This window comes from Callorhinchus milii, unplaced genomic scaffold (genome assembly GCF_018977255.1).
Source record: "Callorhinchus milii isolate IMCB2004 unplaced genomic scaffold, IMCB_Cmil_1.0 Scaffold7, whole genome shotgun sequence".
NCBI lineage: Eukaryota > Metazoa > Chordata > Chondrichthyes > Chimaeriformes > Callorhinchidae > Callorhinchus > Callorhinchus milii.
This window is the reverse complement of record NW_024704748.1, coordinates 4121950-4194038: the sequence shown is the minus strand read 5'-3', so window position 1 is coordinate 4194038 and position 72089 is coordinate 4121950. Positions and strand designations below refer to the sequence as shown.

At 41.8% G+C, this 72089-nt stretch overlaps 2 protein-coding genes across 2 annotated transcripts; both read left to right on the top strand.

The window, feature by feature from the left end:
• The first annotated feature begins 13251 nt into the window (after positions 1–13251).
• dusp5 (dual specificity phosphatase 5) lies at positions 13252–27059 on the top strand. The gene is made up of 4 exons (XM_042337069.1): positions 13252–13942; positions 22417–22568; positions 24056–24275; positions 25010–27059. Exons 1-4 carry the CDS (start codon positions 13543–13545, stop codon positions 25387–25389), a joined length of 1152 nt encoding a protein of 383 aa, XP_042193003.1. The 5' UTR covers positions 13252–13542; the 3' UTR covers positions 25390–27059.
• Positions 27060–29377: 2318 nt separating this feature from the next.
• smc3 (structural maintenance of chromosomes 3) lies at positions 29378–71867 on the top strand. The gene is made up of 29 exons (XM_042336717.1): positions 29378–29629; positions 36438–36513; positions 36868–36906; positions 37569–37636; positions 38167–38238; positions 38503–38582; positions 38971–39049; positions 45205–45322; positions 46004–46179; positions 46874–46954; positions 48040–48204; positions 49010–49131; positions 50360–50573; positions 51883–51986; positions 52227–52326; positions 54348–54508; positions 55532–55673; positions 56230–56380; positions 59773–59925; positions 61923–62074; positions 63210–63368; positions 63820–63927; positions 64445–64553; positions 65683–65930; positions 67169–67381; positions 68117–68287; positions 68917–69094; positions 69593–69699; positions 71318–71867. The coding sequence occupies exons 1-29, from the start codon at positions 29615–29617 to the stop codon at positions 71387–71389; spliced, it is 3633 nt and encodes a 1210-aa protein (XP_042192651.1). The 5' UTR covers positions 29378–29614; the 3' UTR covers positions 71390–71867.
• Positions 71868–72089: the final 222 nt, after the last annotated feature.

Here is a 72089-nt window from a genome sequence, read left to right as displayed (position 1 = left end):
GTTTTAATAAAATTGAAGGGATTATTACCCCCGGAAAAGCGTACTGCCAATTGACCAACAACCGGGTTCCTACTTACTGCTAGGTTAACAGAGGCGGGTGGAGCAAGGAAACTTGCCCAACGTTTCACCCGGCCCGGGAATCGAACCAAGGTCCTCTCGCTTGCGAGGCGAGTGCGCTAACCACTATGCTAAAGGACTCCAGGACACGGGGGCTTAGAACCCACCACCTTCTGACACAGAGCGCAAGAGCGCAATCGAATGAGCCGGGCCGACTGGGCTGCATCACCTGATATTTCACCCCCTGTTTCGAGGGTGTCCACTTAGGGTCCGTCAGGCCTTGCATTAGAGAGCAACTCGTAATTAAGTCAACGTACATGGCCAACAAGGAAAAGAAAATTAGATCAGAGACAATTAATACCATGCACGTGAACAAGACTGAAAGAAATTTGTGAAATTTGGAAAATATTTACAGTGCAGTATAGCGGTTGCTACAACAACCGATACCATAAGGATTAACACGAAAGATGACTTATCACAGGGACTCCTGCTAATTCCCCCACCCACCAAACCCTCTCTCCCCCCCCCACCCCCTCCACCACCGCCAGCCACCCCCACAACAAAGGCACGTAGGTCAGAACAACAATTCAAATATTGACATCCTTTTAACGCAGAAACCAAGCCTTGTTCCTGCTGGGTTTTTTTTTAACGCACCTCTTGATTTTTAACTCGTTTTTCAGAACCTACATTTTCCGAAGTTAGTTAAGTTCAGGCCGATGCTCCATTGCAGTGCTGGGGGTGGAGAGAGCCCTGTATTGTTGGAGCTGATGTCCGCCTGTTCCTGAAAGCGGATGTTACTCCATGGGACTATTTCTCATAGGACTATTTCTCTCTCTCGCTCCTGGCCAACAGTCCCCAGTTAAAACTGCGCATTCACTTCATGGCTGCTTGTGTCAAAATTCATAGAATTATACAGCACAGAAGGAGGCCATTCGTCCCATTGTGTCTGTGCCGGCTCTTTGAAAAGACCTATCCAATTTAATCTCACTCCCCCGCGCTCTCCCCATAGCCCTGCAAACTTGTCCTCCCCAAATAATTATCTACTTGTCTCTCAAAAGTTGTTATCGAATTGGCTTTCAGGCAATGCATTCCAGATCCGAACAACTCGCTGTGTGAAAAAAATTCTTCTCACCTCCCCTCTGTTTCTTTTAACAACTATTTTAAAATCAGTGTCCTCGGGTTACCAACCCACCCGCCAGTGGAAATAGTTTCTCTTTGTTCATCCTTATCGAATCCCCTCATAATTTTGAAAACGTCTATTAGGCAAATAAACATAAATTATTATTATTTTGTCTGTTAGGTATCCTCTTAACCTTCTCTGCTCCGAGAAAAATAATCCCAGCTTCTCTACCCTCTCCTGATAATTGAAGTCCCTCATTCCTGGTACCATCCTGGTAAATCTCCTTTGCACCCTCTCTAATGCCTTGACACACTTCCTAAAGTGTGGGCCCCAGAACTGAACACAGTCTCTAACTGAGGTCTAACCAATGTTTTATAAAGATTCATCAGAACCTCCTGACTTTTGCCTCTATTTATAAAGCCAAGTATCCCGTATGCTTTTTTAACAGCTTTATCTACCTGTCCTGCCACTTTCATGAACCCTCGGGTCTCACTGTTCCTTCACCCACTTTAAGATTGGACCATCAGCTGACATTGCCTCTCCTCATTCTTCCTTAACTTTACATTTCTCCACATTAAACTTCATCTGACACGTATCTGCCCATTTTACCAGTCTGAATATGTCCCCTTGCAGTCTGCTACTATCCTCCTCACTATTTACTACTTTTCTGAGCTTAGTATTATCTGCAAACTTGGAAATTGTACTCCCTATACCCAAGTCCTATTTACTGCTAGGTAAACAGAGGTATATATGTGTGTGGAGTAACTGACCGTTATAAACACACAGTCACCACATTTCGGAGAAAAAAGCATTGTGAAACACTTTGAGATGTTTTCGACATTACAGGCACTAGATCAACAGCAAGGATTATTATTATATTATTATAATAAATAAATGTCAGCCAGGACACCAGGAGAAACTCTTTCAAAGAGTGATACAGGATCTTTAAAAATAATAATGATCCTTGCATTTGATATAGCACCTTATAATGTAATTGAGAAGTCTCAAAGCGCCTCACAGGATATACTGCAATGCTGATTGACTGTGCTGTGGGAAAAACACGGCAGTATCCCACAATTATGGATTGAGTGACCAAATCATTATTATTTTTTAAAAAGGGGTTATTTCCCCCCGAAAGCGATCCACCAATCAACTAACGACCACTAACGACCGGGTTACTACTTGCTGCTAGGTAAACACTGCGTGTAGAGTAAGGAAAATGACCTGAGGTTTCGTCCTGCTCGGGAATCGAACTCTTTCTCGCGAGGCGAGCGCAGTAACCAATAACTACAATAACTACAGGACTCTTCTCTTCCTAAGGAAAGAATTCAGCTCAACCTGCATTTTTTAAAGAACAAAATAAGGCATGCAGTGTCACGGCATTTCTGTGTGTGTCTACACAGATGAATCATCAGCATCCCAAGAAAATGGAAAGACGTTCTGCTGGGGTCTGAGCCACTGATGGGATCTGAGGAGGAGGAAGGAGAAGGCTATGACTCAGGGAGATGAGGGGGTGGATTTTAGGTCCATCCATTTCCCGATAAAAATTGCAACATACTTTATTTCCCCTTCCCTTTAATGGTTACATAAAACATTGTGTATCCAGGCCCCTATTATTCCTTAACACAATCAATTATAAACATACATAAATAAAAGTAGTCCGTGCTTCTCACATACGCCATTCACGTCAACTTGATTCACTCTTACCTCTGAGCCTGAGGGTGGGAGGGAGAGGGTCTAATGTGTAACGTTAATTAACTGGAAATCAGGCGACTTATAGTTTATGAAATTCCAGGATCTGCAAAAAAAATGCCAAACTATACACCAGCAAATGTGGTTTTACAGCCTAGAAATCGTGAAGTCCTGTAGCTCAGTGGTTAGAGCGCTCGCCTCGCAAGCAAGAGACCTGGGTTCGATTCCCGGCAGGGCGAAACCTTGGGCAAGTTTCCTTACTCCACATCAGTCTTTCAATCCACGACTGTTTATGGGACATTGCTATGCACAATTGGAAGCCACGTTTCGCCCACAAATATACAATCAATTCACTTTACGGTATATCTATGAAGCCCTTTGAGACGTCTAAAAGATGTGAAAAGCGCTATATCAAATGCAAGGATTATTATTATTATATGTATTTTGTACGTCTCTGACTTGGACAATATTAGGTTGAGGTGTTTTGGTGGAGGGATGGGGTTGGGGTGCAGGGGGTAAAGGTGGCAAAAAGAGGAGGAGGGGAGAGGAAAAAAGAGTGAGGTTAAAAAAAGAACTTGAGTTGATGCTCATTGGTTAACGCAAAGGTCAAGTAACTCAACAGTCAGTTTACTTCCAACTGAACTGCTTTAAGTTTGAACTTACCACACCCACACACACGTGTGTGGCTGCGCATGTGTCTGAGTGCGTGCACACGTGTGTATCTACACGCAGTCTGGATCTGTAAAGCTCATCTGAACCTCGATGGAAAAACAGACTCACCATGAATTTAATTAGCTTGTTAAAAAAAAGCACAATGTTTCTGTTGAACTTTCTCTCGGCCCATCTCCGACCCACCTCCAGACTGAGTTGAAAGTAGGCGAGACTATGTTCTTGTCCATGTGTGGGGGGAGTGGGGGAAGGGGGAAGACTGAAATAGGATTGAGTTGGAGGGTAAGCTTTGCAGATGGAAAAGGTTCTCAGCCACCCCTGTTTGTGGTGGTATTGACTTCTTCACAGCTCAGCCTCTGTCTTTTGCTGTCTGGGACTTTGGGTGGTTTTGTGGTTGGAAACAGTCCAACTCATGCCTTTTGTTGCTACTCTCAGCTGACGCCACATCGCTCACAGCTTCCATCCTCTGTGGTAATTTACACTTACACACATAAAAAACTTCACAAGCCACATTTAAACCAAGGTTTCTGAACCTATGGTCGAGAGGTGTCTGAGATGAGTAATGGAAGACCAGGACTTGATGCTGTGTCCATACATCCCACAGTCTCTTCACCCCACACGCCCACCTACCCCTCTTTTTCCTCCTTCAAGGCCCATCTCAAGACCTTCCTCTTCGACCGCGCTTTTGGTCACCCTCCTAACCCTACCCTCCCTGGCCTTCACCCCTCCTGATCGCAACCCCCCAGCTCGGGTCCAAATCCCTGCCTCAGGACATCCTCCCGATGTGAAAGGAGCTATACACATGTAATGTGTTATTGTGTCCTCCGATCTTCCTCAGCTCCCGTCTTCCTGATTGAGACAGCGAATAAGCAAATATGTAATAAGAACAATCCTTGGATTTTTATACCTATCATCCAAAATAACGAAACGTCTCAAAGTGCTTTGTGAGTAGCTATTGCCATCGTGTTGTTTTTTTAATCAGAAAAAGAACACAACCCCACAAAACAGCCACGCAGCAAAGGCTCAACCTATTTGGCAGATTGTTGGCCAGGAAGGATAGAGCACTCTGCTTTACAGAATATACGGTAAAATGGATTCACTGTGTATTTTGTGGGCGAAACACGGAAGCCAATTGCACTCAGCAGTGTCCCACAAACAGTCGTGGATTGAGTTTACCAAATTATAATTTTTTTTTTGAAGGGATCATTTGACTAACAACCAGGTTCTTACTTAATGCTAGGTAAACAGATGCTTGTGGAGTAAGAAAACTTGCCTAAGGTTTGCCTTGCCCGGGAATCAAACCCAGGTCCTCTCGCTTGCGAGGCAGGACTCCAAATAATACTACTAACATACTAATGTACCATATTGCATACCAAGCAAAGTAGAAATCCACTACCACTACCATTGCAAGGCATAGCAAACTAAACCCTTTGTACAGCTAACAATCAGACGATTCATTTCGTCCAAATTTCTTTGAAGTCCAAAGACAAGCTTTTGTGTGATAACATATCCCATCACATGATTTCATCGACTAACATTTTGCCCCTGCACTGACACATGAAAGTGAAGGAATAGACCCAGTTTTCAGTAAGGGAACAAAGTATTGATGCAAGTCAACTCCATGACTAAAATTTCCCACCGAACTAAAGGGATTTGAGCCCAGAGGGGACAAAATATCTGCAGTGAAGCAGCAAAAAATGCCAAAAATGCTGCAATTATTGTATCACTGGGTAAGATAAGTTTCAGTGACCTGGGTTATACAATTGAATCATTCCATTGCATTCACTCCTCACACCTAAAAATCCCACCCTTCATTATGAAAGAGCTCATCTTCGTGTTCATTGCTTGGCTCTGTGATTCACCCGAACTCACACAACCACATCTGAGTCAAGAGCCTCTCACAGTCATTCTGAGGCTAAACCTTTTCATTATTCTTTTTTGTTCTGCGAACGCAATGCATTTATAATTAAGAGAGAACTGTAGAGTTCTGTAGCTCAGTGGTTAGAACACTCGCCTCACACACAAGATTTCTACTTTGCTTGGTATGCAATATGCAATATGGTACATTGGTATGTTAGTAGTGGTATTTGGAGTCCTGTAGCACTGGTTAAAGCACATGCCTCGCAAGCGAGAGGACCTGGGTTCGATTCCCGGGCAGGGCAAAACGTTAGGCAAATTTCCTTACTCCACACACCTCTGTTTATCTGTTTACTCAGCAGTAAGTAGGAACCCGGTTGTTAGTGGGTTGGCGGATCGCTTTTCCGGAGTTAATAATCCCTTCAAGAGAATTTAAAAAAAATTAATAATGTGGTTACTCAATTCACGACTGTTTGTGGGGACGCTGCTGTGCCCAATTGCCTGCTGTGTTTCCCCCACAGTCAAACATATATAGTCAATCCACAATTAGTAAGTAATTAGAGGGCGAGAGCACTACATCATCTTTCCAATGTAATGTCAAACTGTTGAGGTGGCTGTTAAAGATCATATGACACTAATTGAAAAGAGGAGAGAGGTTCTCCCTGTGTCCTGGCCAACAATCCCTGGCAAGATTCGGTCATTCACCTTCTTCGCAGCTGTTTGTTTGGCCTCGCTATGCACGAACCCGGCAGCCGTGTTTGCCTAAAAAATCCACAGTCATTATACTTGATACAATTCCTTTGCAAAGTGCTTTGAGACCTTCCTTCACCTTCAAAATATACGGTCAATTCACTTTATAGTGTATCCCGTGAAGCGCTTTGAGACTTCTCGAAGATGTGATAAGGCACCTTATCAAATGCAAGGATTATTATTTATTATTCTGACATTACAGCCGCTACAACAAATGTAATGATTGTTACGTTGATAATGAACGAAAGAAACTGTGACAAGATCACAAGGCTGGTCTGGATGAAGAAGGCCTTTCCTATCACCTTTCCTGGCAACCCTTTCCAGGCGTTAAATCCCCTCTGAGCAAAGAAAAACTGAGCAAAGAAGAAATGAAGTTACCCTTTACAAATCTTAACCTGTGTCCTCTTGTTCCTCTGACTTGTTGCATCCTAAAGTATTGAGTTGGGTTTACTTTTCCAATGCATAGGAAATGGATGAGAAGAGGGGACAGTTTCTGCCATTTGTTAGTTGCTTCCAAATTTGGTTTGAGTCATCTCGAATCATGTTCTGCCAGTAAAGTCGTTACAGCCTTGCCTTCGTTTTCTGTATTCTGGTGACGTGAATTACTCAATTTACTTTTTAATTAATTTATGTTTTACTTCAGCCTGGCATTCAAAATGCTCGATCGGTTCAAGCATCTTAACTGGATGCCCTACAATGGTCCTCTTGAGAAACCCTTTTATCTCGATGTTTCACTCCCTCTCTCTAAAGCGTGGCTTCCTAATAGGATTTGTGTTTCGTAAGTTGGAGGATTTGCTCACACAAAGAAATACATTTGATATGGCGCTTATAACGTTAAGCACATCTCAAAGAGCTTCACGGTGTTTCTGTAAAGTGCAGTGACTGTGTGTACTTCTAGCCAAATGCTGCAGCCATTTGACACAATGTCCCGCAAACTGCCATGCAGTGAGAAACCGGGAGAAAATGCCTTCTCTTTTCGGTGAGTGTCATGGGATCTCTAACTCATGCCCACCTGAAAAGTCAGATGGAATCTCGGTTTAACATCACATCCGAAGGACAGCATCTCTGACAATGCAGCATCCCCCCAGCACAGCTGGTGGAGTATTAGCCTGGACTACGAGGTCAAAATCCTCCAACGTGGAGCTTAAACCTGCAATCTTCAGCCACAGAGGCGATTGAGCCAATCTAACACCTAATAAATAATGTGATTAATTGTATTAAATGCAAATTAGAACCTAACAATCTGTAACATCTGTAATACATTCTTCCACTGTAACACAAAATAGCCACTGAACATCCCATTTGGATCAGGCACTTCCTGTCTTTGCTTAGATCCCATTTTCACTTCTCCATTAAGGAAATCCCCTCCCTTTTTGAAATCCAACAAGAGATAAGTAAGCTTATCGACATTAGGTTTAACATCACATTAGGTTTATAATAATATTTTCATCCAAAGGGTAGTGGAAATCTGGAACTCTCTTCCCCAAAAGGCTGTGGATGCTGGATCCATTCACATTTTCAAGACGGAGGTGGATAAGTATTTGTTAGGTCAGGATATAAGGGATACGGGGCAAGGGCGGGTAATTGGAGTTGAGGTACATATCAGCCATGATCTTATAGAATAGCAGAACAGGCTCGAGGGGCTGAATGGCCTACTCCTGTTTTTTGTTTCTATTTCCCTTTCTGAAGGATGAGTTGACAGTGCCGTGAATACAAAACCAAATCACAGCACTCAAATGTGATGAATTGCAGAGAGACTGGTTTTGTATTCGTTCGTTACCCTTAATATATACTAATTCTGGTGGCTGGTTTCCTATTTCCGGTGGGAGGAAAGACAGTTTCATTGTTCTCCGTCATGCCCTGCCTAACCTGTGATTTAGTAGTTTCGACGAGCAGCTTCAGTTTTTCCGTTGATTGGTTTCTTGTGAAGTTTTGTGGCCTTTCTTGGAAAGTACCCAGAAGTTAGCATCCACTTCAGTGGGTGTCCAAGGTCAAAGCCCACTGTAAAAAAAAAACCTTCACTTCAAAGTCACTGAGGGTTCTCTGGGACTTTCTTTCCCCAAATTCCTTCCATCTTGCAGTTTCGTCCCTGTCTTCATAAACACCCAAAATAACACTCTTGTCTCTGAGCGAAAAGGTTATGGGTTCAAGCTCCATGTATGAGGTGCCATCTTTCAGAGGAGATGTTAAACTGAGGTCTGTCTGCCTGTTCATGAGGATGTTAAAGATCTCACAGATGCTACCCAAAAAGAGAAGGAGTTTCTCCTGGTGTTCTGGCCGACATTCCACTGAATAGAAATTAGTCATGCAATTAATGGATGTTTGTGGGACATGAGGCAACCATAGAATGGATTGTGCCTTTCTCAGGAGAAGCTCAGAGCAGCTTCTGGAATCCATTAGACATTAATGGCTAATAATCCAGTGCCATACTGTATGGGGAGGCACTGCATTGATGGAGATGACAGCTTTAGCTGAGATGTCACACCATAATAATAATTCTTGCATTTGATATAGTGCCTTATTGCATCTCCGAGACAGCTCAAAGCGCTTCACAGAATATACTGTAAAGTGAATTGGCTATATTTTTTGGGTGAATGCCATAGTCCCTACCATAGTCCTAGGCATCCGATCTTTGTGTAGATGTTAAAGATCCCATGCCACTATTGGAAAAGTGAGAGGAGTTTTGAGGGGCTGAATGGCCTCCGCCTGTTCCTATGTGCCTCCAGCTTTTGAAAAATGAGTCATCCACCTACTGGCTGATAACGCAAAATGGTTGTCACATTTACAAACATAAAACAGTCACTACACTTGAGACAGTTATTACTGTGAAGTGTTTTGAACAGTTTTGACGTTAAAATGTACTAGAAAATTGCAAGTTCATCCGGTTCCCAGTCAGACTTTGTGAAGTACTTTTGGTCTTTTTCCCTATCTGAAAAGCGTTCACATTTATTAATGCAAATTGTTGTTGTCGTTGGAGGTGTTGCACTACTTGTGGCAATTCACATTCACACTATGAATAAACAATTATAATAATATTAATCGCAGCGCTTGATGTTACAGCGTCTACAACATTGAACGGTCTCAAAGCAATTTGAAATGCTGTCAAGTAGAATAAGGCAGTAGCCAATTTGCACACAGGAAGATCCCACAAACAGCCATGAAACAAATGATCAACTTAGTCTGGAGGATTACTTAGACACTACACTGTGAGAAGCTCCTCTTTCGTTTCACCTTGTGTCGTGGGATCTTAAAAAGATCCTTTTGGAAAAGAGAACGGCGATTCATCCCTTCAGCTTTTGAAAAATGAGTCATTCAATTCCTGGCTGTTTAATGTGAAATGGTTGTCACATTTACATGCATAAAACACTCACTACTCTTGAGACAGTAATTACTGTAAAGCTGTGCTTCGAACAGCTTTGATGTTAAAATGACTTATTCCTGGACAGGCAGACAGAATCTCAATTTGATGTACATCACCTCCAGTAATGCAATGTTCCCCAATATCCTGTTCTCCTGACGCAAAAGGTGTGATATAAATGCAATTTGTTGTTTGTTGTTTGTTGTTGTTGTTGTTGTATTGCACCAGTGTATCAGCCAACGCTATACTGTGGGAACTCTGGATAAATATTCACACACAATTTACGCTGAATAACAATTACAGATGATGCTAATATTTTTTGACTTAGCAGTCACCAAAACCAAATGGTATTAAATTGAAACACACCCACCTTTTACACATCATTCCCAAACGTGAATTAATAATAATAAAAATAATAATAATCCTTAATATTTTATATAGAGTCTTATCACGTCGTCGAGACGGCTCTAAGCGCGTCACAGGATACACTGTAAAGTGGATTGTGTATTTTGTGGGCGAAACGCAGCAGCCAATTGCAAACAGTTGTGGATTGAAAAACAATTTTTTTTGGAGGGATTATTACACTCGGAAACGATCTGCCAATCGACTAATAATTGGGTCCTACTTACTGCTAGGTAAACAAAGGTGTGGGGAGTAAGGAAATCTGTCTAAAGTTTCAACACGCCCAGAAATCAAACCCTGGTCCTCTGACTGCAGTACTTCACAATCAGATTAAATTGAAACTTTAATTAAATGAGTTTCGCCTCCCATTGCTTCCAGAAAAACAAGTCCCCGTGTAAAAATTTAGCAGAGTCACACACAATGATGTACAGCAAATAAATCAACCGTATAACAGAGATGTTTATAATTCATGTAACCAAGTTACTGCCTTTGACCTTTTAGAATAATCCTATGACGTTTGCTTTCTCTTTCTTTTGGGGAATGTTCAGGTAAGCTCACTTCTTGGAACGCCCCTCAATTGACTGACAGGAAAGCCGACGCGATAACAGTGTGTGTGTGTGTGTGTGTGTGTGTGTGTGTACACGTTTTGCCTTGTGTTTTTATGAGGCTAATATTTTCCAAAAAGGCTTTTAGCTCATTGTGGTTTAATTGTAGTGCACCGTCACACACTGCTGTCACAGTGCTGCTTGTGAACATTTGCAAATGACAGACCAGCCAACGCAGCTCGTCAACAGAGCCAGACTGATCACTATGGCTGGGGATTTTCCCCACTGTTAACCCTGCAAGCCAAACTCTTAGTTGGACAAGCAACGGGAAAACTCCAGCAGTTAGCCCCAGTGCACACTCTAAACCTTGGCTCTTGCCAACTTGTCCCTAATACTCTCTGGAATTAGGTAAACATGGTGCGTCCCTCTGGGGGAGACGGTGTTCATTCCAATTTCAGACACACATGTAGGTGGCAAACGCACATGAAGCTCTCAGTCTGGTTTGGATACTTTCAAGCGTGGCGATTGATTTCCGCTTGTGTTGGCTGACCAAATAAAATCCAGAGATGATGATAATCCTGACAGTTGATGCAGTGCGAGTACATCAAAACATCCCCATATGTTCAAAGCCTTTTGAGAGTGATCGTTATCAAGTGCAGTGACTGCAAGTTGGAACAGACGCTGCTTACCGAATCCGGGAGAGTATTAGCCACAGATTCAGGAAAGGATACATTTAGCTTGAATTACCTTTGGCGGGAAAATCAGGAATATCGATGCAGAAACTTCCCCAAAAGGTAAGAATGGACGGGGAGCAGGCCAGGATAGGACTGGGCTTGTTTGATCTGTGCAAGGAGTGCTCCTGACTGCTTTAATAAATGACCTTTTCTCCTTCCCTGCTTTATACCCTCCTTTTATGCTAATGTATGTACCCATTGGTATGACAGGATGAATGTTCTCATGCTTAAACGTTGCTTACGAATAACCTTGATCCCTGGGGGAAAAAAACATTCCCAGCTAGAGCTTCCCCTCCCCCCATGTCATTGCTCATTGCCCATTTATTAACTCGTCTTCAGTGTCGTGGTTTGACATCAGCCTTTCCAGGATATAGAGATTTTAACAAATTAAAATTATTGGAGTCAGATTAATCTCAGAGACTGCTGTTAAAAATGTCCATCGAGGGAGCTAAGTCCATTCGAAGTATGTAAAAGGGGGGAGTTAACGGTTTTAAGATATAATAATAATAATGATGATAATCCTAATAACAATCCTTTGCATTTGATACAAAGTTTGTGCATTTGTGGAGTCCTGTAGCTCAGTGGTTAGAGCACTCGCTTTGCAAGCGAGAGACCCGAGTTCAATTCCAGGCAGAGGGCGAAACCTTGGGCAAGTTTCCTTACTCCACACAGAGCCTAATAATAATCCCTCCAAAAAACCAAAAACAATAATAAATTGGTCATTTTCAATCTACGACTGTTTGTGGGACATTGCTGTGCGCAATTGGCTGCCGCGTCCGCCCACAAATATACAGTCAGTTCACTTTACAGTGTGTTCTGTGAAGCGCTTTGGGACGTCCTCCCGACGTGAAAAGCGCTACATCAAATGCAAGGGTTATTATTATTATACAGCGCCTTATCACATCGTCCAGATGTCTCGAAGGCCCTTCCCTTCGCAGGAATACACCGCAAAGTGCGTGCGTGCGTGCGGCGGGCGCAGCCGAGGCGCGCGCAGCCCAATGTCTGAGACGCGTACGTCCTTCTCTCTGGGTTTGACTAATTTCTGATGAATAAGTCGACCACTTCCTCCCAGTCAGTCCAGAGAAGCAGCCCTTTGGGGAGTGAGCAAAAGGCTCACTCACTCACTCACTCACTCACTCACTCACTCACTCACTGGTACGACGTGGGTGGACACCCCTCCAGGTCCAAATATGGTGTTGTCGTGACGTAGCATTCCGTGCGCGGTGGGCGGGGCGTGGGGTGGCTTCCCGGCGTCACGCTCCTTATATGGGTATCTACGTCACCCCCGGCGGCTTCCCTGTATAAATGGCAACAGTGTGTGATCACTCACCCAGAGCTGCTGAGCAAATACTCCCCCAGCGACCAGGGGAGTGAGAGACACAGAGAGAGGGAGAGCTGCTGAGCAAATACTCCCCCAGCGACCAGGGGAGTGAGAGACACAGAGAGAGGGAGAGCTGCTGAGCAAATACTCCCCCAGCGACCAGGGGAGTGAGAGACACAGAGAGAGGGAGAGCTGCTGAGCAAATACTCCCCCAGCGACCAGGGGAGTGAGAGACACAGAGAGAGGGAGAGCTGCTGAGCAAATACTCCCCCAGCGACCAGGGGAGTGAGAGACACAGAGAGAGGGAGAGCTGCTGAGCAAATACTCCCCCAGCGACCAGGGGAGTGAGAGACACAGAGAGAGGGAGAGCTGCTGAGCAAATACTCCCCCAGCGACCAGGGGAGTGAGAGACACAGAGAGAGGGAGAGCTGCTGAGCAAATACTCCCCCAGCGACCAGGGGAGTGAGAGACACAGAGAGAGGGAGAGCTGCTGAGCAAATACTCCCCCAGCGACCAGGGGAGTGAGAGACACAGAGAGAGGGAGAGCTGCTGAGCAAATACTCCCCCAGCGACCAGGGGAGTGAGAGACACAGAGAGAGGGAGAGATAGAGAGAGAGACAGAAAGAAAGAAAGATAGATAGACAGAGAGAGACAGAAAGAAAGACAGAGAGACAGAGAGAGACAGAAAGAAAGACAGAGAGACAGAGAGAGACAGAAAGAAAGACAGAGAGAGAAAGAGAGACAGAAAGACAGAGAGAAAGACAGAGAGAGAGAGAAAGAAAGAAAGACAGAGATGGAAATGTTGCCTTAAAACTTTCTGTCCTGGATATCCTTATATTTATCTTTTAATTATTATTCTCTCAAAAAGGGTGTATTTTTTTTGTGGGGGGGAAGGGGGGGGTTGTGTGTTGGGAGTGGAGAGAAAGAAGACGATCGGAATTATATATCATATATATATATATATATATGTGTGTGTGTGTGTGTTACACATAAATATATATTCGATCTTTTTTTTTTGCTAAAATTATTCAAACCAAATGAATACAAAGCCATTCGCCGCGATGACGGTTCCAGGAATCGACAGTCGGCGCTTAAAGAAATTCCTTCGGAAACAGACGGGTCGGAGTCTGGTCGTCGACTGTCGCCCTTTCCTCTCCTTCACCGCTTCCCACGTCCAGGGGTCGTGCAACGCGAACCTCAACTCGGTGGTGGTCCGAAGGTCGAGAGGGGGAGCGGTGCCTCTGCGGTTCGTCGTCCCGGACGAGAGAGCCCGGAGTCGGCTGCGGGACGGGAGGGTGTCCGCTGTGGTGCTGGTGCTGGGAACTCGCCAACAGAGCCATCACACGGCCACCAAGGACCAGGACAGCACCGTCCAGATCGTCATGAACACACTCAGCACCAGCGCGTCTGCGGGGGTCAAGGTCTACCTGCTCAAAGGTGAGAGACACAGAGAGACAGAGAGAGAGACACACACACACAGAGAGACAGAGAGAGAGACACACACACAGAGAGACAGAGAGAGAGACAGTGTTTGAGTTAAAATTCCCAATACAATTCTCACACACACAGACACACACTGAGTTAACATTCCCAATACAGTTCACACACACACACAGAGACACACTGAGTTAACATTCCCAATACAATTCTCACACACACACACACACACACTGAGTTAACATTCCCAATACAATTCACACACACACACAGACACTGAGTTAAAATCCTCAATACAATTCACACACACACACACAGACACTGAGTTAACATTCCCAATACAGTTCACACACACACACACACAGACACTGAGTTAAAATCCCCCAAAAATTCACACACACACACACACACACAGACACTGTTTGAGTTAAAATCCCCCCAAAAATTCACACACACACACAGACACTGTTTGAGTTAAAATCCCCAATAAAATTCACACACACACACACACACACATATACAGACACTGAGTTAAAATCCCCAATACAATTCACACACAGACACGGAGTTAAAATCCCCAATACAATTTTCACACACACACACACACACACACACAGAGACACTGTTTGAGTTAAAAATCCCCAATAAAATTCCCCCTGGTTTTTCTTGATGGTTAGACATTTCTCCTGTATCTCCGCTCTTGGTTTTTTTTGTTGATGATGATTTCCAATTACAAACCAAATGGCCAAGAGTCGTTTTTTTTAAAAAGAAATAACGTGTTCCATTTGCACTGCATTTTTTCAGTTTAAAGTGTAAATATATATATACATAAAGACACTTTAAACTGAGAAAATACAGTGTAAATGGAACACGTTATTTTTTTTAATATATATATTTGTATATATATATATATTTACATATACATATATTTGCCACTGACATTTACAACGTATCGAGATTTATTTCAATTCTAAAACTGATGGTGCAAACTTGAGTGTTTTCTGGCTGTTGATATTTTCTCTGGACTCATTTCCACTTGAGTTTGGTTTGAAAGCACCTGGTTTGGGAAATTCTGGCACTGAGTGAAAGGAATTGCATCGGAATTGAAGGGTGTTCATCAATGAGTAAAAAAAAACAACACCCCAGATATTGATCCGGTTTAACCCAGTTTCCTTTTAAAGCAGGGATTTAAAAACACAGGAGGTTTTGGTTGGGGTTTTCCTTAAGTTTCAAGTGGGAGGGTTTTTTTTTCAGGGAATCTCAGCACCATTGGAAAATAATAATAATCCTTGCGTTTGATATGGCGCTTTTCACGTCTTCTCGACGTCCCAAAGCGCTTCGCAGAACACACTGTAAAGTGAATTGACTGTATATTTGTGGGCGAATGCGGCAGCCAATTGCGCACAGCAGTGTCCCACAAACAGTCGTAGATTGAAAATGACCCAATTTATTATTGTTTTTGGTTTTGGAGGGATTATTATTAGGCTCTGTGTGGAGTAATGCCCAAGGTTTCGCCCTCTGCCTGGAATTGAACTCTGGTTTCTCGCTTGCAAAGTGGAAAAGATAATCCATGATGCATTTTTCCCTGAAATAGTCATGAAAAGGGACCACTGTGTGTTTCTGTCAAGCAGTTAGATGTTGTGAACGATGACAGGGAGGGAGTGGGAGGGAATGCTTGGATTATCTGTTTCTAATGGAATCCCTACAATGTTCAATGAGCATGGTTACTTAGCTCTTTAAAATGGCTCTCAAAATTACAGATAGCCCGAGAGAGAGAGAGCTCTCCTGCAAATACGGTCACTACACCACCTTATAAATAAAAATAATAAATAATCCTTGTGTTTGATATGGCGCCTTTCACGTCTTCCAGACGTCTCAAAGCCCTTCACAGAATAGACGAAACGCGCACAGCAGCGTCCCACAAGCAGTCGTGGATTGAAGTGACCAATTTATTATTGTTTTTTTTGAGGGACTATTATCAGGCTTGTGGAGTAAGGAAACTTGCCCAAGGTTTTGCCCTGCTGGGAATTGAACCCAGGCCTCTTGCTTGTGAGGCGAGTGCTCTAACCACTGAGCTACAGGTCTCCACGAAACACCTTGCATTTATATAACACCCATCATGCAGGGTAGTTTCCCATAGCACTTAATAGTCACTACAGCAACAACTTACATTTATATTTGCACCCTTCACATCGGGAGGTTATCCCAAGGCGCTGGACAATGAGGGGTTTGCATTCAAGTTGGATTAGAGAAGGATGGGGTGAGGGCAAGTGGAGTGGAGTAGGGAAGATGACTGAAGGCACAGTTTAAATGGAAGGTCCTTGAAAACTGCCCCCCCCAGAACTCCATCCTGGGGTCCCTTCGACTCTCCTCTTCCCTCACTTCCTTCAATGTCCACCTCAAGGCCTTCCCCTTTGACTGCACTTTTGGCCATCTTTCTCTCCCACCCCACTCCCCTCAGCCCCCATCCCCAGTTTGGTTGCAAAACTTCAGACTATTCAGTGCCTTGGGATGTCCTCCCAACATGAAAAGGACTACATACAGGGAAATGTAAATTTGCATTGTAAATTCTGTGAGGTGTTTTGAGACATACTCCCAACCTGGAAGGCACTGCATCAGCCGCAAAGTGTTTTTTAAATAAAAGCAAAGTCCACAGATGCTTAAAAACTTGAAATAAAACCTTGTGATGCAGAGCAGGTTGGTCAACCTGCATCTGAACCAGAAAGTCAAATTAACATTTCAGGTGTGTTTCAGATCCAGAATATCCTGTTGCTCTTTTACACTTCACGCACTGAATGCCCTGCGAGGCATTTCCAACCTTGTGCACCTTACATCTGCATAAACCTCTCGTAAAACTTGAAGTAATCCAGGTTTGAGTGGTGTATGGAACCAGATTGAAGAGAAATTGCTTGTTTTTAAACAAGTACACCCATTGGTCTTTTATTGGGAGTGCTAAAGCTTAGTGGTTAGAGCACTTGCCTTGCAAGCGAAAGGACCTGGGCAAGTTTCTTTACTCACGCCTCTGTTTACCCAGCAGTAAGTAGGAACTTGATTATTAGTCGATTGACCGATCGCTTTTCTGGGAGTAATATTTCCTTTAAAAAATAACAATAATAATTTGGTCATTCAATCCACAACTGTTTGTGGGACACTGCTGTGCGTAATTGGCTGTTGCGTTTTGCCCACAAAATACTCAATTCACTTTACAGTATATTCTGTGAAGCGCTTTGAGATGTCTCAAAGATGCGATAAGGTACTGTATCGAATGCAAGGATTATTATTATTCCTTGTTTCAGCTGTCATCCTTCAATCTCTTTAACCATAAGCTTCCCAGGTAGCTTACCCAGGGAATGAAAGCAATACCTCCATAACTAGCTCCCCTTGTTGACTATTGGCATGGCATAGTTTTAAAACCTACAAAGTGCTCTAAGGAGCTATCATATTGCATTTGGCAATGTCTCTGGTACCAGTGAAGAGATGAAAATATAGGTTGCAGGGGAAATTGATAAGTTGGTAGAGTTCCCCAATCCCGCTCCTGGATTCCTTTTATTGAACCAAGATCAAAAATTGCCAGACATGTTTTGATCTTGGTTCAATAAAGGTGGAACTGGAACAAGGGCAACATGGAATGGGTACACTGCATTATGTACACGCCAATAGGAGTGCGTAAAAAAAAAAATTAAGTATTTCTAGTAATAAAACTTGTTATCAAGTAGCCTGGAAAATGCAAAAAGAAATCATTTACCATGATGAAAAACACATAATATTGCCATTAAACATGTGAAGCGCTTTGAGATGTCTCAACAACGTGATAAGATGCTATATCAAATGCAAGGATTACTATTACTATGATTAAAATCAAGCCAGGCTCAATAAATTGTTGATTGCTGCCTTGAACAATTGAATTTCCTGTTCCAAATTTGGTTGCAGTTCTAACCGGTTTACAACCACACAAATCACTGACCCAATGCTGAGATGTGAAGATTGGTGTGGCTATACTGGACTTTGCACAATCTGTTAAACAAGTTATTGGGTGGTGGGGAGTTACCCCATTGAGTGGGAAACTGAAGTATCCCAACCTTTCCAAGTATCTGACGTGTGAATATTATTAAGCCTCCTAAGATGTGACATTTAAGATGGAATGCTTTCCATGTGTCATTTTCTGTGAATCTTTATCCCAAGGAGAGTTAAGATAAACACTGGGGGTGGGTATGAGTAACTATGAGTAGCTGCCGTAGAACATCTTGTTGAAGGCTTGAGTGGAGGAACGCTCTCTAACTGCTTCAACCTACGCTATATTAATAGTCCTTTGTACTTCTGTGCTGAAATTCCCTCTACCATCATTTTAGAAGGGTGTCAGCCTGGCTTAGTGAGTAACACTCTCATCTGAGTCAGAAGGCTGTGGGTTGGAGCTCCACGTTGGGATTTTGAACTCGTACAGTTCAGGCCGACACTCCAATGCAGTGCTGGGGTGGGGTGCGTTGAGTTGTCGGTGGTGGGGGGAGGGTGTGCTATGAGACCAGAAAAATCCACTGACGTCCTCCCGATGTAAAAGCCGCCCTGTCAGATGGAGATTTCTTTTTTTTAAAAAAAGGCATCAAATCTAAATTATTTTTCACACAGCTGATGATTGTCTATTTAAACTTCAATAAGTGTGCCAGTTTTTCCAATGAACATTGGGGTTTTCTGCGGAAGGGGCATTTCTATTAGCACAGCCCCGCTGAAACTACAATACAGCCATAATAACACAGAACCATTGCTGAAATAGCTCTGGTTCCTGCTACACAGGAAACATTTTGTTTCAAATGGCAGATGGTTTTCCCCTTGTAGTGCAGGAAGCTTTGAATAATTTTCTCATGCAAAATACCCTGTGCATTTCCCATGAAGTTGCTAGTTGCTCAGACCTATTTTTTTCTAAAAAAAAGTATTTTAGAATACAATTTACAGTTGTATAGGGTGAAATAACTTCCATTTTTCTTCCCCTCACCCTTATTTGTCGAGGCTGATTTATGAAAATGGTGATGATCTAATTTTTCTAATAATTTGAGGTTCCAGACTTCTTATAGGGTCAAGTAGGGAGTTCATTATTATATGGACCTAATCTCTCGAACTTCCCTTCCTCTACCCCTTGTTTTGAAGTCCAGCTTTGCCACAGTTCAGTGTTTGAGGGTACTATATAAATAATAATACAATAATAATCCTTGTATTTGATATAGCGCCTTGTCACGTCTTTGAGGTGTCTCAAAGTTCTTCACAGAATATATTATAAAGTGAATTGACTGTATTTTGTGGGCAAAACAAGTCCTTGTCTCCCAACATCCCCCCAACCATCTATTAGCCTTTAAATCCCACTTTAAAAGCTACCTCTTTGACCGCACCTATGGGCACCTCCACCTTGCTCTACTCCCGCCCTCTTCACTGTTAACTGCTGAGACGTTCTCCTATGTGAAAACCACTTTACAAATGGAAGTGGTGGTTGTTGAGTAATTCGGAAATAAAGCCCAAATAATCCCTTTTTTATTCATTGTAAGGGTTGGTATTTTAGACACTGATTAAGGTGTGATGAAAATCATAATAATAATAATCCTTGCATTCATCACGTCTTTCAGACGTCTTGGAGCGCTTCACAGAATACACTGTAAACTGAATTGACGGTATATTTTATGGGCGCAACGCGGCAGCCAATTGCGCACAGCAGTGTTCCACAAACAGCCGTGACCAAATTCAATCGTAAGATAAAGGGTGCAAAACTCCCATGTTTGTGTTATGCTATTGTTGTGTTTGTGTTCCAATCCCTTGTGGGTGTTCAGTGGTAGCTAAGCATGTGTCATGTGAGGAATGTGTTACTGAAACTCACGTTAACACGTGACATTGCTCTGATGAGGCACTCTGAGCAATCAGATAGAAATTTGTATGAGGGAGGTGTCATTCTGTTTGGACAGAGAAATTCAGTCAGATTTGCATCCGCTGAATCATACCTGGGCAGAGCATAGAGGCAACTAATTTATCCACAATGATTCGTGTGATATCATCTTCAAAATCGATTTACTGGGGAAAAATATATTTTTTTAAAAAAGGATTTTATTTAGAAATAATTAAGCAATACATATTCAATAGCCTAACGATCAGATAAAATCCGGCACTTGCAGCAAACGTGCAAGGAGGTGTAGGTTAATTAGAGGTGCATATGGTATGAGTCAAGCAAAGCCTGGAGCAAGCTTTGAACTGCCGTTAGTTAAACAATGCTGTCTCTTGTTCTGCTAATTTTGGTATTTTAATTCTAAATTAACCAAAATGCCTACAGTCACCTGGGGCTGGAATCCACACACAGTGTTGACAGCCTTTAGTTGAGAGCTTCGGCTAATTTATGATAATCCTTACATTTGATTAATATCGCCAGACTATGGCACCACCTCACCCCTCACGCTGCTGAAACTCTGGTCCACGCCTTTATCACCTCAAGGCTGGACTATGGGAACTCTCTCCTCGCCGGCCTTCCCTCCACACTGCAGGTCATTCAGAACTCTGCAGCCCGTGTACTGTCCCGCACCAGACACCGCGACCACATCACTCCCACCCTCACCCTCGCTCGCCTCCACTGCTCCCCATCCCCCAGAGGATTAAATTCAAGATCCTCATCCTCACCTACAAGGCCATTCATGGCCTCGCTCCCTCCTACCTCACTGACCTACTATCCCCCTACCTACCTGCCCGTACCCTCCATTCCTCTGGCTCCGGTCTGCTCCACATCCCCCGCCCCAACCGCCCTACCATCGGTGGCCGGGTTCTCAGCCCCGAGGCTCTGGAACTCTATCCCCCAGTGCCTTCGCCGCCTCCTCCCTTTCCTCCTTCAAGGCCGGTCTCAAGACCTTTCTCTTTGACCGTGCCTTCAGCTCCCCTCTCGACTCTCTACCCCCTCCTCGCTCCCTCCCCTTGTGGTTAATCGCTGTCAAGTGCAGTGACTGATTTTGGGACCCAAATATAATAATAATCCTTGCATTTGATAGAGCACTTTATCGCATTGTTGCGATGTCTCAAAGCTCTTCACAGAATATACTGTAAAGTTGAGTAACTGTACTTTGTGGGCGAATGATCCATTAATCTGGGCTCAGGGATTGCTGGACACCGGGAGAAATTCCCTTCTCATTTGGAATAGTGTAGTGGGATCTTTAATGTCCACCTGAACAGGAGGCAGGTAGGAACTTGGGTTCATACCTCATCAGAACGAATGACCCTGTAATGCCCTCCAACACTGGAGGGAGCTAGTTGTTGGCCAGGACACTGGGAGAAACGCCCTTCTCTTTAAGAATAGCGTTGGGATCTTTAACGTCCACCTGAAGAGTCACAGACGACACCTCGGATTAACATTTCATTCAAAGGACGATGTCTCCGACAATGCAGTGCTCCTCCAGCCCTGCATTGGGCTGTCAGCCTTGAATTGTAAAGCTCAAAGTCTCAACATGGGGCTTGAACCCCACGGCCTTCTGAACCCTATTATTAATGCGTCACACATTTTAAAGCAAAAGTAAATTTTATTTTCCTTGCTGAAATGGCATTATGTATTCTGCTCATTTCCACCTTTCGCTCAATTATTTCATTTTGATATTGAGTGCATCCCGCTGTCACCTTAAAAAAAGCTGGAGCTAAAAAGGCTCAGTTTTGGCCTCACTTCAGTGGGTATCCAGAGCTCTCTTATCTTAAAAGGCAGTCACTCCACACTATCAGTAAAATCTCTTTAATCATCCCTAGTCTGTCAACTGTGTATATATGAGTTTGTGTGTGTGCGCGTGTATGTGGGAAGAGAGGGGAGGGGGAAATAATAATCCTTACACTTGATACAACGCCTTTCATCTCGGAAGGATGCCTCAAACTGCTTCACAAGATTTACTGTAAAGTCTAGTGATTGGGTATTTTGTAAGCAAATGCGACAGCGAATTTGCACACAACAATGCTCCACAAACAGCCAACAAGTGAATTTTATGACCAAGTTTATCTGGGGGATTCTTGACTAGGACACCGGGTTGGAGAAATTCTCTTCTCGTTTCGAATGGTGTCACGGGATCTTTAACGTGCACCTGAATACACACAGACAGGACCTCGGTTTAATGTCTAATATGAAGGACGACACTTCAGCCAATGCAGTGCACTGCATTAGACTGTCAGCCTTGAATTATAAATTCTAAATCTTGACATGGGCTTGAACTGAGACACCAAAATAATTAAGAGCAAATGGAACCATATGCCCTTTGCTGGGAACTGCTGAATGCTAATCTCTCACCTTTTGAGATTAGAGTTGGATTTTGTGCTAAAGATTTTGTGCTGAAAGTTTTCTCCTTTGAGGCTGTTGTGTGAAATGCACTTGGTTCAGTTTAACTAATTTCCCAGTTTACATCCTCTTTGTTTTTGACTAGAAGCGAGTGACAAGCCAATGACACTTTCTCCTATTTTTTTTCTCTCTCTCTCCTCATCTTCAGGAGGCTATGAAAACTTTCACTCCCAATATCCTGAGTGTTGCACGGAGCTAAAGCCTGGCCTGAACTACAGCAGTGTGCAAGAGTTGAAGGAACCGGTTTCAAGCCCCATCGACGTGCCTGAAGACACCAAGCGCAGGCCAGCCTATGACCAGGTGCGTGAAGTCAAAGCAAAACCAAAGTTGACTAACTGTAGACAACATTTCTTAATTGAAATACCCTACCGCAAAAGAGGAAATGGCCTGTTATTTGCTTCCTAAAATCTGCTGCTGGTGATTGCCAATGATATATGACACCACATTGGGACATATAAACAATACATTGCAGTTTTGATAATTCCTGTTTTTGAAAGNTTTTTTTAAATGTTATTTTAAAGGTATTTTCTCTTGAATACGTTCCTTTTATTTTGCTTCTACTTTTAGAAAGAGGTGAAATTTGCTGTTTGCCGCATTTTAATATGTTCTGTTTCAATCAGGATGTGAGAGAGATAGAGAACGAAAGGTGTTTCTTATTGTGTCTGTTCACACAAAGTAAACCGAAATCAAGTCTGAAATAACCGTTAGAACAGTTCTTTCCCCTGAACCCCAGAGTTTATTACTAGCACATTCTGACAAGCTTCCTGTTGCTTGACCACCCTACCCGATAGGGGCTTAACTGGGTTAACAGGAGCTGAGTGGGAATAATAATAATTATAATCCTTGCATTTGATATAGCACCTTATCAAGTCGTTGAGACGTCTCAAAGTGCTTCACAGAATATACTGTAAAGTGGGTTGACTATGTACTTTGTAGGCGAAACGAGAATCCCTGCTCCCATTGACATACCCACTTCCCTCTCCCCCCATCCCTCCCCACCCAATTCCTGCAATGAGCCAGACTGGCTGGTCTGTCAGCCAAAACCTGGACTCTGCATCACATCAGCTCTTTGTGCCAGAATTTGGTGCTACGAGAAAAGCCGGCGTTATGGAGATGAACAGCTGATCGCTGGCCGCCCAGTCTTCCCAAGGCCCAACGCTCCCAAGGAAACAAAAAATTCCCGGAGCTCCAAAATGCGGCTCCGTTTTGCTCTTTCACGTGGCATTTATGTTTCAGTAATGCAACAGCTGTGTCAAAACCGCACAGAAATGTGGAAGTAACATCTACGTTATTTGGGTTCAGTGTAACTCAATTCAAATTGTCAGCAAAAGTTTCAGGAACTTATTGAACTTCTGCTATTTTCAGCGGTGTTGTTAAAATCACGACCATGAGACATGAAATGCAAACTTGCAGCCAAATTTGTATTCAAATCCACTTCAGGTTAATTTGATCGGTCTGTCTGCTGAGTGGATATTAACAGCTGCAGTAGAGAAGTGTCAAGATCATTGAGTTAATGCTGTTAAGATTTGTTTAAATAGTTACACGCATCCTTCCGGAACCTGCTTAGAATTAAATGGATATTTACAATCGTCTTTGGATGAGACGTTTAAACCGAGGTCCTGTCTGTGCCTGTTCAGGTGGATGTTAAAGATCCCACGGCACTATTCAAAAAGAGAAGCAAGTTTCTCTCTCTCTCTCTCCCAGTGTCCTGGCCAACAATTCGCCCAATTTTTTGCCCACAAATATACAGTTGTTGTTTATCAATGGCTCTTGTCTTTATTTTGCAGGGCACACCTGTTGAAATCCTACCTTTTCTATACTTGGGTAGTGCTTACCATGCCTCCAGACTGGACTTCCTGGATGATCTCTGCATCACTGCTTTGTTGAATGTCTCCCGTAACTGTGCAGAGTACTTCAAAGGCAAATATCTTTATAAATTCATCCCAGTGGAAGATAACGCAACTGCAGACATCAGTTCCTGTTTCCAGGAAGCCATCGACTTCATAGGTATGTGATACTTGATGCTTCTGACGGCCTATTTTATACTTGCTCCTCATTGCATTTTAAAAAAAAAGAAGCACCCAATTTTGGAGTTCAACACCTGCAGAAAAATATGGCAACAGAAAATTCTCTTGGTCTTAGCCTCAATAAGATCATTGCTTTTGCTATAACATCTTAAAGCAGTGTCCAACGCTTCTGAGAAGTATAGTGACTGTGTATTTGTAGGCGAACATCACAGCCAGTGTGTGACGCACAAACAGTCGTGAAGCAAATTACCAATTGTACCTGGAGACTTGTTGCCAGGACACCTGGAAGGGGGGGGGGGCAGGGGTGGGAGAGAGGGAAACTTCTCTTTTTGAAAGAGCATCTGAACAGGCAACTCATTTTCTTTTAGCATCTTCTCTGGAACAAAGAGCCGATCTGGTTTAGAGGTCAGGACCTGGCTGATAGACCAGTCAGACTGGCTCATTGGCAGGACTTGTATGGGCAGATTGGTCACTGGGAACAGAGACGGACCCATGTTTCACCAACAAAATACAGTCAATCCACTTTACAATGTATTTTGTGAAGTGCGTTGAGATGTCTCAACGATGTGTTAAAGTACTATATCAAACACAAGGCACCTCCAATAGTGCAGAGTTCCCCCAGCAGAACTCCCTCTGTATCAAATGCAAGGGTTATTATTGTATTACTATTAGATCTTTCTTTGATTTAACTGAAGTTTTTTTTTAATTAAACAGATAATGTGAGACAAGAAGGAGGGAAGGTCCTGGTACACTGTGAGGCAGGCATCTCCCGTTCCCCCACAATCTGCTTGGCTTACCTAATGAGGAGCAAGCAGCTACGACTGGAGGAAGCCTTCGATTACATCAAGCAACGAAGAGCTGCCATTTCACCCAATTTTGGCTTCATGGACCAGTTGCTGCAGTACGAGTCTGAGGTCCTCTCTCTCGCTCCCAGCTCCCCCGTCAAACCATGCTCCACAGAGGAAATGACCTACAACAATAGTTTGGAGAGCTCGGTTTACACTTTCCCCAGTACTCTTTTGGACACAGTACCAATACCGTCGTCGGTCCACCAATTTGAGTTCAGCCCAATAAAAGTGTCTCTCTCATGCTGAAATAACAGGGCATCAGAAACTCTGCACTGATGGAAGGAATCTTGATGTTGAATTGCAAAAGCTTTTAAGTGATGGGAAACATAGACCATGTCTGATTTTAAGCTTTGTGGTTTTTTATAAATATATAAAGAAATGATCCAATACAGTAGTGCATATCAAGCGTAATAACTGTCTAAGCTTCGTAACTGCCCATGTGTATCAGTGCATCTTCTGCATCAGAGCTGAAGATGGCTTCATCTCATTAGCACAAGCAGGTGGGTGTTTTGCCAACTGTCTTGTGCAGATACATATACATGTACTGTGTGTGTTTGTGTGTCTGTGTGTCGGGTGGGGGGGAGGGATGGAGGGTAGAGTCTTTCACTGTCTGATGTATTTTGAAATCTTTTGAGTAAGACCAATGAGAAATTGATATCAACCAAAGAGGTGGTAACATTGCCCACACTTTTTACATTGATAACAATTCAGGTGCCAATTCAGAGCTTTGTATCATTGTCTTTGTAGCAAGCATTTGCATAAACAGTCTACTTTTATGTGCGTCCTGTTGAGAACGTGTAATAAGTGTTGCCGGTGTATTCAAAGAAAGAGCGATAATGCAAAGTGTGGAGTGCAGCAGTTAGAAATCTATTGTTTGTCTGGATCTACAGTCATTGATGGGTCATTAATTGGCTAAATCATGCTCTTTATTGTTGCTCATCCTGGCCTTGGCACATCTGCCAAAATCTCCCGTAGTCATTTACCAGAAGGGACCACTTGGGTGTATTATTTCTATCTGAATTCCATTCCCTGTCTAGAGAGATGCTGCAAGAATTTGGTTTGAGTTTCTCTGTCCACTATGGGAATCGAGCCATGGAAGAAATCCAGCTTTCCTTCCCCCTGCAGTATGATAATCGACCAATTCATCCCTTATACCCATTGAAGGCTTGAGGTTGATTAGATGTTGGACATGTCTACACCTCCACGTCTACCTGGTTTATCAGGTGTATCTCATCAGGGACAGTTTAATCCAAGGGAGATCCCACTTAACTACCGACCACGGAAGGGTGCATTTTAAGACCGATTCACTCATTTTATCGACCTCGGCAGGATGAAGGGCTAAGAGGACTCACCAGGGTTCAAAGCCCCCATTTTTCCAATCCCGAGTCTCGACTAAATGAGCGACCTGGAATATTACTTTTAATCTTATAATACAAGTGGTTTGTACATTGCCATTTTCTGGGTTTAAAGTTTGTGCACCTGACGCGTCGAACCTGAATCAAACATGTACACTTACGTCATTTTTACTTCATCCAGCTTTGCGAGCACATCGGCACGCAACTACCTCTGGAAGTTGGACGAGACTTTAAAAACAAGCTTAAGACAAATGCTGGTGCCTTGCTCTAATTCTAAGGCTTTAAATGATTGTTGAATCCCACGTCTCTGTGTCGTCAGCCTTTCTGATTTGCATGCATCCAAGCTAACTGAGTTTATACTAAATGCAGTTCAATTCATTGCGTCGTTTGTCTCAGGATTTTGTGAAGTTACTGTATAAAGTCTGAGCTGTGTAAATATTTCAGGGATTGTTGCAATTGTCCTTTTGTGTCGGAGCAATATGGAAACATAACGATACGGGTGGAGGTTTTATTGGTATGTTTTACTGTACAGTGTTAATAAAATTTTTAAATTGAAAAATAGACTTTGGACTGAATTCCGATCATTTCTTGGGAAATACTCATTTAATTTTTTTTAAAAAAAAATACTCCGATCAGTTTGCCCAAATTCCTTTGCCCCGGGAGGAGAGTTTTCCTGACGTGAAAGATGCCATATCAAATATCAGTATTGTTTTATATGTAAGTGACATACATTGGCCTTTGATTGAATGGAATCTAGGTTGATTCAGCACAATTTCAGTGCTGGGGTTATGTACAGTCACTGCACCTTATAGTACTGTATATCCTGTGAAGTGCTTTGAGTCATCCTCCTGAAGGTGCTATACCAAATGTAAGGATTATTGTCAAAAAAAGGTATCCTATCAAATGATAACACCCTCAATTTATTCTTAATCCCTTGACTCCAATTTCTCAGGTCTGAACTTGCATAACGTAGGCTGACGATTCGATAAAGCTTTGGGGCTGCTTTGCATCGTTGGAGATTCGTCCTTCTATTGAGATGTTAAGCTGAAGTCCTTCTGTTTGTTTAGGCAGATGTTAAAGATCCCATGGTAGTATTTGAAAAGAGAAGGGAGTTTTCTCCTGGTGTCCTGGCCAACAAATGAAAGAATTTACATTGTATTAATTATTAGACCGTATATGTCCATCCACTATTTTGATCAATTCGCTCTCAATCCATTCCCTCACCAGAAATGGATTGAGTTGCTCACTTAAATGTCTGATATAAAGCAGGTTTCATGGCAACTTACTGCACAAATCCACTTCCTTTTGTCTGAAAAGTGTTGCGTGATTTTCTTATGTCCATTGGGGTTTGATATCCTCACTCTATTGGACATATTTTTACATATCAACCTTAATCTCCTTCATAATCTTGAATTTAATCACTTTGAGACAACACAATGGCACGATAAGAATTTAAATGCTTTGATACATCTCAACGACATGGTAGGGTGCTAGATCAAATACAAGGATTATTATTGAATAATTTATATTCCCAATAAAATAACCCAATTTGCTCAACTGCTACTTGTTTGCCCACAATACACACAGTTGTTGCACTTCACAGTATATCCTGTGAAGCAATATCGATATCAAAAGTTCATCCATACCAAATGCAAGTATTATTATTGTGGCAAATCAGGTAGCCCTCTGCTTGAAACTTTTGTTCTAACGTCTCCCTTAACTTTTCCAAAGGCAACCGTGCCCTTATGCTTCCTTGTTTCTGACGACCAAGTGTCCAAAATAACCTTTCACGATTTTATCTTCTCAAACACTTGGCTGTGCGTAATTGGATGCCACATTTCGCCCACAAAATACAGTTGCCACACTTTACAGTATATTCAGTTAAGGCATTTGAAGCATCTCAAAGATGTGATAAGGCGCTACATCAAGTACAAGTATTACTATTATTAAATGCACAAATAGTACATGTTTCCTGACAAAGAGGCAGAGTATATAATCTCATACTTTTTTTAAACCTAAAAGTTATTCTTTCTCATAAATTTAGTTTTCAATCTCACTGAAGCACCAGGTTAAATCTCCTTCCAATTGTTATTTGCAAGATTAAACACATATTTTATGGATTTTATTCCATTCATACAAAAAAGTTCATTTTTTGTCCTTACAATACATGTACAATATGTTTTTGACGCCGCTTCTAAATGCCTTGAGACACCCTCCTCACGCAAAAGGTACTACATCAATGTAAACCGTATTGCTTTGTAGATCCTCCCTTCCACCGATGCATTGCAATGCTCAATTCTGAATTATAATAATAATAATAATTCTTGAATTCACAAAATTATCTGGAGACTAACTGCGTATCATTCCACAGATAAAAGACCCAGTCAATCTACTTTGCAGTGTATTCTGTGAATCACTTTGAGACGTCTGAACGAGGGGGGGATAAGGCGCTGTATGAAGTGCAAGGAGTATTATCATAACTATAATAACTTTAGAGCAATTTAATCCAATGCCCCTTGTGAGCCCACGCCATGCCCCTTTAAGATGTCTGCCCCTTTAAGACAGGCGCCAGAATTTTACTTTGCCGCCGATTTTTTAACTCACGCCCCCCCCGACCCCGGATCAAACCATCGGCCCGGAGTGAGGGGGGGGAGTGTGGGGGGGAGAGAGGTCAAACAAGTTACGAACTTGGCAATAAAAAGCGCTGAACGAACGAACGACCGAGAATCGGACGATTGCCTCAACCAACATGGAATGGAGTGCACGCGCAGCCCCGGGTCGGTTGGAGCCGCGGAGGCCGCTCTCAGCCTCACCCGCCCCCCCCCCCCCCTCCCGGGCGGTCAGATGGTGCGGGCGGGCGGGCGGGCGCGCGGCCGCCGCCATTTTGGCGCCGTTCTCGGTGTTGTTTCTCCGGCGGAGAAGATACGGATTTATTTGGGGACTACATTTCCGAGCGGTGGCGTCCGCCGCTCCCGTCCCGCCCTCCGTCGCCGGGTTGTAGCCACAGACACGCACGTGTGTGTGGGTGTGCGTGTGTGTGTGTGTGTGTGGGGGGGGTTCCTTGACGCACAAAAACACGGGCCGCCGGGGCGGCGAGGCCGAGCTCCGTGAGGAGAATGTACATCAAACAGGTACAGGCGGCGCGGCGCGGCCTAGGCCCGGCTCCCCCCCCCCCCCCCCCCCGGGAAACAGCGGCGGCGGCGGGAGAGTAATGATAATAATAATAATAATAATAAGTCTTGCGTTCGAGACTCTTTGCGCCCGATCGCGTCGTCGAGGCGCCTCGAATGCGCTTCACGCGACAAGACTGGAAGGTGTAGTGACTGTGTATTTTCGCGGGCGAGAGACGCGGCAGCCAATCGCGCTCAGCGACGTCCCCCCTTTCCCCCCCACCCCCCACCGCGCGCACGCGCGCGAACAGCCGCGGGGGGGGGGTGAGAGCAGCGACCCCTCCCCCCCCTCTCCCCCCCCCTCTCCCCCACACAGTTACTATCTATTTTCGATGAAGGGGATTATTACCCCCGGAAAAGCGATCCGCCGGTCGGCGTGACGCCCGGGTTCCGACTCGCTGCCGGGTCGGTCACCAGAGGCGTGTGTGGGGGTGAGGAAACCCGCCGGGTCCTCCACTGCACTCCAATAAGGGTCGCGAGGCTAATTTGGGGGAGGGGGGGGGGGACGGGGTGGTGGGGGGAGGGGGGGACGGGGGAATGATAGTCTGATTCAAATCAAGTCTGCGCTCCCACCAAAGTTTCCAGGTTGTTGTTAATACCCTTTGCATTTTTTTTTGATAGAGCGCCTTATCGCGTCGTCGCGACGCCTCAAAGCGCTCCACGGGATGTACTGTGAAGTGAAGTGACTGTGTATTTTCGCGAGCGAACCGGGGTCGGGCAGGTCCAGGTGTTGGGGAGTGTCAGCCCAGACTGTCAGCCAAGGCTCCGCGACCCTATCACCCCCCCCCCACCCCACCCCAAACTCGCCCGATTCCACTGGCTTCCCATCACACAGAGGATACACTTCAAGATCCTGGTCCTCGCCTTCAAAGCCCACCATGGTCTTGCTCCCCCCCCCCCACCTCCCCCACCACCACCTCTGCAACCTCCTAACCCCCTACCATCCTGCTCGCTCCCTCCGGTCAGCGGGCTCCGGCCTGCTTCACGTCCCCCGCCTCGCTCGCCCCACTATTGGCGGACGGGCCTTTTGCCACTCTGCCCCCACCCTGTGGAATTCCATCCCGCTGTCCCTCCGCCTCGCCCCCTCCCTCGCCTCCTTCAAGACCCATCTCAAGACCCTCCTCTTCGACCGTGCTTTTGATCTCCCTGCTTCCCGCGCTTTGAGACGTCTAGAAGAGCGCTATATCAAACGCAGGGATTATTATTATTATTATTCCCCTCCCTGCCCGCCACCCTCCCCGATCCCAACCCCAGCTCGGTTCCGAAACTCTTGTCTGTCCAGCGCCTTGGGACGTCCTCGCAAATGTAATACAAATGTAATTTTGTTGTTGTTGTTGATGGAGAGCTAGGAATCGCAGGCCTGGTTTTGAACAAGGGTAGTTTCTGTCTGGTGAAGTTGCCTTGACAGTTAGGCTTTGCCAGGGATTCTGTCACTGATGCTCATGAGGAGAGTAAATGCAAGGGACACCCACATGCTCATATTGGCCAGTTTATTTGTTTCCCCTGTTGAAGATAAATATCTTTTTCTGCTTTCAACTTGTCTGAAGTTTTTTTTTCGAAAGTTGAGCGTATTGAAGGCTAACGTATGCTCTTTTAAAGGTGGGTGAGCTATTCGGTTTAGTTTTAATTTTTTTTTACAGTTTAATACATTAAATATTAGGCCCGGGTCATATCAGAATTAGGTAAGCAGGTTGCGTCCCTCTAGGGAGAGGGTGCGCATTTCATTCCAACAATCTTTACCTCTGGAACTTCCATGTGCAGATGGGATGCACAGATTTCTCAGTTTCGTTTGGATACTCTTTAAGCATGGTGATAGGTTTCCACAGGCATCAGACACCCGGCTGACCCCCCCCAAAAAAGTAAATGAACATAGATCCCCCCCCAATCCCCTCGCAGTGGTTTTTCACCTTCAAGGACGGGCTCTCTTCTCTTTCGTTCTAGATTTCATAGGAATATACAGTATCAATAAAGACTATTGTCTTCTGCTAATCTTAACTGTTAGAGTTGCCTGCAATGCTTCTCTTAAATTGTGAGGTAACCGGAGGACCTATGCGGATGAGGAAAATCCAGAGTAAAGTGTTCTTTTTTAAAAAAAGTTAGGATTCCTCCCTACAGGCAAAATAAAAGTAATTGTAGTCATTTTTTTATATATCGAAGATGAAATACATCCCTCCACATCCCTTTCCTTTTAATTCAGTGAGATCCACTGCTGCCTTCTCCATTCACATCCAAGTTATGAAAAATAGTGATGAGTAACGAGCTACAAATGGAGAAATAAGAATTGAGAAAAACAAACCAATCAATCTAGTGATTTCCCGCTGGTTCGGTGGGTAAATAATATTGCTTGCAAATTAATATAGAGCCTATAACATCAAAATGTCTCAGAAGATCACTATCACATGACTGGGTGACTGTGTAGTTTTACACAAAAGCAGCAGCCAATTTGTGAACATCAAGGTCCCCACAAATAGTGAGTCCTGTAGCTCAGTGGTTAGAGCACTCACTTTGCAAGTGAGAGACCGGAGTTCAATTCCAGACAGAGGGCGAAACCTTGGGCAAGTTTCCTTACTCCACACAGAGCCTAATAATAATCCCTCCAAAACCAAAAACAATAATAAATTGGTCATTTTCAATCTACGACTGTTTGTGGGACATTGCTGTGCGCAATTGGCTGCCGCGTTCGCCCACAAATATACAGTCAATTCACTTTACAGTGTGTTCTGTGAAGCGCTTTGGGACGTCCTCCCGACGTGAAAAGCGCTATATCAAATGCAAGGATTATTATTATTATTATATAAATAGTCAAGAAGTAAAAGACGAGTTTGTAGAATTCTTTGGCAAAGACGAGAAGAGATGCTCAACATCTCTTAATAATAATAATAATCTTTGCATTTTCACGTGCTTTTCACATCTTCTAGATGTCACAAAGTGCTTTACACTGTCAAGTGAATTGACCGTATATTTGTGGGCGAAACGTGGCAGCCAATTTCGCACAACAGTGTCCCACAAACAGTCGTGGATTGACACTTTTCAAATAGTGTCAGGGTATCTTCCACCTCCCAACGATTTAGTGCTCCCCAACACTGTGCTGAAGCATTACCTAAGATTATGAGCTCTTGACTAAATGTAGGGGTTGAATCCATAACCTTCTGACCCAGAAGTGACAGTGGTACCAACTGAGCCAGGCTGACACTTAATATGTACAATGGAAGTACTCGTAGAATCAAAGATTTGTTTACTTGAAATTATTTAATAAGAAAGAAAATGAGTGGGCTGCCAGTTATGCCAGTAACTATCCTCATTCGGATTTTCTGGCAAATCTCCATAATGCTACTTTGAAAACACAATTGTTGTTGTTGTTGTAAATGGCAATGGCAAGGAGTAAATGGCACCCTGGTACTGCACCGACATTTCAGTTGCAAGCTCTCACTAATGGCACTTGGATGAGCTTAGAATCGTAGAATATCACAGCACAGAAGGAGGCCATTCAACTCAGCGTGCCTATACCGGCTCTTTGGAAGAGCGACCCAATCAGTCCCACTCCTTGCTCTTTCCCCATAACCCTGCAAATTTGTCCTTTTCAAGTACCTATCCAATTACCTTTTGAAAGTTGTTATTGAATCCGTTTCCACCAGACTTTCAGAGGGTGCATTCTAGACCGTAACAACTCTGTGTGAAATACATAAATAATAATAATTCGAAAACTCTCTGTGTAGATATTTTTGAACGGTATCTGCCCATTAAATAAAACAGAAGTAATGGAAATACACAGCAGTCAATCAGTAGAAAGAAAAAAAGCACGAGGTTAAAATTTCAGGTATGACTGCCTGAAATTATATTTTTCAATTTTCGGAGCTGATTGAAATGCAGTCCATTTCTACTTTTTTTTAAAACAAATCATTTGGTTTTGGTAAAATAACTTTGAGCTTCAGTGGGTATGAAATCATAATGTATAGTGATTGAGAAAGCTTAAAAGACCTGGGATACCGGGGCAAAACTTCAGATATTATCAAAAGCTGCAAAACCTGGCCTCTTGTAAGCGAGGTGCGTAACACAGGCCATCAGAATCAAAATAACTGTGGAAGATGTCTCCAACTATTCTGTTCTGTTAAACTTGTAACACCAACCACATCCATTCTGATTCTAATTTAAAAAATCTGACTGTTGGAGGGAACTTTCTTTTTTTCTAATTGACAACTGCACTTGTATCATTTTGGTGTTGATACCTTATAATAATAATAATAGAGTGGAGTCCTGTAGCTCAGTGGTTAGAGCACTCGCCCTGCAAGCGAGACACCTGGGTTCAATTCCAAGCAGAGCGAAACCTTGGGCAAGTTCCCTTACTCCACACGCCTAATAATAATAATAATCCTTGCATTTGATATAGCGCTTTTCACGTCGGGAGGACGTCCCAATGCGCTTCACAGAACACACTGTAAAGTGAATTGACTGTATATTTGTGGGCGAACGCGGCAGTCAATTGCGCACAGCAATGTCCCACAAACAGTCGTAGATTGAAAGTGACTAATTTATTATTGTTTTTGGTTTTGGAGGGATTATTATTAGGCTCTGTGTGGAGTAAGGAAACTTGCCCAAGGTTTCGCCCTCTGCCTGGAATTGAACTCAGGTCTCTCGCTTGCAAAGCGAGTGCTCTAACCACTGAGCTACAGGACTCCAAAAAAACAAAAACAATAATAAATTGGTCATTTTCAATCTACGACTGTTTGTGGGACATTGCTGTGCGCAATTGGCTGCCGCGTTCGCCCACAAATATACAGTCAATTCACTTTACAGTGTGTTCTGTGAAGTGCTTTGGGACGTCCTCCCGACGTGAAAAGTGCTATATCAAATGCAAGGATTATTATTATCATAAACCTTGGGCAAGTTTCCTTACTCCACACAGAGCCTAATAATCCTCCAAAACAAAACAATAATAAATTGGTCATTTTTAATCCACGACTGTTTGTGGGACTCTGCTGTGCGCAATTGGCTGCCGCGTTCGCCCACAAATGTACAGTCAATTCACTTTACAGTCTATTCTGTGAAGCGCTTTGAGACGTCGAGAAGACGTGAAAAGCGCTACATCAAATGCATGGATTATTATTATTATTGATACCTTATGTATATCCTTAGATACATTTCTGCACTTCATTTGTTAATTGTGTGCTATGATTTTACGGGATCTATTATGTGTTGTGTAAATGGATGTGTACAGAGCACATTACAGGTCCTCTCAATTATGCAGTTAAACAAATCATAATATTTACAAAATAATTAGCGCCTTGGGACATCCTTTCGACCTAAAAGGTGTTATATAAAAGCAATCTGTTGTTGTTGTAACAGACATTCTTTTTGATGTGATAATTATGTAATTAAGGGGAACTGTAATTCCCTCTGTACATGTGTGTTTACACATGGAATGTAGTACAGCTATTCACACTTGGTGCACATTCGACCCCTTCTCCCTAGTAATAGTAACTTTCTTTCAATAATGTGTAAGCTTTTGATGCAGTTTTCCAACAAAAACTTCCGTTTCTACTGGCGATTTGATGGGACTGAAATGTTATTTAGGGTTGAGTGGTTCTGACTTCACAGTGCATTGTGGTTGGTCAGCTCAATAAAAGCTATCTTAATAAAATAAAAATTAATGACCGAGTGTATTTTGTGATTGTTGGCTCACTAGAGTGCTATTTTTGTATAATATACAAACATGTAAATATCCTCCAGGGAACAAGTGAGGCATGAAGCCAAAGCCTTGCATCACAATTTGTATTCTACTAGTAGCACCTGCAAGAGATTCTTATAAAAGATCGGTACAACCACATTATTGTTGTTCCAACATTTCCTTGCTTGAATATTTTAATTAACAGCCAACGTCAGAGCCAGCGATGGAACTATCCTGGAGTGGGTGGGGGAGGAAACAGGAAAACTGTCCAGCTCAGGAAAAGAAACCTGTCAGTGGCCAGTGACAGTCCTGTTAACTATCCTTTGAGAACAAAACCAAACATCATCTTGTAGCCTGAAATTCATTATCGAACGTGTCATTGGTTTGTATGAAAATCTAGCAAGGACTCTACAAAAATAATGTCATGAGATAGAATTGGAAATATTATTCTTCAAGTCAAAAAAGAGTTTCCTTTTAGTTTAAACCTATACGATGCGTAAGGTTGTGCATAAAAGGCAATGCTGTGCTTATGAACTCTAGAAATCTTTCCAAGGACATTAGTGTCAGCCTAAATAAATGGTCTTAAATTGATAGTGTAAACAGAGTATGACTTTTTCCTTGGTCAATCACTAGAGGGTGTGATCTTAAACGTAAGGCAAATAGGTTAGCACTGAGGCGAGGTTGAATCTCTTTTTGCAGACAATGATAACATGTTAAAATGAGCAGTTCTGGAAAGTCGTGCATGAAAAAGCTTTTGGGTGAGGAGCTCGAGAAAGAGATTGATAGATACTTGGGAAGTAGAAAATGTTAAAAGAATATACAAGAAGATGGGAAAGTGGGATTGGGAGAAATTGATTGTGAGGAGTGTCATTGGAATGAATTGTTGTGCTGGGGTGGATGTTGTGAGCCGAATGTCCTCTTTACCCTAAATTCCTGTGTAGTCTTATCCCTTCTCAATTTCCTTCAAAATGTACTAGTCCCGTATTCTCTGTAGGGAGTGGCTGCGTTGATGAAAACCCTTTTGCTTTACGTTCTATTTGATTCAATGTATATGGAATCTAATTATATCATGAGGGAGTTAATTTTACTGTTTCTTGCTTTCAGGTAATTATCCAGGGTTTCCGCAGCTATAGGGATCAAACAATTGTTGACCCTTTCAGCTCAAAACACAACGTCATAGGTAAGGTTTTGCATTGGATAATTCAATAGGATTTAACCAGCCAGTTGATTGTAAAGGTTCCAAGCGAGTACTGTTAAATTATTTGTATTACTTTATGTGTACACCTACAATTTAGAGCTCTCTGTGAGCTTGAGTCAGTTTCCAACTATTTTTCGTACATGATAGATGATGTGCGTTTGAGTTTACTTAGAATTGTCTTACTGTAATAAAATTTAAACTCATTTAGCTTCTGATTTAGGCCTTTCAGTAAGGAATTTGATAGGCACGTACATTTTTTCATCTCTCTGGAGAGGTGAAAAGTGGTATTGTGTTGCACGTATTGTGGTATAACTTTTCTATGTCCTTTATCTTCAGTTGGTCGAAATGGATCTGGAAAAAGTAACTTTTTCTATGGTAAGATTTGATACTTGTTTAAACAAAAAGTCGCTTTTTCAGAAGTTACTATAACGTTTCAGAGAATATGTTCACTATAATGATGACAAGCTTTAAAATATAAAATTATTACCTCCATCCATTTGGCTGCTAAAAATCTAACTTCAATATTTGTACAAAATAAAATGTTTAACTACGCCCTTGTTATGTTCATAATGACTTTTGCTGGGAATGGTACCTCAGTGTAGCACATTTAGAAGATAGGGTTGGTAGTGTATGGGTTTATGGCTGTGACTGTCCCAAATAATAATTCCTAGACTGCAAACTTACTGCTTTATGAAAGCTCCAGTCAGAGATTCAAACGCTTCCCGGAGGAGGTAAAGGGAATTTCCCTAATTCCTTTTCCACACCTTTGTGAAGATCTTGAGACTCACAATCGGAGAGATTAGAGGTTCATCTGAAGCATCATAGAATTTTAACCTTCTAAAAGGAGGCCATTCGACCAGACCCATCATGTCTGTGCTGGTTCTAACTCCACAATCTCATTACTGTGCTTCTTCATACCCTTTAATATATTAATTTTGAATGTGTTCTTGTACAATGACTGAACCGGATCAATTTTGGCAATTCTTTGAATGTAAATATATTCACATTTAATTCCTTTTTTGTTATCCTCCTCCCAGCGATCCAGTTTGTGCTCAGTGATGAGTTCAGCCACCTTCGTCCGGAACAGAGACTTGCTCTGTTGCATGTAAGTACTAATCGGTTGCAGAGGGGCAAAAAAAAATTGACTAATTTTGTGTCGCATTTAACAACCATCTGTATCTCAAGAGCAAGGTACATATTTTTCAGTAAATATGTATCTAATTTTGAAAGTACTTGCTTTTTTTTAAGAACTTTCTGATTAAAAAGTTTAGCCTTATGGCATTGCTTGACATAACAACGTATTATTTTTCATTCATATCACCAAAGGTTCAAGTAGTGATGTAAAGAGATCTAATTTCTATGTGAAGAAGTATCACCTGACTTAACATCTAACTGACTTTGTTCCAATTATGTTCCCTTGTTATGGATCTCTTTACCAGAATGAAGAGTGATCCCCTATCTAGCTTGGCAATTCCCTTCATTCTTAGAATCAGCGAATGTCACACTGTCTCATTCCCTTTTGTTTTGCATTTAATATTGCTGATTTAATTACAATACACATTGTAATTTTTATACGGAATATTTCAGTACAATTACATGTTTGATTCACTTCAGTTTTTTGATTGCTCTTTATAGGAAGGAACTGGACCTCGTGTTATTTCAGCGTTTGTTGAAATCATATTCGATAATTCAGACAACAGATTACCAGTAAGTATGTTCGTCACTGAATTTCATTTTACTGTTAATTACTTTGCACGTTGTGAGTAAGGACTGGCTTTCTCTTTTAAGTTACCTAGTGTAAGGTACCGCTTTCTCCTGACAGGAGAAAGGGATAGTCTGGAACATCACTGCATCAAGGTTGCAACAACAGTTAGCACTTATTTAGCACCTTTAGAGTTGTTCCTTTTTTTCCTTATGCTTATCCTTATTTATATGGCCAATTATTAAAATGCCTTTTTTTCCATTCTGTAGATCGATAAAGAAGAGGTTTCGCTCCGCCGTGTCATTGGAGCTAAGAAGGATCAGTACTTTTTAGACAAAAAAATGGTGACGTAAGTTTTGTTTCCAGTTTCTAGTCCACTTTTGGATATGAGATAAATAATCTTATAATAAGATTATTTTAATGGAGTTTACATCTTATTTAAATCCTATTGGTACATTTATATACATACAATAACTAAGCTGCCAGGGTCCTTGATTACGTGAATTCTTAATTAAATTTGTAGCTTTCTCAGCATGGTCTGGTGATTGAAACTGGGACCTTCAAGGTCTGATTGATTAGTGATAACAACAACTTGGATTTATATAACGCCCTCTACACCGGATGGTGTCTCAAAGCGCTTAAGTACAGTGGCAGTACCTTACATAACTGCTATGGGAACAGTGTCATGGCTACATTTGTATCATAACTTCCCCCCCCCTCCTCTTTTTGTTCAATAGGAAAAATGATGTCATGAATCTTTTGGAGAGTGCTGGATTTTCAAGAAGCAATCCTTACTACATTGTCAAGCAAGGCAAGGTAATGGAATCAAAAATATTCATCCTTATGGTCTTTCGTGGCTTGAAGAATGTTTTTTTTAAACTCTATCACTGCAAAAAGATCCTTTATTTGGAACAATAAGTCACGTAGAGAGTCAGACTAAAGGAGTAATTAAGACTGAAGTGTTGCCATGTCAGATATCCGAACAGCAGTTCATTTGGTGAAACTGGTTCAATTCATTTTGGAGCCTGCAACAGTCTTTGAACTTAGATTTTGTAGCTAGTCTTCTTCATAGCTATGATTAAGAGCTTGAGTGGCAGTGATATCTGTTGTAATTTTTAATACAGCTTCTCTCATCCCTGTCAGCTTGATCAACACTTTGATCTGATTACAACAGTCACTTTCAGTTCGAGAAAACTGTTGAGGGAGGGATGGGAAGAAACAAATTTGCATTTTATTTGTGGTTGAGGAGGAGGACAAATGTCAACTCAAGATACAGAAGACAACCAAATAGAATATAGGAAGTGCAGAAGAGATTTGAAAAAGGAAATAAGAGGGGCAAAAAGATTATACAAAAAACGGTTAGCGGGTAACATTAAAGGCAATTCTAAAGTACTTTACAAACATATCAAGAAAAAAAGGCTAGTCAAAGTTAGCCTGGGGCCAATTAAGGACCAAAAGGGAAAAACTTATTGTGGAGGCAGAGGGCATGGCTGATGTGCTGAATGAGTACTTTGCATCTGTCTTCACAAAAGAAGTGGATGCACCAAATGCCGTAGTATCAGAGGAGAGGGTAGAGGGAATGGATAGGATAAGTATAAACAAAGAGGAAGTACTGAAAAGGTCGACTGGGCTGAAGGTAGATAAGTCGCCCGGTCCGGACGGGATGCAACCAAGGTTACTATGGGAGGTACGGGTACAAATAGCGGAGGCTTTGGCTACAATTTTTCAATCTTCGTCGGACACAGGAATGGTGCCAAAGGACTGGAGAGTGGCCAATGTGACTCCCCTGTACAAAAAGGAACAGAAGGACAAACCTGGGAACTACAGGCCAGTCAGCCTAACATCGGTAGTGGGGAAACTCCTGGAGACTATAATCCGGGACAGAATAAATCTTCACTTAGAAGAATATGGGATAATTAGGGACAGCCAACATGGATTTGTTAAAGGCAAATCTTGTCTAACAAATCTAATAGAATTTTTCGATGAGGTAACGGAGAGGGTGGATAAAGGTAGTGCAGTTGATGTTGTTTATATGGACTTTCAAAAGGCATTTGACAAGTGCCACATGAAAGACTTGTAAGAAAGATAGAAGCCTATGGTATAAAAGGGGGAGTGGCAGCATGGATCCAGAACTGGCTGGAAGACAGAAAGCAGAGAGTTGTGGTGAACGGCTGCTTTTCTGACTGGAGGGAAGTGTACAGTGGCGTCCCCCAGGGCGCGGTATTAGGACCACTGCTCTTCTTAATATACATAAATGATCTGGACTTGGGTATAGCAAGTACCATTTCCAAGTTTGCGGACGTCAGAAAGTTAGATAGGGTAGTAAACAGTGAGAAGGGTAGGAGCCAATTGCAGGAAGACATAGACAGAATAGTAAAATGGGCGACACATGGCAGATGAGTTTCAATGTAGAGAAATGCAAAGTAATGCATTTTGGTAGAAAGAATGAGGGGAGGCAATACAGGCTGGTAATACAATCTTAAGGGGTATAAAAGAACAGAGAGACCTTGGGGTGCAGGTAAATAAATCCTTGAAGGTGGCAGGACAAGTAGATAAGGCTGTAAAAAGGGCAAATGGGATTCTAGGCTTTATAAATAGGGGCATAGAGTACAAGAGTCAGGAGGTTATGATTAACCTATATAAAACACTGGTTAGGCCTCAGTTAGAATACTGCGCCCAGTTCTGGGCACCACACTATAGGAAGGATGTTAAGGCATTGGAAATGCTGCAGAGGAGATTTACGAGGATGGTACCAGGAATGAGGGACCTTGATTATGAGGAAAGGCACGAGAGGCGAGGATTATTCTCATTGGAGCAGAGAAGGTTACGAGAAGACCTAATAGTGGTCCTCAAAATCATGAGGGGATTTGATAGGTTAGAAAGGAAAAAACTGTTTCCACTGGTGTGTGTCGGTGACTCGAGGTCACAGATTCAAAACAGTCTCTAAAAGAAGCAGAGGGGAGAGGTGAGAAGACATTTTTTCACGCAACCAGTTGTTCGAATCTGGAACCCATTGCCTGAAAGGGCGGTCGAGGCCGATTCGATAACTACTTTTAAAAACGCGGTGGACGGGTATTTGAGGAGGACGGATTTGCAGGGTTATGGGGAAAGGGCTGGGGAGTGGGATTGACATTAATTGCTCTATTCAAAGAGCCGCCACAAACTCGATGGGCCGAATGGCTTCTTTTTGTACTGTACAACTTTATGATTCTGTGAGGAGGGGAATGGAGATTAGCTGTCAGTGTGTGAAGTTATATTTACACTTGCTTTGGAAACTGTTGTGTCCTGACAGGATATCGCTTGACAACTCAGCTGCATCTTATCGCAGATTGTATTTGCTTTAACAAGTCTTAGGTTTCGGTTGAAATCGATGAGTCAGCCCACTTAGTCTTTGGAGTGAGTGTACCATCTGCACCTGTGTGTGGTGTGCTCAGTTTCGCTTAATTCCTTAACGTAAGAGTGAAAATACTCTTTGAGCATTATAGTTACCATTTGCAGCTGTCTGAATTATTTACAATGCGGTGTCCTTATAATGCAGTGAATGGGGGGGGGTCCACACAATGAAACTGAGTTATAAACGGGGTGTGTAATATTGAGACCGTGTGTACTCACTTTTGGAGTTGCCAGGGTTGTAGCTGAAGTGGTGAAACCTGCATTCCTTGAGCAGGAAGCCCACCAGACGGAGTGTTACTTTTTAAGAAAACACAGTTACCAGGTTATATCGGAACCTGCAGTAGACTATTATAATAAGGCTGACCTACGTAGATTTTTTTTTGGAAGCCAAACCCCTGACGGGTAGGCTGGTCGTACCTGGACAAGCAGCGGGAAAGCTTGCCTGACAGCAATACCAACGGCAAGCCATGCGGTTTTAGCTGGTGAGACTCCAGCAGTTACCCCAACACACACTCTGGGGTCCCTAAGCCTTGGCTCTTGCCAATCTGCGCCTAATACTTTCCGGAATTAGGTAAGCAGGTTGCGTCCCTCCAGGGAGAGAGAGTGCGTATTCCATCCCAACAGTCTATCCATGTGTAGTGGGATGCATGGAATTCTCAATTGGCTTTGCATACCCTTAAAGCATGGTTTCCGCATGTGGCTGAACAAAAAAAACTTTGTTTTGACCGATTACTTTTTTTTTGTCCTTCAGCCTTTCTCTCTCTCTCTCTCTCTCTCTCTCTGAAAGTGACCTTGGTAACCAGACAAAGTTGGTTGGGTTGGCGTATACTGAGTACCGTGATTCAGATAGCAGAGGATGATAGTGACTCACAGTGGTACTTGTAGGTGTAAAATATTTGAACAAAAGCATTTTTGGGGCAATAGTGGTGGGCTAGAATGCTTGAGTAAATTGTTTCAACAGGTCTTGGCTTTAGTATCCAAAGATTGGGTAATATCTGAAAAGACTGATCTTGTACAGACTTGGGCAATGGAATTTGTATCTTGGTATACTGAAGGCAGAATATCACAACTTTCCTATTTAAATGTGATTTTCAGTGAACATAAGAATATCACAAACAAAATACACAGTCACTGTACTTTACAGTATATTCTGTAATATGTATCAAATGCAAGGATTATTTTTATAATTACATTTGATATAGCGCCTTATCATGTCGTCGAGCCGTCTCAAAGCACGTCATAGAATATATTGCATAGTGGATTAACAGGCTTCCCAGGGAGACAGTGTAAGCAGAAAATGGTATTTGTTTCAGGAATAAATTAGCTAGATTTCTACTAGAAAATAATATCTCGGGATACAGTGTATAGCTTGGGATACGACATGTCAAGCGACTGCCAGGATGGCGAACTAGATGGACTTTGGTCTTCTTTCGCCAGCAAATTATTATGTTCTTATGTTCTTTATTTTGTGGGCGAAACGCAGCAGCCATTTGAATATTAAATATTGGAAAATAGCAACAGGTTATGGGATCTTGATAGATCATTTAATTCAAATGCTCCACCCTTTTGCCGTAACCCTGAAATGTATACCTCTGCTACTCAAGTATCTATCCAGACATCTTTTAAATATTCCTGAGGAGTTGAAACTTTTCACAGTCTTCCTTGGGAGACAGTGTAAGCAGAAAATGTCATTTGTTTCAGGAACAAATTAGATAGGTTTCTGCTAGAAAATAATATCTTGGGATACAGTGTATAGCTTGGGATACGACATGTCAAGCGACTGCCAGGATGGCGGAAGGTGAACTAGATGGACCTTGGTCTTCTTTCGCCAGCAAGAAAAGAAAACACCTTCCAAGAGTGATCAACCAGTTTTCTTAAGCTAATTGAATACAGTGCAGCCTAGTTATAATGCATATTCTTTATTGAATTAATTTGGTTACATCGTGGCTGCAGAATGGACCACGTTTACTGGGCATATAGCTGACCAGTTTGCTTCCTGAGCACCAGTTGGCTCTCGTGCTAAATAGATGCTCCCAGGTCATCAGCTTGCTGTCAACGTCATTTCCTGCGTTGCTCAGTGTGGGAAATGACGGTCGGGCCTGCTGACGCACAAAGCAACCATTGTAACTGACCCGGCTGCTGTTTATGCCCAATGAAGCCGGCTATCGGGCCTTGTAATGGATCATGACCACCACCACCTTGTAACAGGATCTGTTGTATAATTTCCTCCTGTTTTTCTGCCTTGTAAATATCTGATTTTTATTTTACTACATGCTTAGGTGAAGGTCGTATGGCCTTAGTTAAGAACATCAATAAGGTTGCAAAGTATACAAGGGATCATTAAATTATTTCTGTGATTCTATGCTGGTTTATTAATCTAAGCGTGATCTTTCCAATACTTGTTTCTGCTGTATGTGACACATCAGTTATTTATTCCATTCGTCTTTATAAGATGCTTGTGCTGACAATGTCACTCTATGAATCATGTTTACTTTGAGTTGCTCACTGCATGATTAATAGAATAAGATTCTGTCCCGATGGGTCCAGAAACTGGATTGCTTAATTACTAAAAGGAACATTGCAGTCCTTTTCCTAAGGGAGAAGAATGCATGCATGTTAAAGTCCTAATTAAAAATTAGGAAATAATTATTGTACTGTGTTTTTTTTATAGTTCATAGCTCATTGAGTTTCAATGAATGTATGCCAGCTGCACGTTTGGTCTGGTGATATTAAGAGGTACCATCTTTGTGACAAAGATTCTGGCAAACTGTTCCATTCGCAAATCTATAATGTGAAGAGGTAAATTGGATTGAACCTCATCACTTGCACATGATGTCACGTGTGCCCAGCCAACAGAATTGAATGTTTTGAGAAGTCCCACTGATGTGAAAGGGCCTTTAGAATTGTAAATTGTGTTGTATTTTACAGTCCAGTCTTGTTCTTTTGTCTCCCCAAACATAAGTGACATTTTTGCATTATGCCTGTAGTGTGCTGAAATTTGGATTAAACTATTCATTTAAGGCCTGCTTTGTACCTTCAGTACCTGTATTTTCACTCTTCCCCCAACTTTATATTCCTTTCATTTATGTTGCCTTCCTGCAGTTAATTTTTATTCCCCATCAATTGGTAGATCATGTAGACATGTGCACTGGCTGCTTTTTCATAATTTCTGTCAATGTTCACCAGTCGAGGCTGTAAGGTTACTGGATGGAAAAAGTTGTCCTGCTGATTTTTCTATTGATACTTTTGGCTGTTCAATAGATATAAATGATGCATATTTTTCGTACTCTTTCTGAGCATATATTATTTTCAGATATTAATATTAAACTAGTCTGAGAGCTTGTTGACTTCTGTTGAATGATACAAGTAGCTGTTCTGAGCATGGAGATTTTGTACATTTTTGCATTGAACTCCCAAGCTAACAGTTACAACAAATTGCATTTATATAGTGCCTTTCATGTCAGGTAGACGTCCCCAGGTGCTAGACAGTGAAGGATTTGCACTAATATTTGTCTCCTTTGTATCTATGTCGTACCAGGGTATAGTTTATTATCTCTCTGTGTTGTATTTTTGAACAGATTAACCAAATGGCAACAGCTCCTGACTCCCAGCGACTGAAACTTCTTCGCGAAGTTGCAGGCACCAGAGTGTATGATGAACGTAAAGAGGAGAGTATCAGTCTAATGAAGGAAACTGGTAAGAAAATCGCTTTGCACATATCATTTTGTGAAGTGCGCCTACGAACGCTCGGGGAGCGCTACTTGACGGGTGCTATATAAGCGCAAGTTTTGTCGCATTAATGCACTTTGCTGTCATCTTTGGGTCATGGGCTGGGCCAACAGAAAAAAGCAGCTGCACTTTTCCCAGCAGAATCCGCTAGAAACAAACCATCCGCTACAAACCCGCAATAAATCTAATATGTGTTATGTCCTCATGTTCAGTTTTTATCAATAAAGTGAAAAATGTAGATCGACAGTAAAATGTACTTCAATAGCATCAATCAACTCCCCGCACTTTTCTGCAAAATGTGGCAAAAACTTTCCCCGCAATTTCTGGCAAACAATGCCGCACTTTTCTATTGGCCCAGGTTATGGGTTTTATGGGCGATGGGATGCAAGGCCATTATGTTGTTCTCTAAGGATTTTATGTTAACTGTGAGTTTCGAGACTTTGGTGAGTGAGTGCCCCGTTTTCTCCGCTGGGTGACACTTAACAATCACACAACCATTCCTCTTGTGCGCCCCCAAATAAAATGAAAAATTCTGTTTCTTAGTACTCATTGTCCTCTCCTTGTTGAATACAAATATAAAACCACAAAGGTGAGTCCTCAAATTGGAATACGTAGACTTTGTTAACTTCATATTTTGGTTGCTCGCAGAGGGGAAGAGGGAGAAGATCAACGAGCTGTTAAAGTACATTGAGGAGCGTCTGCACACACTGGAAGATGAGAAGGAGGAGCTGGCACAGTATCAGAAATGGGATAAAATGAGACGAGCATTGGAATACACTATTTATAATCAGGAGCTGAATGAGACTCGTGCTAAACTTGATGAAGTAAGATGAGGGCTATTGCCATTTCTAAATTACTGTGAAGTCGTGCCCTGGGAATTTCTGAGCACTTCTGAACACTGTGGAGTGTTTCTTATACTATTGCCTTTATTATTTTATTATTACTATTATTGCTTATTACCTTTTGGAACGCCATCCCACAATCGCTTCGCCTCATCCCTCCCTTGCCTCCTTCAAGGCACGTCTCAAAACCCTCGACTTCAACCGAGCCTTCGGTCACCCTCCTACCGCTACCCTCCCTGACATCCGCCCTTCCTGATTCCAGCCCCCTCCTCAGATCCAAATCCCTGATTGTCCAGCACCTTGGGATGTTCTCCCGACTATGTACAAATGTAATTTGTTATTGTTATCAAATTATTTTGCCAAGCAAAATAAGCTTTGAGAGCTATCTGCTTTTGTTTTTTAATTGTTTTTTGCTGGGGACATGTCAGTTTCTCGGACCATATTGGATAGAGCTAGCAATTGAGTACGGTCGACTTTTAGCTTCTTAATCATTTTTCCGCTACTGTCGAAATCTGAGGAGTTATATAATATCCGGCCTTCAAACATTGAATTTCTTCATCATAACAATAAGTATTGATTGATAATATACGAACCCATTATTGGGTCCCACTAATAAATGTTTCATCTGAAATTCTTGTTGACTTCTGTTTGATTGAAATGTGATTTATGTTGCCAGCTTTCGGCAAAACGTGAGACCAGTGGAGAGAAGTCAAGACAACTCCGTGATGCACAGCAAGAAGCTAGGGATAACATGGAGGTAATTTTTTTCTCATTATAACTGAATGTGGGTTTAGCATTTGAAATGAGTGCGCACTGATTTATTAGGTAGCAATCGTGTTTGGTTGAAATGGTTCCTCTATTCAGATAAAAATTTATTGCTGCGCGCTATATGAAATGCGAAAGTTCAGGGACAGCAAAAAAAGCTGGAACATGCTTTTGATTTTGAAGCGTGCAGCAAAATTGTCCTAACGTTTCTTTCAAAATCAATTTCTGCTTTCCATTAATTCTGGAGGTCCTGTCCAAATTGTAATTTGCTCTTGTTTACTTTTAGAATGATATCTTTTTGTGCGGGTATGACTAGAATCAGACAGGTTTTCAGACAGCAATAGTGATTCTAGTTAGAGTGAAAAGGTTGGCTGACAGTTTAAAAGAGTATATTTAACGCATAGTTTTATCTTTAGTTTTCTTCATGGAATGTTACACAGAAACAGGAGTAGGCCATTAAGCCCCTTGAGCCTGTTCCGCCATTCTACAAGAACATGGCTGATATATACCTCAACTCCCAACTCTCCGCCCTTGCCCCATATCCCTTGATACTCTGATCTAACAAATGTATATCCACATTGAAAATATGAATGGATCCAGTATCCCCAGCCTTTTGGGGGAGAGAGAGTTGCAGATTTCCACTACACTTTAGGTAAAAAACTAATTATTATTATTATTATTATTACTTCCTGATTTCACTCACAGTGCAGAAACAGTCCATTTGACTCATCAAACTTTCCACTAATGTTTTTGATTTGATCCCCTCACCTGCTTGCTTCCCAAACAATTTAGTATTTTCAAGCCCCTTTTCAAATGGTTCTGATGATTCTTTTTCATTTTGTTACTTTGCCCAGCTAAATAATAATAATCCTCGCATTTGATACAGCGCCTTATCATGTCTTCGAGACATCTCAAAACGCTTCACAGAATATGCTGTAACTTGAATATATTTTGTAGGTGAACGAACGAATGAACTGATGTTGGTGTGTCCTGACGTGAAACGTGTTGTGTTACGGAGCATGTATGTGATTTTTCACCTCACTATTTTGAAACTGAAACTTTTTTTTAATTAAAAAGGACATTGAGAGGCAGGTGCGTGAGCTGAAAGCAAAAATCTCAGCAATGAAAGAAGAGAAGGAACAGTTAAGTTCTGAGCGACAGGAGCAGATTAAACAGAGGACCAAGCTGGAACTAAAAGCAAAGGATCTGCAAGATGAAATGGTTGGGAACAGTGAGCAAAGGGTAAGGAAGTGGAGACTACAGTAAAAATAATGAGGTCAATGGGACAGCCAGACAGTTGTTAGAATATACTCGTTGCCTTTGTTTTGCTTCCTTTGTGTTTATCTTGTGTATAGATACATAGAAACAGGAGTAGGCCATTCAGCCCCTCGAGCCTGTTCTGCCATTCTATAAGATCATGGCTGATCTGTACCTCAACTCCAATTACCCTCCCCTGCCCCATATTCCTTGATACCCTTATCTAACAAATATCTATCCACCTCATTCTGGACAGTGGAAGAATCCAGCATCCACAGCCTTTTGGGGGTGTGAGTTCCAGATTTCCACGACCCTTTGGGTGAAAAAAGAACAAAATTAATTTTCCTTCTCTTATCAAAGTGTTCTTCATATGAAAATACTCTTAAGTGTTTTGGTGTCAAATATGACTATTGAACCATTACAAATGCAGCAATTACAGATTATATACCAGTGATACTGGCGATATCAAAAACATGAGCAACAAATGCTTCTTTAAAGTCAGCTGAAGGATGACTATATGCATAATTGTCATTGAACTTAGTTTGCTTTTGGAGCTTGTATTTGCATTTAGCATTTATGTAATGCCTTCACACAGTGTCACGTCTCGCCCAACAGTGATGGAGTTTGGCACCGAGCTGAGGGGGAGGTCGAACCTAGCTGGACTGCAGTACAGGGATATCCCATGGAACTAACACCACTCTTACATTCTTTCTATCCATTTCTATGTTAACAAAAACTGGTTCAACATTTCGACAGCACCACTTATCTTTCTCTGTCTCTCTCTCTGTAGAAACGTCTCTTGAAGGAAAGGCTAAAGCTGTTGGAGAAGATCGAAGAAAAGCAAAAGGAACTCGCAGAAACCGAACCAAAATTCAGTGCAGTTAAAGAAAAAGAAGAAAATGGAATAGCAAGGTGATTAGGAATCAAGGGCATTGCAGATGATTTTGATTCTGTGGTTGCACAAAATTCAAACTTGTTCACTTTCCAGGGACCCTGAAGCCAATTGTACCCTATTGCCTCCCAAATGAAATTAGTTATCGCAACATAAACCAGGGATTTCATTATGCAGGGCACTCTGATTTACAGTCGGTTCTTACTCCCTACTCCCTAAGGGTATACTTTAGATTGAAATCACAATGAATGCTTTTATGAACCAGTCATTATAACAGGTAGAAAATAGGCTATTTTGAAATAACTAAAAATATATGCAGATTATTGTTATTATTTAACTTCCATTTTTTAAAAGGAAAAGAAACATTTCTAACTCATTGAAATGATTTAGTTTTCTTAATATTTCTTAATACTTCCTGTAGTGGTTAGAGCACTCGTCTCACAAGCGAAAGGACCTGGGTTCGATTCCCGGCAGGACAAAACATTGGGCAAGTTTCCTTATTCTACACGCCTCTGTTTATCTAGCAGTAAGTAGGAACCAGGTTGTTAGTCAGTTGACGGATCGCTTTTCCGGGGGTAATAATCCCTCCAAAAAAAAAAAAATAATTTGGACACTCATTCTACGACTGTTTATGGGACGCTGCTGTGCGCAATTGGCTGCTGCGTTTCGCCCACAAAATATAGTGAATTCACTTTACAGTATATTCTGTGAAGCGCTTTTGAGAGGTCTCGAAGATGTGATAAGACTCTATATCAGATGCAAGGATTATTATTGTATCAGATCTGTGCAGTGTATTGTATTGAGTTGGCCAGGCTCCACTGGCTCCCCATCACCGAACGGATCAACTTCAAGATCCTCACACTCGGGTTCAAATCCCTACACTCCCTGGCACCTCCATACCTCTCCGACCTGCTCACTCTACAAACCACACGGCACCTCCGCTCAACTGGCACCAGCCTTCTGCTTGTCCCTCGCACCCTCCGCTCCACCATTGGAGGTTGGGCTTTCAGCCACTAATCCTCGAAACTTTGGGACACTCTCCCTCAATCCCTCTGCCTTAAGCCCTCTCTCCCTTTTTTCAAGTCCAGCCTTTGTCCCGGCTCGAAGTCACTGTTAAGTGCTCTGAGACGCTGTCCTGCACGGAGTGTGCTATATAAGTGCAAGTTGTTGTTGTGCGTTCTGTTGTGATATGTTTAAAATAATGGTGGTAGTTTCTTGGTTAACATTCACATTTTGTTTTGGGCTCAGGTTGGCACAGGCCACCCAGGAAAGGACAGACTTGTACGCAAAGCAGGGTCGAGGCAGTCAGTTTACATCCAAAGAGGAGAGAGACAAATGGATCAAGAAAGAGTTAAAATCTCTGGATCAAGCAATCAATGATAAAAAGCGACAGATTGCCGCTATTACCAAGGATCTGGAGGATACAGAGGCGAATAAAGAGAGAAATCTGGAGCAGTACAGTGTAAGTATTCATTAGTAAGAAAGAAGGCTTTTCTTTAAGACTGCTCATCACATGCTGAGGATCTTTTCCTCCATTACTTAAACAAAACCTTTGTCTCAAAAATTGCAGCGTTCATTCTAAATTTAAGAAAAGTCCCAAAACTGAATTTGTCTCTAGGAAGCAATTCAAGAGACAGAACAGAAAGCAGAAAAGCTGCAACAACTTGCAGTAAAGGCCTGAATCAATACGGACATTGAGATAGATGCAAAGAAGCATCAGTATTGGAGGAAGAAATGCATCCGTTTTGCAAAGATATTTTTGTTTTTGGCTTGTCAGAGATGAAAGATACTTTGCCACTGCTAGGTGGTGGATGCATTCTTCTCACTAATTTAATTGAAGTCAAAATTGTAACTGATTAGCTACTGTTAGCATCTCATATAGCTACACATGGAGTTTGTTAGGAACATAGGATAGGAGTCGGCCATTCAGCCCCTCAAGCCTATTCTGCCAGGCTATAAGATCATGGCTGATCTATATCTCAACTCCCAATTAGCCGCCCTTGCTATCCAACTCAGTCTTGAAAATTTGAATGGATCCAGCATTTTTGGGGTAGAGAGTTCCAGATTTATTTTTTTAGAGTTGTATTTCTCACAGGGGAGATGGGAGAGAGAAATCCAGTTGTTACAAATTCATGCAATTGGTATTTCCTTTGCTTTCCTCCTGCTGCAGCCTCTGCACAAGTATTGAGTTTTATCACTCCTACCCGATAGCTCATCGTTTCCCCACACCCACTCGTCATTTCAAGCTGCTTACTCCTGCATATTCTTAACTCTCAGAACATCAGACTGCATGATTCAATCTGTGGCGGTCTTGAATCAAGTAGTGAGACTCTCTATGTCTCACGCACTGTTATATGAGAGAATGTGCACAGCATTTATTGTCCAGCACAAAAAATTCCAACATAATAGCTGACGAACAAAAGCACCTTCTTCACTGGCTCCCATATAATATGTTTGTGTGTGGGGCGGGAGGAGGGCGGTGGGGGGGGCGGGAGTCATTCAATGTTCAACCTTGCTGGAGCCATTTGAAAAACTTGTGGAAAAAAAAGTGCATAGGAGTCACCTTCCTATGGACATGTTGTGCCGTTAGAGAGAAATAACATGCATTTATTCAATAAATTTAGAGACAGGCAAAAAATCCCACCACGGGAAGGTGGGGGAGGGGTAATGGTTAAGCAAGTTTCACCACATTGTCGATTTGGTTCTGAGTCAATGGAAAGCTATTTAGTAATTTCCCCATGATTAACTCAAGCTTTCCCCTCAATCATCAGAAACTCGATCAGGATCTGGCCGAAGTGAAAACCAGGGTGGAGGAACTCGACAAGAAATACTACGAAGTGAAAAACAGAAAGGATGAATTGCAGAGTGAAAGGAAGTAAGTTGGTGGGCTAGCAGGTGCAAGATTAGGAATGATGTTAAATTACTTAAGAAGGTTTAGGTGACTACAGCGTTGCATTTCCCTTTCAAACAAATCGAAAGGTATAGAAAAATATATTTAATTTTTTTTTAATCATTTTAAATTTATTTATATTTCAAAATGTCCTTCAGTGCTTTATAGCAATTTAAAATGGTTTGGTGCTTTGGCTAAATGCTCCTTCTTCCTGCTTCATTTTAGTTACCTGTGGCGAGAGGAGAATGCTGAACAGCAAGCACTGGCAGCAAAACGGGAAGAGCTGGAAAAGAAACAGCAGCTCCTTCGAGGTGCAACAGGAAAGGTAGGTCCTACTCTTACCAATCTGCAGTTAAGGTAATTATGCAGTGGTGGTATGTGATCTGATCTGCCCTCACATTAGGAAGCGGACATACTGGTTCGCATAGCTAACTTGAGAACTTGGTCACTAGGCTCAGGCTGGGCTTATAATAATAATACTTGCATTTGATATAGTGCCTTATCACTTTTTTGAGATATCTCAAAGCGCTTCACAGAATATACTGTAAAGTGTAGTGACTACATGTTTTGTGGGAGAAACGTGGCAGCCAGTTGTGCACAGCAGCGTCCCACAAATAGATTGACTAAATTATTATTTTTGCAGGGGAGAGGGTTCCAGATTTTCGTACCCTACCGCAGAGGCGATCCGGTCACCTGATTTGCTCGGATGGTCTTGGTTCAGATCCACATTGTGCTTTGATAATTTAGGACCTAGAAGAGTTTGGGGAGGGATTAGGGCTTTTCTGAGTTCCCTAAATGGAAATGGTCTAAGTCAGTTAATGGGGGTGAGAGCAGGCCTAACCTCGCTCACCAATAAAATGACGCATTGGTGCAGTTTCAAACCAGGGCTCTTAATCATTATTGATTGGCAATGATCTCTGCTCCAGATAAAGTAAATGTTGTTAAAAGGGGGTTGTTGTATGTTGAAGAAGCATTTCAGATGATGTTTGACCTGCTGTGGCTCCTGTTTTTTTTAATTGTGGAACCAGTTAAGACCAGAAAAGACCATTCTGCCTGGGCCCCAATCACTAAAATCTCATTCCTCGCTATTCTTTCATAATCTTCAAATCCGTTTCCATCATAATGAACCGTAAAAGATAATTCTGGTCTGAAAATATCAGATGTCCAGCACGTGAGTCTTTATCTTTGAATGTCTCAAAGCTCCAGAGACAATAAGGAGCAACAAGCACAGAGGGAAAAAAAGAATTGATGGCAAAAGGATTTGGGGAGAAAGCTCCAAAGAGCAGGGGAAATGATGGTTACCAGTGGTGGGTCAACAGTAATAATCCTCGCATTTGGTGTAGCACCTTTCACGCCAGGAGGCCGTCCCAAAGTGCTTTTCAGGATTTCTTGTAAAGTAGAGTGAGTGTATTTGTAGGTGAATGTGGCAGCCCATTTGCACAGAGCATTGTCCCACAAATGGCCATGAAACAAATGATGATTATGGCCAGGACACGGGGAGAAACTCCCAAGAAAGAAAGGAAGGCACATTAGACCAGAGCAAAAAAAATACTGCAGATGCTGGGTTGCATATTGATTTAGATGACCTATTTTTGCATTGTGTGTTATAAGAAGGTATTCCGATCATATAATCTTATGCAATAAATGATTTTCTGGGAGCGAAAAAAGACTTGCAAGCGAGAGAGCCCGAGTTCGATTCCTTGGCGGGATAAAACCTTAGGCGAAGTTTCTTTACTCCACACGCCTCTGTTTACGTAGCATTAGGTAAATTGTTGTGCGCAATTGGCTGCCGCGTTTCGCCCACAAAACATACAGTCAATTCACTTTGCAGTGTATCCTGTGTAGTACTTTGAGACATCTCAAAGACGTGGTAAGGTGCAATATCAAAATGCAAATGTAAGGATTATTAAGTAGAAACCTGGTTGTTAGTCGATTGGCAGATCATTTTTATAAAAAAAGTAGTCATTCAATCCACGACTATTTGTGGGACGCTGCTGTGCACGATTGGCTGCTGCGTTTCACCCGCAAAATATACAGTCAGTTCACTTTACAGTATATTCTGTGAAGCGCTTTGAGAGGTCTCGAAGATGTGATAATACTCTATATCAGATGCAAGGAATATTATTATTTATAAAGCAACTTGTCATTTAAGCAGCAGTATATTGCTGAATAATTGCCACCTTCCCTGGCTTCTCCATGCCCCCTTTTCAGGTCGCAATTGTTTTATTTGTCTCAAAAAAAATTGTGCAATGTTCTGGAATGACTATGTTGGAACTGTACTGTGCTGTTATACTTGGTCAACTTTATTTTACTGTAACTGATAGCAATTGCCTGTGTTTCTTGTAGGCGATTTTGAATGGGATTGACAGCATCAACAAAGTGTTGGAGCATTTCAACCGAAAGGGAATCAACCAACATGTTATGAATGGTTACCACGGCATAGTGATGAATAACTTTGAATGTGACCCTGCCTTCTATACTTGTGTGGAAGTCACAGCTGGAAACAGGTGTGTTATTTCAATTTGAAGGATGCAGTTGAAGTTTTTATATTTTCATTGACCAACTTGGAGTTGAACTGGCTCCAAGATGACATGCTTGGCAACAGAATGTCGGAATTGAATTCACCCTCTGTGGCTATCTCGGTATTCTTTACCCCCACCCCCTCGAACCCCATCTCACATTCCTTCGCCTCGCTCCCTCGCTTGCCTCCTTCAAGGCACAGCTCTTCGACCATGCCTTCGGCCACCCTCTCTGCCCTCCACCCTCCCTGATCCCAACCCCCCCGATCGGGTCCTAATCCCTGACTGTTCAGTACTTTGGGATGTCCTCCCGATGTGAAAGGCATTTGAAATGTAATTTTGTATTGTATCCTGTGCTCTATGGTTTCTCAGATCTTCAGGGCACTGCTGCACTGCCTGGCTCATCTGTAGGACTTGGAAGGGGCAGACTGGTCACTGGGAGCAGGGATTCTTCCCATTCTGCCCCTGTTAAACCCTGCAAACCAAGATCCTAGCGGGGTGGGTGTTCCTTGCATGCTTGAAACTCAGTCTGGTTTGGATACTTTAAGCACAGTGATTGGTTTCAGCATGTGTCAATCACACAGCTGACCGCCCCAAAAATTTCAATTTGTAGAATGACTTGTTGGTCAAAGAGGATTGCCAGAATGGTAACATGGGAGGTTTGCGATGCTGCTTATAAATGGGGTGTTGAGGGTGGGGTTATTATTTAGGACACCCCTGAGTCTTGGCATTGCGAAACAGCTGTCTGTTTGTCGCTAATGCAACTTGCTGCATCTGCTGTACCAATTGTTTATTTGGTTGTATAGTTGTTGCTTTTTAAAATCCACTGGTGATTTTACTGTGACCATCTGCTGAAGATTGAAGAGGTTTTACATGAAGGTTTTTGTCAGAAGGTAGTACTGTGTTCTGTAACCGAGTCAATGGTAGAGAAACAGTATTTAGCTGGAGTGATGCCAAGAATGATGCCGATTTATACATAGGCCTTAATGCTGATGACTTTTTGTATTTTAGGCTGTTTTATCACATCGTAGACTCCGATGAAGTCAGCACAAAGATTCTGATGGAATTTAATAAGCAGAACTTTCCTGGAGAAGTCACTTTCCTCCCGCTCAATAAACTGGATGTACGGGATACAGCTTATCCTGAAACCAATGTACGTAAATGTTTCACTTTTCTCTTGTCCTTTCCTAACCTATAGAGAACCAATGAGCAAATGTTTAATATATACTTTGGAGAATTAAACTGGAAGAAAGATATCTTTGTGAAATATTCCTAATCAAAAGAACGGTGGGTGGATGTACACTCCATTAACAATTGTATAACAACAATGCCCCTTGAATTATAAGAATATAAGAATTTACTCGGTGAAAAAAGATCAAGGTACATCTAGTTCATCTTCCACCATCCTGGCATTCTCTCAAATTTGTTCTTGAAGCAAACAACACTGCTTCCACAGTCTCCCCAGGGAGCCTGTTCCATAAGCTTGCTACTCGCTCACTGAAGTAGTGTTTGTTCTGAATTTACCCCCCTTTTTTCGCAAGCCGTGTATAAATATTTGTATTTCTGTGGTTATCTTTGCTCCAAAGTGATGCCAAGGACCTAATGCTGTGCACGGTTTCTGTAATCTCCAAATTTGATCTAATAGTTTTTCAGGAGTCTTACAGTAATTACTGAAGCAGAGCTTTAAGGTGTTTATTTTCGCTTTGCAGGATGCTATTCCCATGATAAGCAAATTACGGTACGTGCAGAGATTCGATAAAGCCTTCAAACATGTGTTCGGGAAAACGTTGATTTGTCGTAGTATGGAGGTGTCCACCCAGCTGGCAAGAGCGTTTAATATGGATTGTATCACCCTGGAAGGTACGTGCATATGATTGATACTCGTAACGAGAGGAATCCAGCACCACTTATTTTACAGTGGAATCCTGTAGCTCAGTGGTTAGAGCACTCGCCTCGCAAGCGAGAGGACTCCAGTTGGCGAAACTTTGGGCAAGTTTCCTTACTACGCACCTCAAATCTAAATGTAAACTAGGCGTTAAATGTAAACAGAGATAGGTCATGCTGAATATATTGCCTGCATCTGCTGTACTTTGATTGAAATTAGCCTTGGAAGGTATTGTATTTTGGGCTCTGTTTTCGTAGTGGATCTACAAACCATTTCCAGATATGACAAGGATTACTCATGCCTCATTTGCTCTGGGGTGATTCATGCTCTTGATTGATTTTTTTTTTCCTTGCTCCCTCTGGAGCAGCATCTCACCAGTGACTGATTCGCCGTAATATTGTGTACTAACACAATGTTTCCTACACCTGCTGTATCACAGTAGCATTCTGATCATAAACTGTCCATGTTATTTGCTTAGTTTTTAAGTTATAGTTAGTAGTTCTACGACAGTTGTTGTTGAATTCATTCGTTATGCGTAATTGTATGAGTCATTTCATTCTATTATTGCTGGTTTTATCAGGAGTAAATTATGCATAGTGTTACAAAAGCAAAATTCCATTCTAACCCCATTAACTTTTGAACAGGTTTGGAATGGAATTTTTCTGTGCAGCAATATGCATAATTTACTGTGATGAATGTCCTTTTGGACTCGAGTCCTGAGGCCAGAACTGGAAAATTCCACTAGCCAGGAATGATTTACTGTTCGGGCTTGGTTTGGGCAATTGGTTGAATCACCAGGCTGATGGATAATGACGTTGCAGTCCACTAACCACGTATAGTGGATGGACTCTTACTTTTGACATTACCAGCCTATTAACTTTGAATTAACTCTCAATTCTTGAGAGTTAATTTGTGAATGCTAACTCAGAGTTTGTTTCTATCTCAGAGTAAGGTTAAAGTTGGTGGAGCTTTTATTGGTTTAGATTGGACTGGTGATTGTCCAGTCCATCTGGATGTTAATTGATGTATTATGTCTCATTTCCATTGCTCTTTAAACTGGAGGTATATATGATGTACATATGTGATCTGCTGAGGTTTAAATGGACTGTTGCACAGATATATCAAGTTACGGTTTAAGAGCCTAATGCTGTATAAGAGAGATAAACCAACATTCAATTAAGCAAATTGGCTAAGGAATAAGCAGATGGATTTTATTGTAGATAAATTTTGAGATAATGAATATTGGAGCAGAAGCAGCAAAGCTGCCATTGTGCTGGTGTCCATCAGCAAAGTTGGATAAGGAAAAGGTTTGAGTGTTATTCTGGATCATTCACTGTAAATTTCTAGTCAATGAAAAGCTATTATCAACAAAGCAGAAGAGTGGTTATGTAGAACAGATTCCCAGCAAAGCAATTGATGTTGTATGTTATAATATCTTTAAACAAAAATGGATGCCAATAATAATAATAATCTTTGCATTTGATATAGAGTCTTATCACGTCTTTGATGCTTCTCAAAGCGCTTCATAGCATATTAATTGACTGCATGTTTTGTGGGTGAAACGTGGCAGGCAATTGCACACAGCAGTGTTTCATGAGCAGTTGTGGATTGAGTGACCAAATCGTTATTTTAAAAAAAATATCTGGTTGGATTAACATTTCTAAATTGTAAAATTTAGAAGAATTAGCTTGAGTTGTCACTCTACATTATTGTGTAATCAACTGTGCAAGTAAGTGCACTTAGATGAGTTATGTGCTCCCCCACACCTCCTCTGTGACCAAATAGGCTATCTTGGGACACATGTGCATGAAGCAACTGCGAAACTGTGCCACCCATGTAACTGTTCCTCCACATGAGTCTGTGCCTTTGGAGGAATAGAAATCTTGTTATATTTTTCATATTCATGCAACTACTGACTGAAATGGCAGTCTGTACTTTGGGAAGTACTTTGGGAATAATGTGGCCTACTCTGGAGACCTCAGTCTTTTTCAGTGACTCCTGACTGTTAGTCCTGTTTTTATTAGCTGATTTCATTTATTGGGAGTCTGATAAGGCACAAGTCAATTCTGAGTCACACGGATGCGTAATGCGTGGCTGGGGTGGATCAGATGTTGTAAGAGTTATATTGGATGACACAAGCATTGATCAGTGCAGTTTCAATTATTATAGCACATAAACACCGAGGGCTGGATTTTTACGGGAATACCTGGATATGTAAATCTCCCGGGGATCAAAGCAAATATGAAATGTTTGTCGCACGCTCAAAGTAAGAGTTTGACTGATCAGTGGGAGGGTAAGAGCAGGGTGACTCATTCACATTATAGCTGATGTTTTTCTGGTGTGCATTGTCTGTTGGGCTGAATTCATTTTCCTACAGTTAAAATTGGTGCTTTTTTCAGATGATGGTCCATTTAGTGACATCAGAGTGCATTCCTCATTTTGATTTTTATCTTGACACAATTACAGGAGTGAAGTAATACAAAATATTGCTTGCTTCCTTAAATCACTTGCAGTTGTCAATCCCATCCTGGGGTGTCCACACAACAGATGTTTTCACCCACAAAAGCACACAGTCACTACACTTTAAAGTGTGTCTTTTGAAGCACTTTGAGACATCGTGAAGACGTGGTAAGGCGCTTTATCAAATACAAGGATTATTATTATTACAAGATAGTGCTATATTTCTATTGCTGATCCAAAGGTAGAGAAATTCTGCCTTAGTCTAGATTTATAATAATAATCCTTGCATTTGATATAGTGCCTTATCATGTCGTTGAGACGTCTCAAAGTGTTCTGCAGAATATACTGTGAAGTGAATCGACTGTATTTTTGGGGTGAATTTACTTAACTTTTATAGGATTTCAGAGTGTCCAGAATTTGGCACATTCTTAAATACATCCTTAATTTTGAAGTAATTTTCTTTGTATGAACTATAAAATACTGAGTTCAAAGTTAAGGCTGAATTCAACACTCATTTTCTGAACATTCTGAAGTGCTACAAAAATCGGAGTAAGCCTATGACTTGCACTTTAGTTCAATAACTGTAGCTTGTGTCTTGAGTTACCCGATCAGTTGGATTACCATCCTATTGCACAGTTCTTTCTAATGTAACAGACGTAACCGACTATGGCGCACATTACTGGATTCTTGTTCGATCATTATTGAAGAAACCCATGTTTGAAATGTCTGTTCTGTTGTTGTGAGCGCTGTGCAGAATTTTTTTTTGCGTTTCTGAAACACAGTATTAGAATTGTGTGATCTAATACAATACCTAGAACCTGCACTGACGCAGCAGGCTTGTAAAATGTTTAGCCAACTAATCCTGATGTTCAGCATAAGCATGTAACCTGACGTTGAATTCATCTAGGTGATCAAGTAAGTCACCGAGGTGCGTTGACCGGTGGCTATTACGACACCCGGAAATCAAGACTGGAGCTTCAGAAAGATGCAAGAAAGGCAGAGGAAGAACTGACTGAACTGGAAGCAAAACTGAATGAAAATCTCCGTAGGAATATTGAAAATATCCTTCAGAAATCTTATAAATGCAGCCTAAATGGGTGGTAATTATTGTTTGTGGGTCTAGTCAGCAGCCACTCCTTTTTTCTTGTAATTTCTCTAAATTTATAATAATGCTTGTATTGGATATGGCCCCTATCATGTCATTGAGACATCTCAAAGCGCTGCACAAAATATACTGTAAATTGACTGTATTTTGGAGGTAAAATGTGAAATTGCACACAGCAGTGCCTAGAGTCGTGGATTCAGATTATTACTCCCAGAAAGCGATCCGCCAATCGACCAACAACTGGGTTCCTACTTACTAATTTCTGGGAATTTTGTCTGAATGTCCTCCTAGGTCAGGGGGCTATGTCTGTAATGGAGGAAAATACCTGCGATAAGAGGTGTGATTGATGGTTTGCATTCGATGCTGCCCGAGTTTGCTTTTCAGGGTAGAAATATTTGATGTTCTATGAAAATGTTGACAGTGGAAAGATTTCATGTTTTGTAGCTTTTTTTATTTTTTATTTCACAAAAGAATATCTTTGTAGCAATTTTCTTCACAAGTTTTCTTTTACCAGTTTTTGTTTGTTCAGCTCTATAATCATTGGCGGTGTTATTTTCAAAGTGGGGTAAAACCATTTACTTGAAAGAAATAACTGCTGCTTTATCCTATAGTGTTGATTACACCTTTTTGCCCTTGGAACTGGGTCTTTTCATCACCAATAGATTTACTGGAAGAGTAGGGGCAGACGTGAAGGAAAGATTAAACATTATTCAACTCGCCATCAGGGATCTCTTCCTGACAGTTTTCTTGGAAATATGATGTGCTAAAAAGGTAGTCTTTTAAACGATTTGCAAAACTGGACATACTAATAACAGTGAGTCAGTGCAATGAAGGGCATTGTGGGCTTTGCTTCTCTGCTGCTGAGTGCACAGCTATATGCAAAACTCTTCAGATCACAGTGATTCATCCAAAATTAATGCCTGTGACTTGAGACAAACACAATGCAGATGGATAATGGCACAACAGTATGCAAAGCACAATGCAATTTCTGAAAATAACAATAATTGGTGTTCTGGATGTTTGAGATTACAATGAACAGTGAATAGTTTTGGAAAAATATTTCTTTAGACCAAGCATGTAAATAAATGTAAGCGGATATTTTCACCCTGCATCAGGGTAGCATTTGAATACATAATACGAATGCTGTATTATTATTCATTGCAAGTCGCTTTATTCTGTATCTATTAGACAGCAGCTTGGGAGGGAAACTATTAAATGGATGAAATGTTCAATAGGAAAATTTTAAGTAACGATTAAAAGTATATATACATATACATATTTATCAAAGCAGGGATTGGCAGTGCTGGAAACCATTCACTCGTGGCATCTAATGTCAGCCTCAGGCATTCTCAGCTCAAGTACTGAGTAATGCTTCCTTCACTGTGCTGAACACTGTGGCTTAGCTTCAGTCATGACCTCAGAAGAGCACCTTCAACGTCTCTCGATGGCCCCTGCCACCCAATCCCGTACCAACCAGCCGTGTTCCCTCTCTGAAAAAGATTAACCATTTGCATTCAGCTACAGATAATTTTGTATTGTGCATACCAACCACGCACAGGGTTAATGCTACCCTAGAGGAAAACACTGAAACCTACTCCTTTGTTCCCTCCACCAGCAACCCCCCCACTGCTCCCAACAAAGTATCTCGATCTATATTGGAGATCATAATGTTTTATTACTCACAAAGGTAGATTAATTAGAAGTTAAATAATTTTGTTATTCATATTGATCCTCACATAACAGGTTTTCTTCAGATTCTGGGATTTAACCACTTGAAAAAATGATTTATAATTAAAGATTTAAAACTATTTATTAATCTTTTAGTTGTGGGTAGTGAAGTTCACATATGCATTGAAGATACCTTTTCAAAAGAACAATTTTGCTTGCTGTTTTAAAATGTTAGTAACCGTGTTATGTTCTGCTGGCTATAGTCTTTCCTTAACGCTTCATACAAATCAATAATGAGATTGACCAATTGATGAACCAAATGCAGCAGATCGAAACCCAGCAGAGGAAGTTCAAGGCTTCGCGAGACAGCATTCTGTCAGAAATGAAGATGCTTAAAGAGAAGCGACAGCAGTCTGAGAAAACCTTCATGCCAAAGGTATCTATCAATCTAGAGGAGAGCTTTTTTGAAATGCTGGTCAGGCTTCACAAGTGGTGTAGGTTCTACTTCTGACCTGATATATTTTACCTGACAGCGCTGCAGGGGCGATGAGCCTTACTGTGATATTGGTAAGGGATCGCTTCATTTCCAAAGAAGTAAATAGTAATTGATTGTTGGAGCTCTCACAGTAAAATGCATCTTGAGTTCACTACACAAAATGCGCTGGCCTTGAGTTCCTGGTGATGGCTTGTAACAGTAACCAGCTGGTTTGGGGAGGTGATGGGGGTGGAAGTGTCAGAGAAGGAGAGTGGAAGCTAGCAGCAAAGTAGCTAAATATTGCATGGATTTTGCAGGATTAGTAAAGGAATTATAATTAGTATTAAGGGCTCACTTCTAAATGAATTATTTACAGGACGTTTATTTCATCCCTTCAGATTGAAAATATGCTAAACTGTATAAAAAATAAACTTTTAAACAAAACATTGAAAGGAAACCATTTGAGTGACTATTGTTAATTAAGTCCTCTTTTTCCAAAAATAAATAGGAAAGTAATTGTACTCAGTGGTTTTTGGATTCAATATGAACACGTAATTAATTTCAGATTTAAGAGGCACTATCAATAGATTTATCAATTTGGGGAAATTGCTGTGTAATTTCAGTAACTTCAGGTTGTGAGATAAGTGATAGGATTTCTTTACAGAACTATTTCTCATTTTAATGGAAAATGAATCTCCCAACTTTAAAAATGTACTGCTTGATGGTTCATGTGGATGCCCTTGAATGTGGGCTGACAAAAGCTTTAATTTGTTGAAATGAAATCTGGTCATAGAAAATCCACATCTGACGAAAGTACTCTATGTCTAAAGTAACACTCTCCTCAGTATTTCTTTCACCATTACAGTTGCACATCCAGAAAAATTCTTGCAGTTGCATATTTGCATCTGGTGCTCAGTGTAGCGTTGTGTTGATGTACAGACCATTGAGGAAGGAAGAAGGAATCTTCAATTAAACAGCACCTTCTCCCATTCAGATGTGCCTCCTTCTGTGCTGTAATATTCTATGATTCTAAATGTCTCAGAAGGTCAAATGTGTCACAGATGACTAATTGAAAGCTTTCATTTGATCAACAAAGCAACGAAGCTTGCAGAGTTTGGAGGCAAGCTTACACGCTATGGAGTCAACTCGAGAGTCGCTGAAAGCCGAGCTTGGTACCGACCTGCTCTCCCAGCTCAGCCTGGACGATCAGAAACGAGTTGACGCGCTCAATGATGAAATCCGACAGCTCCAGCAGGTAGGCCATTAGGAGATGCAGAAGGTTACTGCAGCTTCTTTTGTCATATCAAGCTACTTGCAACAACAACAAGATTACATTTGTATAGCGCCTTTCACGTCGGGAGGACGTCCTAAGGAGCTGGACAGAGTACAGCATTTCAGACCTGAGCTGGAGTTGGGGGGGGCAAGGGAGGGTTAGGGAAGGGGGGTGGCCGATGGCATGGTCGAAGAAAAGGGCCTTGAGGCGGGGGGGATGAGGCAGAGTGACTGGGGGATGGAATTCCAGAGGTTGGGGGCAGAGTGGCTGAAGGCTCTCCCGCCAATGGTGGGGCGGGTGGGTCGGGGGACGTGGAGCAGGCCAGAGCCGGCTGAGCAGAGGGAACACTGCAAGTAGCAGTGATGTGATTGTTTTGCTTTCAGAATTATCATTTCCAACTCGATAAACTTTTTGGTACGTTTGTACACCTTAGGATAACCGACAGCTATTAAACGAACGAATTAAGCTGGAAGGAATAATGACCAGATTGGAAACTTATCTCAGTGAAAATCTCCGAAAACGTTTGGATCAAGTTGAGCAGGTAATAAAAAAATGTGTCGGCTAATTTGCTATAGGACGTAACAGAAGGTTATAACAGAAGGTGTACATTGATGTGAACTGACGTTACAATGGAGGCTTGTTACAACTTGTTGGGAACCATAAAATCTCCTAACAATGAAACACGCTTAGCGTTTGTTTTCCCAGCGCATGCGCACAATTTTTACCAAAACTTGAACCATTTCTCTGGACTGTTAAAACATCAAGTTGATGTGAAATGGTTTGTGTAGATGAGTAAGTGTTTTGATGGAGTGAATCTGGTATTGTGCAAGTGGGTTGTAACCTATTACACTTATTTTCTGCACTGTTTACATACAGTAGAAATTGAAACCGGACTTAAAAGTCCTCTGTGAACTCTCATCGAAGTCTCTTCAGATTTGACTTCCTTTGTTTGTCGTTACATCTTATAATCATTTTTAGGTTACAAACGGCCTTTCCCAAGTTAAACAACTAGACAAACTTTTAACAGGATTTTTTTTAAGTGTTCTTTCTTTACCTAGGAATTAAATGACCTGAGGGAAACCGAAGGTAATACAGTCCTGAATGCCACCACCTCTGAACTTGAGAACATCAATAAACGTGTGAAGGACACCACTGCACGTTCAGAAGGTTGGAGTGCCAGAAGCTTTTGCGTTTTATAGAATATTTTTTAATTGCATTTTTAGTAGTCTAGCGATAGCAAGCTCTGACTGTTTTATCAAGTGAAGTAAGAACTCTCAATGTGCCACCTTCAAATGGCGTGAATGGTGCAGTGGATTGCTTTTATTCAGGGGACCAAGGTTGAAATTAAGTTCACGGAACAAGTCTTCTCTACTAGTTTTAAGGAGTCAACATAATCCACACTCTTGAGGTGATGCAGTTTCAGAATGTTGATCTGCTTGTCATTGCAAGAACTCCAGTTTATAAAACGCATAGATGCGTTTATGAAAATGTTGTCCAGTTGAGCCTTCAGTTTAAGAAATATTAGCCGCAGATGGAGTGCTTTTGTACATCATTGGTGAATTTCTGAAGTATTTTATATTTTCACGGAGGAGTTTGATGAGCACTTGCTGATATTTCTAGTGGCATAAATTGCATTACAATTCAGAGCACTTCTATTTTTCAGATCAGAGATTCTGCATTAGTTTAGAATTGTCCCTCCAGCTAATTGTATTTCAATTTTAAAATTGTACACATAACCATACACAAGTGTACATAAAGTCAATGGATATAGCTTTGTAGTCCCATCTTTAACCTCAAATGGATTCTCATTATGGACGGGTGGTTTGACACGATGGAGAAAACGGGAAGTGATCTAAAAATCATAAACTTAAAAGTCCTGCATTCTTGATCCAAAGCAGGTGATCCTGTTTTTGCTTTGTTCATGTGCGCAATCTGACTAACCTGACTGGCATCAGAATGAAGCAATTGCTGATTGAAATTGACTATTTAAAAAAAAGTGCAATTAAGGGAAGTGGTAAATGGTGTAATGTACATTAAGGGTCCTTAATGGGAGTTACTGGTTTGATTTCATTCAAGAGCTAATCGATGACTGATCATAGTTTTAAATATGAGTTTAGTTTTACTGGGAACAACATTCGATTTACCTGTACATTGCAGTAATTTGTATGGAGATGTTAGATTAGAAGGAAATGTGGGGCACACTGGAGGAATGTTTCCATTTGAGGTTTCCATTTTAAGTCTAACCCTTTCCTTAACAGCAAATGTTCTGCGCTAATATACCAGTTGTGCGTTGCAGAGATCGACACTTTGATAGACAAAACTGAGATAGAAATCAAAGACCGTCAAAAAAGCATGGACCGCTGGAAGAACATGGAGAAAGACCACATGGATGCCATTAACCACGACACCAAGGAGCTGGAGAAGATGACAAACCGGCAGGGAATGTTGCTTAAGAAAAAAGAGGAATGCATGAAGAAGATCAGGGAATTGGGCTCATTGCCACAGGAGGCTTTTGAGAAATACCAAACCCTGAGCCTCAAGCAGGTAAAGAAAACAGCTGTATTTTTTAATGAATCAAATCACAGCTGTCTCTCTTTATAGTTTGACCGGTTTCCAAGTTAATATAGCTGGAAAAAGATTGCAAAGTACAGGATATTGAAACTGAATCGGTGTCGAAAGATATCAGCACTTTGCACTGTGACATTACGCAGTATTTCATTGTTACAGGCAGACAAATGAATGATTGAGCATAAGAATTTTAAGAACATAAAAGCTGCTAGGCGAAACAACAAGGTCCCTCCAGTTCGACTTCCCAAACTATATATTGTATCCCAAGATATTATTTTGTAACAGAAATCTATCTAATTTGTCTTGAAACAAACGCCGTCTGTCTCCCTTGGGAATTTTGAATTGAACTTCACAATCAATACAGTACTGTAAAGTTGGGAAAGTTATTAAAGATGATTCTGAACTCCTGAATTTGTTACAGACTGATGCATAGGTTTAAATATAATGTACTCTATAAACGGGATTGACGTACCAGTGCTTTCATCACCAAACAGGCACAAGACCTGGTAGACCTTGCATTGCATTGGAAGCTTATTGGATGAGTTATCAGTCAAAGAAGATGGAGTGAGAAGTTTCATCTTAAAAATGATCTGCAACTCGCAATTTTACACGAAGGACCTGATAAACAATCATCGGATTGGTTAACTTGGGAAATTGAGGGTAAAAAGCAGCTCCCTTAAAGTCAGCCTGTGGATGGCAAGCTCCCTCTGCAGGCTGAATCAGTCAGTCCAGACAGTCCAGCTCCAATCCGGGAGCCCTGTCATTTCTTGTTAATTCCTTTAGACCAAGATTACCGGTGCGATCGATTTGAAGACTGAGACCCAGATTACCTCCCCTCTTTTCTTCCTCCCTCCCCCCTCCAGGAGGAATTAGTTTTAACATTTCTGGTTTAGTGTATTTTCACGGCCAAACGCACACTTATGTAAAATACAAACCCGCTGTGGCGTTATCCTATACGAGTTAATAATGTAGGTGCCTCATGGTTTTCCCTTGCAATCTCACAGCATTTTGCAACTGGTTCTTAAGTTTCACTTCAATTGTATTTTTATTATGGAGTTGACAGTAATGTAGCGTTGCAATCATTCGCCTTTTTCAGACCATAATCATTTTGACAGGGGTTTGTGGACTATACTTTGAAACGATTAAATTTACCTTGCCGTGGCATCTTGACTAAGTGGATTTGCTCTGTGTGTTGTTTTTTTTCCCCTTTGTAGCTCTTCCGGAAACTGGAACAGTGCAACCAGGAGCTAAAGAAGTACAGTCACGTCAATAAGAAGGCCTTGGACCAGTTTGTGAATTTTTCCGAGCAGAAGGAGAAACTTATGAAACGTCAGGAGGAACTTGAGCGTGGTCACAAATCCATCATGGAGCTTATGAACGTGTTGGAGCTGAGAAAGTACGAGGCCATCCAGCTCACCTTCAAGCAGGTAAAAATTGGCTGGGAAAGCGACTGCAGAGGGTTTAAGTGCACGTTATTGGCAGCAGTGGATGTGGTTGCCTTTGATTTGCCTTTCCCACATTTCCCTGCCCTCTCACACTTCTGTTGTTTATGCAACAGGAGTTGCATAAACAGGGCATTAATTATCCACACTGTAGCTTGGCACTGACTAGCCTTGATCTATCTGTAGCCTCATCCTCGGTCCTCGCTGAAGGAGTCCCAGAGAGTGGAGAGCAGAGAGGGTAGGAGGATGGCCGAAGGCATGGTTGAGGACGCGCGTCTTGAAGGAGGCAGTGAGGCGAAGGGAATGTGGGATGGAGTTCCAGAGGGTGGGGGCAGAGAGGCTGAAGGCCCGATTGCTGATGGTGGGGCGGGCCAGACGGGAGACGTGGAGCAGGCCGGAACCTGCTGAGCAGAGGGAGCGGACAGGTTGATAATCATAGAATATCACAGCACAGAAGGAGGCCATTCGGCCCATCGTACCTGTGCCGGCTCTTTGGAAGAGCGACCCGATCAGTCCCACTCCCTCGCTCTTTCCCCATAGCCTGGCAAATGTTTCCTCTTGAGTACCTCTCTAATTCCTTTTTTGAAAGTTTTTGAATCTGTTTCCACCACCCTTTCAGGCAGTGCATACCAAACTAACAATTTAATAATTTCCTTGCGAAATCATTTTAGAAAAAAATTAATCGGAACGCTCCTACAAAACTCTTCTCGCTGTGCTCAGGTGTCCAAGAATTTCAGTGAAGTGTTCCAAAAGCTGGTGCCCGGGGGTAAAGCCTCGTTGGTGATGAAGAAAGGTGACGTGGAGGGCAGCCAGTCGCAGGACGAGGGCGAGGGGAGTGCATCCCAGAGCAGCGTTCCTTCTGTGGACCAATTCACGGGAGTCGGAATCCGGGTGAGTAAAGAACTCTTTGTTTCTATATTATTCACACTGAACATTTATACAATTCAAATTTACATTTATATAAGCACCAGTCACGTTGGGAGGATGTCCCAAAGTGCTTGTTTATGTAAACGTTTTCAAATATGAATAGAGTCCTGTAGCTCAGTGGTTAGAGCACTCGCAAGTGAGAGGACCTGGGTTCGATTCCCGGGCAGGCAGGGCAAAACGTTGGGCAAGTTTCCTTGCTCAACAAGCCTCTGTTTACCGAACAGTAAATAGGAACCCAGTTGTTAGTCGATTGGCGGATCGCTTTTCTGGGGGATAATAATCCCTTCAAAAATAATAATAATAATTTTGTCACTCAATCGACGACTGTTTGTGGGACACTGCTGTGTGCAATTGGCTTCAGATTTCGCCCACAAAATATACAGTCAATTCACTTTACGGTGTATTCTCTGAAGCGCTTTGAGACGTCTCGAAAACGGGTTAAGGCGCTCTATCAAAAGCAAGGATTATTATTATAGATTTCAGCAGATAAAAAAAATGCTTTTTGGCGTTCGTAATCTTTGTAATCTTTGCATGCCTTTTTCCTTTAGAAGCGTTTTGTTTCTGGGTATAATATTTTTCTCTCTTTGTGATAGGTTTCTTTCACGGGGAAACAGGGTGAGATGAGGGAAATGCAGCAGCTTTCTGGTGGTCAGAAATCCCTGGTGGCGCTCGCGTTAATTTTCGCCATTCAGAAATGTGACCCGGCTCCTTTTTATCTCTTTGACGAAATCGACCAGGCTCTGGATGCACAGCACAGGAAGGCTGTATCAGGTAAATCTTTGCCAGAAAAAGTATGCGACGTTGCAGTGAAATTGAGGAGAAATGTCGCTGATTAAAAGCATAGCAGCAAAAAAGGTGGACCCAGTAGCGTAAGCACTTACATAACCTTCTTTTCCATCTAATCAGTGCTCATAGTCCATTCTGCCTAAGCAGTGCTCTCTGTGTAAAGCCTAAAAATCTCAATTGTTTAGTTTCCTTCCCTCCAACAGTCACTGACCCTTTGTTGCACAGCTTGTGTTTGTGTTAACGTATTATCACATTTATTGGTGGTCTGTTCCTAAACTGAAATCAAAAGTGTGCTGCTGTTCCTATTCTAGTTCATTTTTAAAAATGTTCTTGTAGCTCAATGTGTCACAAGTTGATGTATCTGTTGTACACTGTGTTGCAGTCTCTTTGTTACTCTAAATTATTTTGTAAAGTGTACCCTGTTGTTTTGTTTCTTGTTTCCCCGCTCCAAAAAATAATTAAGAGAAAACCCTTGCATTACAGATATGATTTCTGAGCTCTCTGCACATGCCCAGTTTATCACGACTACCTTCAGACCAGAACTGCTTGAATCAGCAGACAAGTTTTACGGAGTGAAGTTCAGGAACAAGGTAATGTTAACACTCTATGAATAGAACACACTCTATGGATGTTAAGTAACCAACTAATGACTATCCTCTGTGGGAGTTAAAAAGTGGCGTCTCCTTGGAACTGAGCTTGGACCAAGATGATGTAATTTGCGATTGAATCTCAGAATCAAACGGACCTTTGGTGGCAGTCTCAGTAGTCCAGTTCCTGAGCCTGAAGGGTTGGTCTGCAGGCCTTCAAGGAACTGCTATTAGGCCAGATAGTCTGGAGGGTCAGATCGAAGGGGGCAGTGATTCTTCTTACTCAGCTCCCATTAATTAACCCAGCAAACCAAAACCCTAAAGGCTAGGATGGTCCTGGTTGGAAAAGCAGTGGGAAGCTTGCTGGACAGTGCTCACAATGGCAAGCTGTGCAGTTTTAGCTAGCTGAACCCCAGCAGTTACCCCAATGCGCACTTTAAGCTCTGCTTTCACCAAATTGCACCTAATACTTTCTGGCATTTAGATAATCAGGGTGCTTCCCTCCGGGAGGAAAGTGTGGACTCCATTCAGACCCGAAGACATTTCCATGTGGGTCTCGCTCCCTCCCTTCCCATTTTCAGGTCTCTTGAAGACCTTTTCGACTGCGCCTTTGGTCACCTTCCTCCCCCTCCCCCTGGCTCGGTCCCGGGATCCGTTACTGTAAAGCGCTCTGAGACGCCGTCCGGCGTGGAGGGCGCTATATAAATCCAAGTTGTTGTTGTTGTCACTGTCTGGGCTGGATACTTGTAAGCATGCTGCTGGGTTTCTGCAGGTGTCAGACACCCTAGAAACAAGCTGACCACAAAACAAAATGAATAGAAAATAGAATTTGTACATTGTATTCGTTCCCTATTTGTTTTTGGGGGTGGATAAATTGTAAATGTTTCACCTGATTTTAAATGGTCTCCAGAAGCTTCGCTCCCTCTCATCAAACCGGTTTATTGGAACATTCTCTCTCTGACTAATCCAAGTGTCTGTTAAGAAATATCACAGTATTTGTAAAATCCCTTCTTCCGATTTCAGTGATTCATCCACAATCCGGTAACCTTCACTTTAGGTCATTAGGTCTTACGCATTCTCATCAGTAACTTCCTCTTGTCAGATAAAATCCATTTAAAAAAAAAAATCTATTTTTCAAAAAGTGTATTGTGAAAACACTAAAAATAGCCTTTCGACCTTCCTCGAGTGTCAGTTTGCCACAGTTGATAGCACACTAACTAGCCTCTAGGTCAAGGTTGTGAGTTCAAGATTCACGTTTGGGTTTGAGTTTGTAATCTATTCCAGTCCAGTACTAACTGAATGTGAACTGTATTTCAGATTAGACATTAACCCACAGTCTCATGTACCTGTTCAGGTGGTGTTAAAGAACCTGTGACCTTATTTGGAAGGGGGGTGAGAGAGTTTCTTCCAGTAACCTGGTCAGCAATCACCTGGTGGCTGTTGATCACTCATTCTTGTGATATTCTGGGTACTTTTCCAACTTTCAGTTTTCCTGTTTCCCCCTCACCTTGGGTGTTGCGGCACGGTGGGTGATTTACAGGGTGGATCATAAACTTGGAGTAAAGTTGGCTCAAGGTGTTTGTTTATTTTTTATTTTAAAAAATCGACGTCTGTGTTGCAGGTCAGTCACATTGACGTGATCACAGCTGAACAAGCAAAAGACTTTGTGGAGGATGATACCACACACGGATAAAAACGAAAGCGCTTCCCTCCAGTTCATTTAACATAAGCTGTACACTTCTTATCCACCGATGTGAATATGTAAGACAGTGCACATATTCACAAAGCTAAATTTTGAAGGTTGTGGATGTGCATTTTATATGGGCCACTTTACACCTGCCTCTTAAGGTTGAGCTGAGGAAAATTTAGTTCAGCGTTCATAGCATATAGTAATCAACCTGATATAGATCTATTCCTCAAAGATATTGTTGTGCTTCTGTTATATATCTTTGTTACGATGCATTTTAAATTCAGCTTAACATACCTTTTACACATGAAGTTAAAAGTATTTACTTTTTTTCTAAAGTTCCCAGTTGCTGTTTTTACGCTCTTTGTAATTTCCCAGTGGAATAAATAGCCTTCTTCTTATTCCAATTGTAATTTTATCATTTGTACCGCATTGCATTTCGTTGTTTTAAAATTGTTACAAATAAAGATGTTACTGAGCAAAATTAGAAGCTTTTTAAAAAACAATTGTAATCCTTGCATTTGATATACAGCGCCTTGAACGTTGAAACGACTTGGATTTTGCTGTGAAGTGTAGTGACTATTTGTAGGCAAATGCGACAGCCAATTTGTGCACGGCAATGTCCCACAAACAGCCATGAAGTGAATGACCCAATTTATCTCGAAGATTTGAGCTGCGCGCACTGATAATGTGCGAAACAATCCTG

What these genes read in the sequence shown, in the direction of transcription:
- dusp5 (XM_042337069.1), top strand. Translation starts at nt 13,543, where the DNA reads ATGAATACAAAGCCATTCGCCGCGATGACGGTTCCAGGAATCGACAGT. An exon ending in CAAGGTCTACCTGCTCAAAG is followed by an intron (nt 13,943 to 22,416) that starts GTGAGAGACACA and finishes CCTCATCTTCAG; the next exon opens with GAGGCTATGAAAACTTTCAC. An exon ending in GCAGGCCAGCCTATGACCAG is followed by an intron (nt 22,569 to 24,055) that starts GTGCGTGAAGTC and finishes TTTATTTTGCAG; the next exon opens with GGCACACCTGTTGAAATCCT.
- smc3 (XM_042336717.1), top strand. An exon ending in GTTTGGATCAAGTTGAGCAG is followed by an intron (nt 63,928 to 64,444) that starts GTAATAAAAAAA and finishes TTCTTTACCTAG; the next exon opens with GAATTAAATGACCTGAGGGA. An exon ending in GAGTGAAGTTCAGGAACAAG is followed by an intron (nt 69,700 to 71,317) that starts GTAATGTTAACA and finishes TCTGTGTTGCAG; the next exon opens with GTCAGTCACATTGACGTGAT.